Source organism: Bufo gargarizans, chromosome 4, assembly GCF_014858855.1.
Source record: "Bufo gargarizans isolate SCDJY-AF-19 chromosome 4, ASM1485885v1, whole genome shotgun sequence".
In the NCBI taxonomy this organism is placed as follows: Eukaryota; Metazoa; Chordata; class Amphibia; order Anura; family Bufonidae; genus Bufo; species Bufo gargarizans.
This window is the reverse complement of record NC_058083.1, coordinates 58,261,342-58,333,430: the sequence shown is the minus strand read 5'-3', so window position 1 is coordinate 58,333,430 and position 72,089 is coordinate 58,261,342. Positions and strand designations below refer to the sequence as shown.

General features: G+C 47.2%; 2 protein-coding genes across 2 annotated transcripts; one reads left to right on the top strand and one right to left on the bottom strand.

The window, feature by feature from the left end:
• Window positions 1–28,376: 28,376 nt before the first annotated feature.
• On the top strand, window positions 28,377–53,696 carry LOC122936194. The gene is made up of 2 exons (XM_044292282.1): window positions 28,377–28,408; window positions 51,330–53,696. Exon 2 carries the CDS (start codon window positions 51,743–51,745, stop codon window positions 53,546–53,548), a length of 1,806 nt encoding a protein of 601 aa, XP_044148217.1. The 5' UTR covers window positions 28,377–28,408; window positions 51,330–51,742; the 3' UTR covers window positions 53,549–53,696.
• Window positions 44,998–47,136, bottom strand: LOC122935197 (general transcription factor II-I repeat domain-containing protein 2-like). The gene is given in 3 exon segments (XM_044290960.1): window positions 44,998–45,413; window positions 45,416–46,543; window positions 46,546–47,136. Coding segments are annotated over 3 exon segments (1,773 nt in total). The 5' UTR covers window positions 46,775–47,136.
• Window positions 53,697–72,089: the final 18,393 nt, after the last annotated feature.

Here is a 72,089-nt window from a genome sequence, read left to right as displayed (position 1 = left end):
AGCCCAGAACTGTACACAGTACTCCATGTGTGGTCTGACTAGTGATTTGTAAAGTGGTAGGACTATGTTCTCATCACAGGCATCTATGCCCCTTTTGATGCAACCCATTATCCTATTGGCCTTGGCAGCAGCTGCCTGACACTGGTTTTTGCAGCTTAGTTTGCTGTTTATTAAAATTCCTAGATCCTTTTCCATGTCAGTGTTACAGAGTGTTTTACCATTTAGTATGTACGGGTGACTTGCATTATTCCTTCCCATGTGCATAACCTTACATTTGTCAGTGTTAAACCTCATCTGCCACTTATCTGCCCAAGCCGCCAATCTATCCAGATCGCTCTGTAGTAGTATACTGTCCTCTTCAGTGTTAATTACTTTACACAGTTTAGTGTCATCTGCGAAAATTGATTCTTTACTATGCAAGCCTTCTACAAGATCATTAATAAATATATTGAAGAGAATAGGGCCCAATACTGACCCCTGAGGTACTCCGCTAGTGACAGTGACCCAATCTGAGTATGTACCGTTAATAACCACCCTCTGGTTTCTATCATTGAGCCAGTTACTTACCCACATACAGACGTTTTCTCCCAGTCCGAGCATTCTCATTTTATATACTAACCTTTTATGTGGTGCAGTGTCAAATGCTTTGGAGAAGTCCAGATACATGACATCCATTGATTCGCCGCTGTCAAGTCTAGAACTTACCTCCTCATAGAAACTGATTAAATTTGTTTGACATGACCGATCCCTCACGAAGCCATGCTGATATGGCGTTATTTGCTTATTTCCGTTGAGATGCTCTAAGATAGCATCTCTCAGAAAACCTTCAAACAGTTTACCCACAACAGATGTTACACTTACCGGCCTGTAGTTTCCAGACTCTGTTTTTGGACCCTTTTTGAATATTGGCACCATATTTGCTATGCGCCAATCCTGTGGGACATTCCCTGTCAGTATAGAGTCCGCAAATATCAGAAATAAGGGTCTGGCTATGACATTACTTAATTCCCTTAGGATATGGGGGTGTATGTCATCCGGTCCTGGCAATTTGTCTATTTTATTCCCTTTCGTCCTAACCAGCAGCACAAGTGGGGTATTTGCCCCTGTGAAGCTGGTCAGGACAGGCGGAATTTTTAATGAACCAAAAATTTCTGCCTAAGTATCCTAAATAATTAATTAAGCCCCTACCCCATATATCCCGGCCCCTAACTGCACGGGGTTGCTTTTTTATTGTCCTGTGGACTCCAGGACAGGCTAGACTCCTTACTGGAGTCTCTCATTGTTGCTTGTAGCGTTATAATATGATTATATTATAATGTTTTAATTCTGCCTTCTTTTTTCCTAGGTATCCTGAGTGTGTCCTGCCCTCTCCTGCCTCGGTGGGAGCGTGCCTCCGGTGGATTACTTCGGGGCCCATCTACGATTCCAGTCACATCGCATGCCTCTTACCTCGCTGTGGCGCATAAGCAGTCGCTTCCGCGCTCCTCCAGCTTCTCGCGAGAACCGGAAGTGCGTCATTGACGTCACTTCCGGTCCCCGGCTCCGTCCTCCAGCGCTGTGTTCAGCGCTTCCTCTGTTAAAAGTCTTCTTAGGTCCATGCCCTCAGATGGGCTGGGGTACCCAACTGGGGGATATAGAAGTTATATTATTTTTATTATAATTGTGATTTTAACTTTGGAGATCCACCCCCAGGGTGGGGGAGTGACTATAAGCTCCTCCTCCTTGCACTATTTAAGGCACCTGTGTGAGGCAGGTCAGTGTTGCTCTCAGTTTTCTGAGCTCAACTGACTTCTGCTGTTTGGCTACTCCTGCGCTCAGGAAGTTCCTTGAAGTCACCTTGCTTTCTTTCTAAGATGGCATCGCCACCTCATGGTAAGGTACTGCTCTCTTTTTTTGTACCATTTTGGGTCCAAATGCTTATCCTGTTGTCTGTTTCTTAGGCAAATCCACTCAGAAGCAGAAACATCTCGCCTGCTCCAGCTGCAGCACCCCATTGCCGGATTCGTACGAATTCCACCGATGCCCAGGCTGCCGACCCAGACCAACGGACCCAGAACCAGCGGTGGTGGAGATGTTTTCATGGATGAAGCAGTTCATGGATACGTCCATTGCCGACATTAAGGGATCAGTCTCTAACAAGAGGCCCAGACAGGCTTCTCCTGGTCCTGTACCCATGTCTGAAGACGTCATCTCCATTGAGGATAATTCTTCCTCTGAGGAAGAGAGTTCGGCCTTCCTCTTTCCGGCCAAAAAAAACTCAAAGACTGTTACGCTCCATCAGGTCGAGGGACCATGATGTTGAGCAAGGGGAAGCTCCACAGTCCACCTCTAGGGGGCCAAGGGCCTTTAAAGTGGACGAGTCTTTAAATAAATTAATGGCAACCGGGTGGAAACACCCGGAGAAGGGTCCAGTATTAACAAAGAGATTTAAACTAATGTTCCCTCTACAGGATGCGGATTCCTTAGTTTGGGTTCCACCTCCAAAAGGTGGATATGGCCATATCAAAGCTCTCCAAAAGAACTCTAGTCCCCTCAGACGACGGCACCAACCTGAAGGACCCCCTAGACAGATGAGCAGAAGCAACTACTCGGCTGCCTCCGCCTCTACCTCGGTTGCTATAGCGTGCTCTGAAGTATCAGAGTTTATCCGTGCGCGCACTCTCAGAATCCAATCGGACTTGGATTCTGGGGTTGCCCGGGACGACATCCTGGACCAATTTAAGACTCTCTTACTGGGGATTGATTTCTTATCAGATTCCTCCCAACAACAATTAAAATTAGCGACCAAATCTATGGCTCTTTTTTCAGCCAGCAGGCGCCCACTCTGGTTAAAACCATGGGCGGCGGACAACACGTCCAAGTTTAACCTTTGCTCCCTTCCCTATGAACCGGGTAGATTGTTCGGTTCTGAATTAGATTCTCTCATGGAGAACTTAGCGGACAAGAAAGGTAAATCCCTCCCCCAGCATTCCTTTCGGGGTCGAGGAAGAGGTAGGGGAGGAGGAAGATTTCAGGGGGGAGATAGAACCCAGAGGTGTTCTGAAGGTAGTAAGAGAGGTAGGGGTCGCGGTCGTGGAAACCGCAGGGCTGATCTATGACTCTCTACAGCCCGTCAATTCCCCTTCCCCACCCCCCGGTGTTCCAGAGGAAGGACCAGTTTTCAGTCCCCCAGTCGGTGGACGTTTGAGTTTATTCAAAAGACCAGACCCTTGGGTGCTACAAGTAATAGCATCAGGGTACAAAATAGATTTAATTTCCCTTCCTCGGGACAAGTTCGTCCTAACAAGGACTTTAGCACCCGACAAACAATTAATCCTGGAAGACTCGGTTCTCCAGTATATACAGAAAGGAGCATTAGAGGAGGTTCATTCCCCCATCTTTCTGGTACCAAAACCATCAGGAGACTGGCGGATGATCATCGATTTACGTTACTTAAATCGTTTCATCAGGAAGAAGCGTTTCCGGATGGAAACCATTCGCTCTGTATTAAACATCCTGAACCCAGGAGATATGATGGTAACTATAGACCTGAAGGATGCTTACCTTCATGTTCCCATCTGCCCAGCACACAGGAAATATCTCAGAGTTGCTGTGGCCTTGCAAGGGGTAGTGAAGCACTACCAGTTTGCTGTATTGCCCTTCGGCATATCCTCAGCTCGCACACCTTCACAAAGGTAGTGGCTCCTGTGGTTGCCCATTTAAGACTTCTTGGACTAGAGGTCGTACCGTACTTGGACGATTGGCTTTTAAAAGCCGCAAACGCAGACGTCCTGCAGAGTCAGCTTCAACAAGCTCTCCAGATTCTCCAGGGTTTGGGTTGGTTGATAAATTGGGACAAGTCGCACTTAGTCCCGTCAACCACGAGAATGTTCTTGGGGTTTGTGATCGATTCACAACTGATGACCCTGTACCTGTCCCCACAGAGGAGGGACAGAGTAATAAAAGCCGCACAGTCTCTTATACCGCCCGGACGAGTCTCCATAAGGGTTCTTATGAGGATGTTAGGCCACATGTCAGCATCTGCAGAGGCAGTTCCTTGGGCCTTATGGCACTTACGCCCTCTTCAGGAGGAGGTCTTAGCAGCTTGGAGTCGCAAGCCCAAAGACCTAGACAGAATGCACTCCCTGTCGGTAGAAGTCCGTTTGTCGCTCAAGTGGTGGAAGAACCTAAAAGATGGGAGGTCTCTGGTTCAACCTCGTTGGATCACGTTGACCACGGACGCTTCACTGCTGGGCTGGGGGGCCCATCTGGAGGACAACCCAGTACGAGGTACTTGGAATTCCCAAGAGAAAATCCTCTCATCCAACTGGAGAGAGCTGAGAGCGGTCAAACTAGCCCTCCTTCATTTTGCTCCTCTCATCCGCTGCTCCTCTCATCCGCAGTCAGGCGGTGAGAGTCCGGACAGACAACACAACTGTGGTCGCTTACCTGAACAGACAGGGAGGGACGAAATCCCAAACCCTCCTGAGGGAGGTGGATTCTATTCTCTCTTGGGCAGAGATCAACCTATCCCACCTAATGGCAGTCCATATCAAAGGGGATCTCAATGTGGTGGCAGATGGCCTGAGTCGGGGCCTACCGGTTCCAGGGGAATGGTCCCTGAACAAGAGTATCTTCTCCATGATTGTCCAGCGGTGGGGCACCCCAGAAATCGACCTGATGGCTACCCGATTGAACGCCAAGGTGAGCAAGTTCTGTTCCCTTTACAGGGAGGACAACCCGGTAGCGATAGACGCTCTGTCCATAACTTGGAGGTTCAGGCTGGCATATATCTTCCCTCCAATTTCCATGATACCGAGGGTATTGATGAAGATCAAGCAAGACCAGACCTCGGTGATTGCCATCATGCCATTCTGTCCGAAGAGGTCTTGGTTCACCCAGCTCATGCAGATGAGTCAGGGCAATTATTGGAGACTTCCCCTAATACAGGACCTTGTGTATCAGGACACAGGTCCCTGTCTAGATCTGAGGAGGCTCAATCTGACAGCCTGGAGATTGACAGGTCCCTTCTAGAAGCTAGAGGGTTATCTGTGGAGGTCCTGAGAACAATTTCTCACTCCAGAGCGGAATCTACAAGCAAAAAGTATTCTAGAATCTACAGAATATTCCTACAATGGTGTAATGGCAGAGAGGTAGTTGCCTCAGACCCTCCTCTCTCCGCTATTTTACAATTCCTCCAGGATGGTCTAGACAAGGGTCTAAGCCCATCTACACTCAGAGCTCACGTCTCTGCCTTATCGGCATGCCTTAGCAGACCGATTTCTCAGGACCACCTAATCAAGAGGTTCCTGAAGGGAGCCGAGAGGCTTAAACCCAGAATCCTGAGACCAATCCCACAGTGGTTCTAAAAGGGTTATGTGTTCCCCCTTTTGAGCCTTTGAATGAGGTAGACTTGAGGTTCTTATCTCTAAAGATCACCTTCTTACTGGCTATCACATCAGCTAAGAGAGTTGGGGAACTTCAGGCTCTGGGGGCTTCCGAGCCCTATTTAAAATTCCTTCAGGACAAGGTCCTGTTAAGGTTTTTGCCAACCTTTTTGCCAAAGGTCCCTACTTTTTCCAATATCAATCAGACGATATGTCTGCCCACTTTTTTACCGGATGCGTCTTCTCCCGAGGAAGAAAGGCTCCGTACATTGGACATCTCAAGAGGTCTTAGGGTGTATTTGGACAGAACAAGCGATTTTAGAAGATCGGAAAACCTCCTTCTGACCTATTCAGGGAAGAACAGGGGTCTGAAGGCCTCCAAACCCACTCTGAGCAGGTGGATTAAAGAAGCAATCCGTCTGGCTTTTCTGTCCCAAGACTTGACGCCTCCTTCCTTTGTCTCCGCCCATTCTACCAGGGCTGTATCCACCTCTTATGCTGAAAAGAAACTGATCCCCTTAGATCAGATTTGTGCAGCCGCTTCTTGGAGTTCTCTGAACACCTTCATCTCACATTATCGTCTAGAGTCTAGACGAGCGGAGGGAATGGCCTTTGGACAATCCGTTTTAAGTGCCGCCCTCTCCTAAGAGGGGAGTAGGGAGCCCTCCCAATTTGGGTGAGGTTTCTTGCTACTTCCCCACTTGTGCTGCTGGTTAGGACGAAAGGGAAGCGTCAATTTTGACGTAAATTTTTTTCCCTTAGTCCTAACAGCAGCACACAAATTTCCCTCCCCTTGTGTGATTTATTGTCATTTACTTGTTATAAAGCAACCCCGTCCAGTTAGGGGCCGGGTTATATGGGGTAGGGGCTTAATTAATTAATTAGGATACTTAGGCAGAAATTTTTGGTTCATTCAAATTCCGCCTGTCCTGACCAGCTTCACAGGGGCAAATACCCCACTTGTGCTGCTGTTAGGACTAAGGGAAAACAAATTTACGTCAAAATTGACACATCTTTTTAAGTCGCTGTTGTACTTCTTCCTGGGTCAGACAGGACACTTTTAATGGGGAATTTATTTTTGCATTCTGCATGTCATCTGACAATTTATTTTCCTCAGTGAATACATTGGAGAACAAAATATTTAACAGCTTTGCTTTCTCCTCGTCGCTCTCTGCGACTTCCCCCTCATTGCTCTTTAAAGGGCCGACAAATACAATTCCAAAGACAGATTTAAGCTGTGCGGCCGGTCTGTCTTCTCCTTTAAAGTTAGTATGGGCTATAATCCTGAGGCAAGAGGCTGGTAAACAGGCCCCTCCAAAACCCAGTGGCGAGGTTGGTTTTGCCACATTCAGATTTATACTTTTTAGCATTTATATAATTGAAGAACATTTTAGGGTTAGTTTTACTCTCTTTGGCAATTAATCTCTCGGTCTCTAGTTTGGCCGCTTTTATTAGTTTTTTACATGTTCTATTTTTTTCCTTATAGTTTTTCAGTGCTTCCGTGCTACCTTCCTGTTTTAGCGTTTTATACGCTTTCTTTTTGTCATTTATTGCTTTCTTTACAGTTCTGTTTATCCACATTGGTTTCTTTTTGTTCCTTAACCTTTTATTCCCATACGGTATGTACCTCTCACAATGAGATTTTAGGATGTTTTTAAAGATATCCCATTTTGTGGCTGTATTTTTATTTGTGAGGACTTTATCCCATTTAGTTAGGCCTATGGCCTCTCTTAGTTGGCTAAATTTAGCTTTTTTGAAGTTTGGTATTTTTGTTCCTCCCTGTAGAAACGCTCTTTTGAATGATAATTGGAAGGTTATTACTTTATGGTCACTATTTCCCAGGTGTCCCCCAACCTGCACATCTGTTGTTCTGTCAGGTCTATGTCACTACCAGAGCTTTGAGACGTTCTCACAGCTCTGTTTCTCCACCCCTGTGATGATGTCACTACTAGAGCTTGGAGGAGTTCCCTCTGCCCTGTTTCTCCGCCCCTGTGATGAGGTCTTTACTTTCTGTTTCCTTCCTCCCAGCTGTCCCTCCTGTGTTTGATTTCGCTGCCTTTAAATCACCCCTCCTCCTTTGTAGAGGTGCGGATTATACTTTTCATTTGAGCTGTATCTCTCGCTTGAGTACCTGTGTGATATCTTTTCACTGGATCTGTGTTCTGCTGAAGCAAGTACTTCGGATATTGTCTGCTGACTTTGGATCTGTTTTCACTGCAGCTGCTGCTCCTTCAGTTAAGTGTTCAGACATTGTGTGTTTCTGTTTCTTTGCTGACTGGATCCGAGGCGACCCCGGTTCCGTCCATATACTGAGCAGGGCACCGGTGGCCGTGCCCCTTCCACTATTGTAGGGGTTTCAGTGGTCATTAGCCTTAGGTACGCGGGCATGTCTCGATCCACCATCCGGATCCAGACATGTGCTTAGCAGCTTAGGGAGAGCTTTTAGGGTCTGACAGGGGTCACCCTTTATCCTCCCTAGTTTGGGTCCGGTCTATTGCTATTCACTGTGTAGGCTCTTGTTGCTCACTTACAGCCGTGACATTATAATGCACCAAACCGTCCTTTTTTTACATGGATCCGCTTTCTGACCTGGTTGACCGCATGCAGGGTCTTTCTTTGGAGGTAGCGGATCTCCGTCAATCTATGACTCAGCTTCAAGCATTGGGCTCTGCTCCGGCCCATGGAGTCTGTTGCGAGCCAAAGGTCTCACTTCTGGAGACGTTCTCCGGGGGCAGTGAGAATTTTGTTCGTTTCAGAGAGGCATGCAAACTCCATTTTTGCTTGTGTCCCCATTCCTCTGGTAATGAGGAACAGAGGGTGAGGATTGTCATCTCCCTGCTCAGGGGTAATGCTCAGACTTAGGCTTTTTCGTTGCCATCAGGGGATCCCTCCGTTCGATCCGTGGAAAGATTTTTTGTGGCCCTGGGGCAGATATATGATGACCCGGATCGTGTTGCTCTGGCCGAATCTAACTTACGTTTTTTATGCCAGAACAAACTGTCTGCGGAGCTTTATTGTTCTGAATTTCGGAGATGGGCAGCTGATTCAGGTTGGAATGATGCTGCACTCCGGAGTCAGTTCTCTCATGGTCTCTTAGAGAGATTGAAAGATGCGTTTGCTTTCCATGAGAGACCAACGTCCTTAGAGTCTGCCATGTCATTGGCCGTACGCCTTGACAGGCGTCTAAGAGAAAGAAACAAGACCTCTCTGTCCAGCCATTGTCAGTCTGGGGGCAGTGGTGCAGACTCATTTAGTGTGCAGTGGCCTCATCCTCTCTCGGTTCCCTCTGTGGTGGAGCCCATGCAGCTAGGTCGACTTGCCCCTGATAAAAGAGGATTTAGTCCTCAAAGAATGGTGTGTTTTTGTTGTGGGGGCATAGGTCATTTGGAAAATGTTTGTCCCTCTAGGAAATTCTTGAACTGTACTAAGAGTTATAATAAGAGAAAAACCTAAAAAGGTAACCTAAAGAGGTAAATCATCAAACTCTGCTTCATCTGCTACTTTGGGCAAAGTTGATGTAGGAATTGATGCTTTTCCTCTGACCTGCAGTTCCCGCTTTCTCCTTTCTGCCAGGGTAGCGCTAGGGAGCAAAGTAATTTCATGTGAAATTTTTGTCGATAGTGGAGCGGCCGTCAATCTTATTGATACTCAATTTGTAGCCTTGCATGGTTTTCAGGTTTGCACATTAGAAAAGGATATACCTGTTTTTGCTATTGACTCTGCTCCACTCTCACAGAGATCCCTGAAGGGCATTGTTCACAATATCCGGCTAGCTGTAGGTGACACTCATGTGGAGGATATATCTTGTTTTGTCCTTAACGGATTGCCTTCTCCTCTAGTTTTGGGGTTACCCTGGCTCACTAGACATAACCCCACTATTGATTGGCAAGGAAGGCAAATAATTGAGTGGAGTGAGTGTTGTAGAGAGAATTGTCTCACAGCGATTTTTGCAGAGGTGTCTACTAAAACGGTGCCATCATTTCTCTCTGATTTCTCGGACGTGTTTTCCGAGAGCGGTGTTCAGGAGCTACCTCCTCACCGGGAGTTTGACTGTCCCATTAACCTCATTCCCGGCGCCAAGCTGCCAAAAGCACGCCTCTACAATCTCTCACAACCGGAAAGAATCGCAATGCAAACTTATATCTCTGAGAGTCTCAATAAGGGGCATATTCGTCCCTCAAAATCACCTGTCGCCGCTGTTTTTTTTTTTTTTGTTAAAAAAAAAGATGGCTCTCTGAGACCTTGCCTAGATTTTAGGGAGCTGAACCGTATCACGATTCGCGATCCCTATCCCCTTCCTCTGATCCCGGACCTCTTCAACCAAATTGTTGGGGCCAAGGTTTTTTCCAAATTGGATTTGAGAGGCGCGTACAACCTGGTCAGGGTCAGAGAGGGGGGATGAATGGAAAACGGCCTTTAATACCCCTAACGGGCATTTTGAGAATCTCGTTATGCCTTTCGGCCTGATGCTCCGGCCGTCTTTCAGCATTTTGTTAACAGTATTTTCTACCATTTGATGGGGAAATTTGTATTGGTGTATCTTGATGATATTTTGATTTTTTCCCCTGATGTTCAGACCCATCTGGATCATCTTTTTCAGGTTCTGCGGATTCTGCGGGAGAATAAATTGTACGCCAAGCTGGAGAAATGTGTTTTTATGGTATCGGAGATTCAATTTCTGGGTTTTCTCCTCTCTGCTTCTGGTTTTCGCATGGATCCGGAGAAGGTCCGTGCTGTGCTGGAGTGGGAGCTTCCTGAGAATCAGAAGGCATTGATGCGCTTTCTGGGTTTTGCGAACTATTACAGAAAGTTCATTTTGAATTATTCCTCTGTTGTCAAACCCCTTACTGACATGACAAAAAAGGGGGCGGATTTTTCCTCTTGGTCGGAGGAGGCGCTTGCAGCTTTTTCTAAGATTAAAGAAAGTTTTGCGTCTGCTCCCGTCCAGGCCCGTCGCTAACAGACAGGCAAAACAAGCAATTGCTTGGGGCCCCGAGCTGGCCCGGGGCCCCAAGCAGAGCCGGTGCTTGTTTTGCTTCCTTTAAGGCTGCAGCCTCCTGAGCGCTCTATAGAGAGCCTCAGTAGGGTTGCCACCCGTCCGGGATTAACCCGGACAGTCTGGGTTTGTAATCCTGTGCGGCACAGCGATCTCTTACTCTAGTCTCCTGACTTCTGTAGCAGGCAGCCAATGAGCAGCAGTGCTGGTGGTGACGTCTAATCCTGCTGCCAGCCCTGCGGTCCGGCACACAGCAGCCTGAAGACTCCTCCTCCCAGCCTGCTCCTGATCAGAGGAGCCGACATTGCAGTAAGAACTGCTGGTCACTGCCCCCCTTCCCCATGGCTAGCTGGTGCCCTGTTAACCCTTACCCTCTTATTTACACAGCTGCTGGTGTGTAAACAGCCAGAGCTGGAGTAAATGATGCAGCTATGTAGTCTGGACCGAGGTCGGAGGGGGAGGGTTGTCAGGAGAGGCAGTGTTACTTACTAGCTGTTAGGACTGCCCTTCCAGGAATCCTGCATAAAAGTGAGTGCATATGTGATCTGTAGTATGTGCCTGTATGTAATAACATGTGTGATGTGTACCATGTGCCTGTATGTAATAACATGTGATGTGTACCATGTGCCTGTATGTAATAACATGTGATGTGTACCATGTGCCTGTATGTAATAACCTGTTTAACTTTGATGTGTACTATGTGCCTGTATGTAATAACGTGTGATGTGTACTATGTGTCTGCATGTAATAACATGTGTGATGTGGACTATGTGCCTGGATGTAATAACATGTGTGATGTGTACTATGTGCCAATGCCTGTATGTAATAACATGTGTGATGTGTACCATGTGCCTGTATGTAATAACATGTGTGATGTGTACCATGTGCCTGTATGTAATAACATGTTTGATGTGTACTATGTGTCTGCATGTAATAACATGTGTGATGTGCAGTATGCGCATGTGAGGCTACTTTCACACTAGCGTTCGATCAGATCTGTTCTGAACGGATCCGATCATAATAATGCAGACGGAGGCTCCGTTCAGAACGGATCCGTCTGCATTATATTGGCAAAAAAAAGCTAAGTGTGAAATTAGCCTGAGCGGATCCGTCCAGACTTTTACATTGAAAGTCAATGGGGGACGGATCCGCTTGAAGATTGAGCCATATTGTGGCATCTTCAAACGGATCCGTCCCCATTGACTTACATTGTAAGTCTGGACGGATCCGCACGCCTCCGCACGGCCAGGCGGACACCCGAACGCTGCAAGCAGCGTTCAAGTGTCCGCCTGCTGAGCGGAGCGGAGGCTGAACGCCGCCAGACTGATGCAGTCTGAGCGGATCCGCATCCATTCAGACTGCATCAGGGCTGGACGGAAGCGTTCGGGTCCGCTCGTGAGCCCCTTCAAACAGAGCTCACGAGCGGACAGCCGAACGCTAGTGTGAAACTAGCCTAAGTATTTTCTTTTTTTTTAATTCCTGGAGAATCCCTATTAAACACCATGGCAGGATGAATAGTTTTATTTTAGTTGCAGCCTATGGGGAGTATCCCCAACATCTGGTAACTTGTAGGCCATAGTGATGTCCAGTACAGCCTGGACCCGGATTCTGTGCTGAGCATCTGAAGAATTGCACACCATGGATGTTCCTGGTATCCTTATACTGAGAGTTTTTTCTATCCTCCACCTAGTAAGATTGTTACCATCTTCCAGTTTATTAAATGTCTGTTATGCCATAATAGAGCTTGCCCGGCTCACTTCAGCCTTGGAGGCCTGCTCTTGGAAGATAGCGACTTCAGAAATCTCCAGCAGCAGGTTCTCAGATCCTGTGAGGCAGTGAGGGGCACCTATCTGGGCATAACTACTGTGAGGGGCACATATCTGGGCATAACTACTGTGAGGGGCACATATCTGGGCATAACTACTGTGAGGGGCACATATCTGGGCATAACTACTGTGAGAGGGCACATATCTGGGCATAACTACTGTGAGAGGGCACATATCTGGGCATAACTACTGTGAGGGGAATATATTTGGGCATAACTACTTTGAGGGGGCACATATCTGGGCATAACTACTGTGAGAGGGCACATATCTGGGCATAACTACTGTGAGGGGAATATATTTGGGCATAACTACTTTGAGGGGGCACATATCTGGGCATAACTACTTTGAGGGGGCACATATCTGGGCATAACTACAGCAAGGGGGCACATATCTGGGCATAACTACAGTGAGGGGGCACATATCTGGATATAACTACTGTTCAGGGGCACATATCTGGCTATAACTACTGTGAGAAGACACATATCTGGGCATAACTACTGCGAGGAGACACATATTTGGCATAACTACTGTGCGGGGGCACATATCTGGCATAACTACAGTGAGGGGGCACATATCTGGGCATAACTACTGTGAGGCAGCACATATCTGGGCATAACTACAGCGAGGGGGCACATATCTGGGTATAACTACAGCGAGGAGGCACATATCTGGGCATAACTACAGCGACAGTTATGCGCATAACTACAACTACAGGGGCACAAAAGTAGGCATAACTACTGTGACAGAAACAAAGGTGGGCATAACTGCTGTGAGGGGCTACAAGGAGGACATAACTATTTTGAAGGGATCACAAGGTGGGCATTGTCCTAGGGAAAATGTCCTAGATTACCCTGCTATACATTGGCATGGCTCAGTCTTACAGGCCAGCACAGCGCCCCCTGCTGGCGATTTCACAGGGGCAGTCACCATCCCTTCCTTATGTGATTATTATTTTTTTCTCTATCACCACAGGGACCTTGTTCTGGATCCAGCGGACATCACGCCGACGCCAGCAACACCCTGAATAAGGTAGGACCAGATTTTATTAGGTCTGGGTGAGTGTAGCCATGCATTGGGCTTAGGGCTCTTTAACATGAGTGGATCCTGTGCAGGTAATCCGCTGTGTGAAAGAGACAGCAGAAAACGCAGCAGTAACATGACTGTTAATGCTTCGTGCCTCTCTGTTATCTTTTTACTACAAAATCACTGTGGCAACTTTATCTCACTGTGATTTTGTATTGGATTGTATGATACAGTGGTGTTTTTTGCAAATGTTCATTTGTTGAAAATGTTCAAATTTCATGCACATTAAATGCAACAGCAGTATTTGCACTGTAAACCTCCTTTTTTATTTATATAAAGCGTGGGTGAACTTAAACTGTATGGCTATACTGTTGTTCCTGTAGGCTTTGCGTGCGTAAGGTGGGGAGGGGGGGGGGCCTCCATGTCTATTTTGCTTGGGGCCCCCAAATTCCTTCAAACGGCCCTGCTCCCGTCTTGGTGCATCCCGATGTTTCCTTACCTTTCATCGTTGAGGTGGATGCTTCCGAGGTGGGTGTGGGTGCAGTTTTGTCCCAGGGCCCTTCTCCTGCCAAGTGGCGACCCTGTGCCTTTTTCTCTAAAAAACTCTCCCCGGCAGAGAGAAACTATGATGTGGGAGATAGGGAGTTGTTGGCCATTAAGTTGGCTTTCGAGGAATGGCGCCATTGGTTGGAGGGAGCCAGGCACCCTATCACCGTTTTTACCGACCATAAGAATCTGGCGTACTTGGAGTCGGCCAGGCGTATGAATCCGAGACAGGCCAGATGGTCTCTGTTCTTCTCCAGATTCAATTTTGTCTTTACATTCCGCCCTGGGAAAAAAAAATTTGAAGGCTGATGCTCTCTCTCGCTGTTTTCCGGGAGGAGAAAACTTCGAGGACCCGGGTCCCATTTTGGCGGAGGGGGTGGTTGTTTCTGCTCTGTATTCTGATTTGGAGGCCGAGGTCCAGGCTGCCCAGACTGAGGTACCTGCCCGTTGTCCTCCTGGGAAGTTGTTTGTGCCTCCTGAGTTACGTCACAAACTCTTCAAGGAGCATCATGATACTGTTCTTGCTGGTCACCCCGGGAGTAGAGCCATGGTAGATCTCATTGCTCGGAGATTTTGGTGGCCGGCTCTTCGTAAGTCGGTGGAGGGTTTTGTGGCTGCTTGTGAGACGTGCGCTCGCGCTAAGGTCCCTCGTTCACGGCCTTCAGGTCCCCCTCTCCCGTTACCCATACCTTCCCGTCCTTGGACACACCTCTCCATGGACTTTATCACGGATCTTCCTCGTTCCTCAGGGAAGTCGGTGATCCTGGTGGTGGTGGACCGTTTTAGCAAGATGGCTCATTTCGTACCCTTCCCTGGTTTACCCAGTGCTAAAACGTTGGCAAAAGCGTTTGTCGACCATATTGTTAAATTGCATGGCATTCCCTTGGATATTGTTTCCGATAGAGGCACGCAGTTTGTGTCCAGATTCTGGAAGGCTTTCTGTTCTCGCCTGGGGGTTCGGCTGTCCTTCTCTTCTGCTTTTCACCCGCAGTCGAATGGTCAGACTGAACGCGTCAACCAGAATCTGGAGACATACAGTACAGACCAAAAGTTTGGACACACCTTCTCATTCAAAGAGTTTTCTTTATTTTCATGACTATGAAAATAGTAGATTCACACTGAAGGCATCAAAACTATGAATTAACACATGTGGAATTATATACATAACAAAAAAGTGTGAAACAACTGAAAATATGTCATATTCTATGTTCTTCAAAGTAGCCACCTTTTGCTTTGATTACTGCTTTGCACACTCTTGGCATTCTCTTGATGAGCTTCAAGAGGTAGTCACCAGAAATGGTTTTCACTTCACAGGTGTGCCCTGTCAGGTTTAATAAGTGGGATTTCTTGCCTTATAAATGGGGTTGGGACCATCAGTTGCGTTGTGGAGAAGTCAGGTGGATACACAGCTGATAGTCCTACTGAATAGACTGTTAGAATTTATATTATGGCAAGAAAAAAGCAGCTAAGTAAAGAAAAACGAGTGGCCATCATTACTTTAAGAAATGAAGGTCAGTCAGTCCGAAAAATTGGGAAAACTTTGAAAGTGTCCCCAAGTGCAGTCACAAAAACCATCAAGCGCTACAAAGAAACTGACTCACATGCGGACCGCCCCAGTAAAGGAAGACCAAGAGTCACCTCTGCTGCGGAGGATAAGTTCATCCGATTCACCAGCCTCAGAAATCGCAGGTTAACAGCAGCTCAGATTAGAGACCAGGTCAATGCCACCCAGAGTTCTAGCAGCAGACACATCTCTAGAACAACTGTTAGGAGGAGACTGTGTGAATCAGGCCTTCATGGTAGAATATCTGCTAGGAAACCACTGCTAAGGACAGGCAACAAGCAGAAGAGGGTAGGTTTGTTCAGGAGCAGCAGCACAGACGGCTTGTAAAGAGCCAGAATGGTGAACACGCAGCAGCTGGGCAGGGGATCGCAGATCCAACGCGGTCCAAGGGCATGTAGAAAAAATGGAGGGCCACAGCAGCGTCTCACCAATAATCTTCTTTATTTAGAATCACACCTCACAGCAAGGCATAAAAAATCTTTGCGGCAACGTTTCGGCTAGAGTTAGCCTTTGTCAAGCATGTTAACAATTAAAATCACAGCCTATAAATAGCGCATGATAAGACCGCCCACACCGCTGAGCAACCAATGGAGATTAGTATATGTATAACGCACCTGTATGATGAATCCATGAGTGCTGACATAATGAGATAGATCGGCCAGCTGCAACAAATGGCAAACGTACCTGTGTGGGGCCATCATGCACAGACTTCCTCCGTCCGTCCAGCGTCCCATAATCGGCAATGCGCATGTCCGCATACGTCATCGCATACGTCACCACAAGGCGACATGCGCATGACGTGCCCAACTGAATCCCGATGCATAGTCCGCGCCGGACTGCTTGCGTCATCAGGCGGCGGCCGGCAGATGTCACAAGGCCACTCCCACCTGGCGCTCCAGGCTGACGTGTGCATGAGGATTCAATGGAGTTACCAATAGAGGGCGCTCGCACTACTATCAAACTTAAACAGTGTGCAGAGCGCTTACTGATTAGAGCCATAATTAGGTGTTATAGGCGCATTGCACAAATTATTAGCGCAAGGAAAGACCAAGGGAACTGTGAAAAGATATGAGCGCCACACAGGTACAGGTGCAGCAGGCATAGTAAAAAATCATTGTGTGTTAACAACAGATAACACTCTCATTAGGCTCAAATTCTCATTGATAAATCATACACCATATCAAAATATTTGGACAGAAAACCCCAATATTCATCGTAGTGCTATAAAGCGGTGTGAATAAGGCATATAATTTAAAAACATAGCAAAATACTATAACAGAGGAGAAATATATGAAAACAGTCACATTGAGAATTTGATTAAATCCAGATTTAGCTGATACCAGCCACATTAAACTCTAGATTTAAACCAAATGGCTGTAAAGATTTCAATGTGTAGATCCATTTGAGCTCCTTCTTCCTTAGTATTGCGTCCTTGTCTCCCCCTCTCCGTAACGGACCCACGCTGTCAATGACTCTAAAGCGAAGTTGGTTAACAGAATGCCCCGCCTCCACGAAATGTTTCGCAACGGGCTTATCCATGTTCATCTTGCGTATGGTACTCTTATGTTTGTTAATACGTTCTCTGACTTCCATGGTGGTCTCTCCCACATAAATAAGGCTGCAAGGACATTGGATGGCATAGATCACATCCCGTGACCTGCAGGTGTAATAGCCGTTGATTTTGTATTTTTTCCCACTATAAGGGTGGGAGAAATGATCACCTTTGAGAACGTTACCACAATTACAACAAGATAAACATGGATAAGTCCCGTTTTTGCGCGGTGCAAGTAGTTTTTGTGTCAATGACTGGCCGCCTATATCGGATTTGACCAGTCTATCACGGAGGCTAGGGTTCCGCCTGTACGCCATCATCGGTGGGGACTTGAATTCTTCTATGTCTGGCAAACCCCTTTGGAGTATATGCCATTCCTTTCTAAGGATATGGGCGATGTCGCCACTGTCCCGACCGAAGATGGACACAAACGGAACCCTAGCCTCAGAGCTCGCTTTTGTTGATTTCCGTAGTGCAGTACATCTGTCAACCAATCTCACCCTCTGTTTAGTTCTAACAAGTAGGGGTTTCGGGTAACCTCGTTCCAAGAAACGTGTGCACATAGTGTCAATCCTCTGTGCACATATTTCTTCGTCGGAGACTATTCTCTTTACCCTTAAGAGCTGAATCCATGGAAGGGAGTCAAGCATTCTATGTGGGTGATAGCTATCATGCATGAGTAAAGTGTTGCGGTCAGTGGGCTTCCGATAGAGGTCCGTAGCCAAAAGACCCTCCATCACATAGACACGCACATCAAGAAACTGCAACTCACTGGAAGAAACAGTAACAGTGAATTGCAGACCCGGGACACCCACATTCAAATGCAGATGAAACGCTTCAAGTTCATCCATGGTGCCTGTCCAGATCATAAAGATGTCGTCGATGTAGCGCCACCAACATAGGACTCTCCCAGAGAAAGGGGAGTGATACACGAGTCTGTCCTCCACCTCAGCCATAAAGATGTTAGCGTAGGTGGGGGCCATGTTAGATCCCATGGCCACACCCCGCTGCTGCTGATAGAAAGTGTCCCCGAAGAGGAAGTAACTCCTCTTCAGGACCACCTCCAAGAGGCGGAGGACAAATCGGCACACCCCCGGGGAGAGCCCCATGTCGGCCAGGGCCACATCGACGACACCCAGCCCATATGTATGGTCAATCGATGTGTACAAAGATACTACATCGAAACTAACCAACAGAAATTGGGCGGGCAGTTGCAAATCCTGTAATTTAGATAGGAAATGCCCAGTATCCTTGATATAGGATGGGGCGGAGGTCGCCCGGACCTGCAATAACTTGTCCAGAAAGACAGACAATGGATTGAAGACCGAGCCCCTACCAGAGACAATCGGTCGACCCGGTGGATCAATCAATCTCTTGTGGATCTTGGGGAGTATGTATAACATCGGGGTGATAGGGTGGGGCACCATGAGGTATTGGTACAAACCATCATCTATAATTGAACTTTGTAGTGCCTCCTCCAATATCACCCCGATGTCACGCATGATATCCCATTTGGGATCCCCGGGTAGTTGTTTATATACCTCAAGATCACACAATTGTCTGTCTATCTCGCCAACGTACATCGCAGTGTCCATAACGACCACCGCCCCACCCTTATCAGCAGGCTTGATGGTAATGTGGGTATCATGTTCCAATGCCATGATAGCCTGTCGTTCCGACATCGAGAGGTTATTCCTACCACCGCTAGTGGGATTCAAAGATTCGATCTGCTTGTGCACTATGTGAATATAAGATTCAACCACGTGGTTGGTATGGGGTGGTGAAAAGACACTAGGTTTCTTGAGTTGTAATTCTTTACATGCAAGTAACGCCGTATTGTTATTGCTAATCACAGGTATTTTATTACCATCAACATTCTTGGATGCAAAAAAACACTTTAAACGTAAGTTTCTAAAGAAACGTTGTAAATCCAACTCTAAAGAAAACCAGTCTCTATCAACAGTAGGAGAAAAGCTTAGTCCACGACTCAATACCTGTGTCTGTACAGGGGTGAGTGTAACTGAAGAGATATTAATGACCAGTTGTGTTATCTCCGTGGATTGCGTCTGGTTGATCTCACAGACATCACTTGATTCGGAGGTGGTTTCCCTTTTACGTGACCGATGGTGTTTTCTTCCACCCCGGCGACATCCCCGTCGCCTAGTTGACCTAAAAAAGGGGCTGACGTGGAGGGTTCATCCGTGGAATCGGAGACGGTGGAGAAACCAAAATGGTTATGATCAAACCTTTTATTGCGCCTCCTCCTAGGTTTCCCTTGTGGCTGTTGATTACGCCAGTTATACACTTTTCCGGACTGGTAATCTTCCAGATCTCGGTGCCACTTTTCTCTTTTAACACGTTCGGTCTCACTTCTGTGGCGTAGAGCTTGCTGTGCAATTTTATCAGTGTGTACCGTATATTTATCCACACTGATCAAGGCCTGGATTTGCGCATTAAGCTCGGCGATCATTCCCTTAATTTTCTCCACCTCCTTACACAAAAAGTCAATATTAAGCAGAATCAGTTCAAAGGAGTATTTATTACTCACCGCCTCGAATTTCATGCAGAAATTTGTATCATTAGGAAAGAGGTTGGGTCGTAAATGAGACCGCAGGCCCCTCGGGATACGGCGGTTCCTGTAATACTCTCTCAGAGTGCTCAGATGTAACTCCATCGTGGTCAGTCTTTTTGACTCCTGTTCGCAATGGTGAGACGCTGCTGTGGCCCTCCATTTTTTCTACATGCCCTTGGACCGCGTTGGATCTGCGATCCCCTGCCCAGCTGCTGCGTGTTCACCATTCTGGCTCTTTACAAGCCGTCTGTGCTGCTGCTCCTGAACAAACCTATCCTCTTCATAACCTGATCCGGGGAGCGTGCACCGGGGGAGTATTCCTGCCTGCTTACACTTCTATGTGAACATGGATGTACCCCCAGGCCCTGGTAAGATCATTGACACACCAAACACCATGGCATATATGTATACAGATGAAGAAATATTGAAATGAATTGGATCTGAATCCAGTGATGTCTCCTTCCTAAGCACTCCTTCCATTGATCTGCTAAAACGCAAATGCGAACAGGAGTCAAAAAGACTGACCACGATGGAGTTACATCTGAGCACTCTGAGAGAGTATTACAGGAACCGCCGTATCCCGAGGGGCCTGCGGTCTCATTTACGACCCAACCTCTTTCCTAATGATACAGATTTCTGCATGAAATTCGAGGCGGTGAGTAATAAATACTCCTTTGAACTGATTCTGCTTAATATTGACTTTTTGTGTAAGGAGGTGGAGAAAATTAAGGGAATGATCGCCGAGCTTAATGCGCAAATCCAGGCCTTGATCAGTGTGGATGAATATACGGTACACACTGATAAAATTGCACAGCAAGCTCTACGCCACAGAAGTGAGACCGAACGTGTTAAAAGAGAAAAGTGGCACCGAGATCTGGAAGATTACCAGTCCGGAAAAGTGTATAACTGGCGTAATCAACAGCCACAAGGGAAACCTAGGAGGAGGCGCAATAAAAGGTTTGATCATAACCATTTTGGTTTCTCCACCGTCTCCGATTCCACGGATGAACCCTCCACGTCAGCCCCTTTTTTAGGTCAACTAGGCGACGGGGATGTCGCCGGGGTGGAAGAAAACACCATCGGTCATGTAAAAGGGAAACCACCTCCGAATCAAGTGATGTCTGTGAGATCAACCAGACGCAATCCACGGAGATAACACAACTGGTCATTAATATCTCTTCAGTTACACTCACCCCTGTACAGACACAGGTATTGAGTCGTGGACTAAGCTTTTTCTCCTACTGTTGATAGAGACTGGTTTTCTTTAGAGTTGGATTTACAACGTTTCTTTAGAAACTTACGTTTAAAGTGTTTTTTTACATCCAAGAATGTTGATGGTAATAAAATACCTGTGATTAGCAATAACAATACGGCGTTACTTGCATGTAAAGAATTACAACTCAAGAAACCTAGTGTCTTTTCACCACCCCATACCAACCACGTGGTTGAATCTTATATTCACATAGTGCACAAGCAGATCGAATCTTTGAATCCCACTAGCGGTGGTAGGAATAACCTCTCGATGTCGGAACGACAGGCTATCATGGCATTGGAACGTGATACCCACATTACCATCAAGCCTGCTGATAAGGGTGGGGCGGTGGTCGTTATGGACACTGCGATGTACGTTGGCGAGATAGACAGACAATTGTGTGATCTTGAGGTATATAAACAACTACCCGGGGATCCCAAATGGGATATCATGCGTGACATCGGGGTGATATTGGAGGAGGCACTACAAAGTTCAATTATAGATGATGGTTTGTACCAATACCTCATGGTGCCCCACCCTATCACCCCGATGTTATACATACTCCCCAAGATCCACAAGAGATTGATTGATCCACCGGGTCGACCGATTGTTCTCTGGTAGGGGCTCGGTCTTCAATCCATTGTCTGTCTTTCTGGACAAGTTATTGCAGGTCCGGGCGACCTCCGCCCCATCCTATATCAAGGATACTGGGCATTTCCTATCTAAATTACAGGATTTGCAACTGCCCGCCCATTTCTGTTGGTCAGTTTCGATGTAGTATCTCTGTACACATCGATTGACCATACATATGGGCTGGGTGTCGTCGATGTGGCCCTGGCCGACATGGGGCTCTCCCCGGGGGTGTGCCGATTTGTCCTCCGCCTCTTGGAGGTGGTCCTGAAGAGGAGTTACTTCCTCTTCGGGGACACTTTCTATCAGCAGCAGCGGGGTGTGGCCATGGGGTCTAACATGGCCCCCACCTACGCTAACATCTTTATGGCTGAGGTGGAGGACAGACTCGTGTATCACTCCCCTTTCTCTGGGAGAGTCCTATGTTGGTGGCGCTACATCGACGACATCTTTATGATCTGGACAGGCACCATGGATGAACTTGAAGCGTTTCATCTGCATTTGAATGCGGGTGTCCCGGGTCTGCAATTCACTGTTACTGTTTCTTCCAGTGAGTTGCAGTTTCTTGATGTGCGTGTCTATGTGATGGAGGGTCTTTTGGCTACGGACCTCTATCGGAAGCCCACTGACCGCAACACTTTACTCATGCATGATAGCTATCACCCACATAGAATGCTTGACTCCCTTCCATGGAGTCAGCTCTTAAGGGTAAAGAGAATAGTCTCCGACGAAGAAATATGTGCACAGAGGATTGACACTATGTGCACACGTTTCTTGGAACGAGGTTACCCGAAACCCCTACTTGTTAGAACTAAACAGAGGGTGAGATTGGTTGACAGATGTACTGCACTACGGAAATCAACAAAAGCGAACTCTGAGGCTAGGGTTCCGTTTGTGTCCATCTTCGGTCGGGACAGTGGCGACATCGCCCATATCCTTAGAAAGGAATGGCATATACTCCAAAGGGGTTTGCCAGACATAGAAGAATTCAAGTCCCAACCGATGATGGCGTACAGGCGGAACCCTAGCCTCCGTGATAGACTGGTCAAATCCGATATAGGCGGCCAGTCATTGACACAAAAACTACTTGCACCGCGCAAAAACGGGACTTATCTATGTTTATCTTGTTGTAATTGTGGTAACGTTCTCAAAGGTGATCATTTCTCCCACCCTTATAGTGGGAAAAAATACAAAATCAACGGCTATTACACCTGCAGGTCACGGGATGTGATCTATGCCATCCAATGTCCTTGCAGCCTTATTTATGTGGGAGAGACCACCATGGAAGTTAGGGAACGTATTAACAAGCATAAGAGTACCATACGCAAGATGAACATGGATAAGCCCGTTGCGAAACATTTCGTGGAGGCGGGGCATTCTGTTAACCAACTTCGCTTTAGAGTCATTGACAGTGTGGGCCCGTTACGGAGAGGGGGAGACAAGGACGCAATACTAAGGAAGAAGGAGCTCAAATGGATCTACACATTGAAATCTTTACAGCCATTTGGTTTAAATCTAGAGTTTAATGTGGCTGGCATCAGCTAATTCTGGATTTAATCAAATTCTCAATGTGACTGTTTTCATATATTTCTCCTCTGTTATAGTATTTTGCTATGTTTTTAAATTATATGCCTTATTCACACCGCTTTATAGCACTACGATGAATATTGGGGTTTTCTGTCCAAATATTTTGATATGGTGTATGATTTATCAATGAGAATTTGAGCCTAATGAGAGTGTTATCTGTTGTTAACACACAATGATTTTTTACTATGCCTGCTGCACCTGTACCTGTGTGGCGCTCATATCTTTTCACAGTTCCCTTGGTCTTTCCTTGCGCTATAATTTGTGCAATGCGCCTATAACACCTAATTATGGCTCTAATCAGTAAGCGCTCTGCACACTGTTTAAGTTTGATAGTAGTGCGAGCGCCCTCTATTGGTAACTCCATTGAATCCTCATGCACACGTCAGCCTGGAGCGCCAGGTGGGAGTGGCCTTGTGACATCTGCCGGCCGCCGCCTGATGACGCAAGCAGTCCGGCGCGGACTATGCATCGGGATTCAGTTGGGCACGTCATGCGCATGTCGCCTTGTGGTGACGTAAGCGATGACGTATGCGGACATGCGCATTGCCGATATGGGACGCTGGACGGACGGAGGAAGTCTGTGCATGATGGCCCCACACAGGTACGTTTGCCATTTGTTGCAGCTGGCCGATCTATCTCATTATGTCAGCACTCATGGATTCATCATACAGGTGCGTTATACATATACTAATCTCCATTGGTTGCTCAGCGGTGTGGGCGGTCTTATCATGCGCTATTTATAGGCTGTGATTTTAATTGTTAACATGCTTGACAAAGGCTAACTCTAGCCGAAACGTTGCCGCAAAGATTTTTTATGCCTTGCTGTGAGGTGTGATTCTAAATAAAGAAGATTATTGGTGAGACGCTGCTGTGGCCCTCCATTTTTTCTACAGGCAACAAGCAGAAGAGACTTGTTTGGGCTAAAGAACACAAGGAATGGACATTAGACCAGTGGAAATCTGTGCTTTGGTCCGATGAGTCCAAACTTGAGATCTTTGGTTCCAACCACCGTGTCTTTGTGCGACGCAGAAAAGGTAAACGGAGGGACTCTACATGCCTGGTTCCCACCGTGAAGCATGGAGGAGGAGGTGTGATGGTGTGGGGGTGCTTTGCTGGTGACACTGTTGGGGATTTATTCAAAATTGAAGGCATACTAAACCAGCATGGCTACCACAGCATCTTGCAGCGGCATGCTATTCCATCCGGTTTGCGTTTAGTTGGACCATAATTTATTTTTCAACAGGACAATGACCCCAAACACACCTCCAGGCTGTGTAAGGGCTATTTGACCATGAAGGAGAGTGATGGGGTGCTGCGCCAGATGACCTGGCCTCCACAGTCACCGGACCTGAACCCAATCGAGATGGTTTGGGGTGAGCTGGACCGCAGAGTGAAGGCAAAAGGGCCAACAAGTGCTAAGCATCTCTGGGAACTCCTTCAAGACTGTTGGAAGACCATTTCAGGTGACTACCTCTTGAAGCTCATCAAGAGAATGCCAAGAGTGTGCAAAGCAGTAATCAAAGCAAAAGGTGGCTACTGTGAAGAACCTAGAATATGACATATTTTCAGTTGTTTCACACTTTTTTGTTATGTATATAATTCCACATGTGTTAATTCATAGTTTTGATGCCTTCAGTGTGAATTTACAATTTTCATAGTCATGAAAATAAAGAAAACTCTTTGAATGAGAAGAAGGTGTGTCCAAACTTTTGGTCTGTACTGTATTTGCGTTGTTTTGTGGCAGAGAACCAGGAGGATTGGTGTTCTTTTCTCCCTCTTGCCGAGTTTGCTCTGAACAACCGTCGTCAGGAATCTTCTGATAAGTCACCATTCTTTGGTGCATATGGGTTCCATCCGCAGTTTGGGACATTCTCGGGAGGGGCTCCCTCTGGTTTGCCTGAGGAGGAGAGATTTTCCTCGTCTTTGTCTACCATTTGGCAAAAGATTCAGAGTAATCTTAGAAAGATGAGTGAGAGATATAAGCGTGTGGCTGATAGGAGACGTGTGCCTGGTCCGGACCTGAATGTGGGTGATCTGGTGTGGTTGTCTACAAGAAATATTAAACTGAAGGTTCCCTCCTGGAAATTGGGTCCCAAGTTTATTGGGCCTTATAAAATCTTGTCAGTCGTCAATCCTGTCGCCTTCCATCTTGATCTTCCTCGGGTTTGGAAGATACATAATGTATTTCACAGGGCTCTTTTAAAACCATATGTCCAGCCCACGGTACCCTCCTCTTTGCCTCCTCCTCCGATTTTGGTTGATGGCAATCTGGAGTTTGAGGTTTCCAGAATTGTGGACTCTCGCATTGTCCGCGGTTCTCTTCAGTACCTCGTTCATTGGAAGGGTTATGGTCCTGAGGAGAGGATGTGGGTTCCGGTGTCGGACATTAAAGCCACTCGCCTCATCAGGGTATTTATTTTTTGGTGTGATGAAGGAGGTCCCATATACTATTTCTGATTGGGGGCATGCCCTATATACACGGGTGAGGTACGTACATTTTGTAGACGTCTTCAGGACCTGCCTGGTCTCCCTTCTCAATAGTTGGTAAGTACATATGACCAAAAGCTCAAACAAGGAGGTTCTGCAGCAGGAACAATGGGGGGCACTGGACCAGTCTAGTGTTTGGTTCGGTAGAAAACGCAGGGGTCCGAGTGGTACAGCCGGGATAAATATGGAACCTCCAACATGCAAAAAATACAGACTTCTATAACCAGGTTATACAAAATACAGTCTGCAGGGTGCAGTTAGCACATTGTCCAGGAGATGGCGTCAGATGACACCATGCGTTGGTTTTGTGGCAGTACGGTGAATGCTGTGGTTTTGCCGTTTTCAGCCACTGACCTCAGCGAGGAAATCCGCAAAAAAAACAACAACAAACCAATCCACAAATATACAACAGAACGTGCTAGATTATTACTGTAATCTAATACAAAATCCCCCTGATTCCCGCAGGGGCAGGTTCCTCATCCATGGACTGAACCCCATAATAAAACATCAGAGACCGGGTGCGGGTAAGAAAAGGCCGAAGCTGCATTTATAAAGTTAATATCCAAAAATAACATCTTTACCTTTGTTACAAAGAGAGAAAAGTGCATAAAGTGCAAATATACAACGTGACAACCTGTGCCTGACAGATAGAGGGCGCCCTCACACCCCAGCAACGGGCCGGGGGCAGGGGCTCAGGATTTACCGGTCAAATTTTCTTTCCGTAATTTTTTTTTTCCTTCTTGTTTTTTTGCAGTTTCTTAAAAAATTTAAAAAAAAATATTTCATTAAAACAAAGACGACAAAGAGAAACCGATTTGCCGGCTCGAGCGGGAGAGTCAATCCACCCAAAACCTCAGCTCCATCCTGACGCTTCTCCTGTAGGCCGTCTGTAGCGCTCATTATATTATAGAGTCTATTATCAAAAAATCATCCGACCGTTCTGTGTATGCAGCTCCTGTGCAGAGATTGTTCTAAAAGCACATTTCATAATGAGGTATAAATAGGTAAAAGCAGCTTTATATAGAATACGTTCTACACGAGGCATCTCTCCCAAGTCTCTGATCCCTCCAAAGTGCAGTCACAGCGGGTCCTGAGGATGTGGCGGCTCCTGGAGAGATGGAGAAATGGACAGAATTAGATGAGATAGTCTGCAGCCCGAGCCCAAGGTCAGATCCCAATCATGGCAGGTGGACTGCGGACATTACATTATTACAGTATACAGCTATACACATAGATGGCAGCACATCACCTGGAGGACTGCGGACATTATGGAGGATGGTGGAGATGCAGATACATTATTACAGTATACAGCTATACACAGAGATGGCAGTACATCCCCTGGAGGACTGCGGACATTACATTATTACAGTATACAGCTATACACATAGATGGCAGTACATCCCCTGGAGGACTGCGGACATTACATTATTACAGTATACACATAGATGGCAGTACATCACCTGGAGGACTGCGGACAGTACATTATTACAGTATACAGCTATACACATAGATGGCAGTACATCACCTGGAGGACTGCGGACATTATGGAGGATGGCGGAGATGCAGATACATTATTACAGTATACAGCTATACACATAGATGGCAGTACATCACCTGGAGGACTGCGGACATTACATTATTACAGTATACAGCTATACACAGAGATGGCAGTACATCACCTGGAGGACTGCGGACATTACATTATTACAGTATACAGCTATACACAGAGATGGCAGCACATCCCCTGGAGGACTGCGGACATTATGGAGGATGGCGGAGATGCAGATACATTATTACTGTATACAGCTATACACAGATGGCAGTACAACACCTGGAGGACTGCGGACATTATGGAGGATGGCGGAGATGCAGATACATTATTACAGTATACAGCTATACACAGAGATGGCAGTACATCACCTGGAGGACTGCGGACATTATGGAGGATGGCGGAGATACAGATACATTATTACAGTATACAGCTATACACAGATGGCAGTACATCCCCTGGAGGACTGCGGACATTATGGAGGATGGCGGAGATACAGATACATTATTACAGTATACAGCTATACACAGAGATGGCAGCACATCCCCTGGAGGACTGCGGACATTATGGAGGATGGCGGAGATACAGATACATTATTACAGTATACAGCTATACACATAGATGGCAGTACATCCCCTGGAGGACTGCGGACATTATGGAGGATGGCGGAGATACAGATACATTATTACAGTATACAGCTATACACAGAGATGGCAGCACATCCCCTGGAGGACTGCGGACATTATGGAGGATGGCGGAGATACAGATACATTATTACAGTATACAGCTATACACATAGATGGCAGTACATCCCCTGGAGGACTGCGGACATTATGGAGGATGGCGGAGATACAGATACATTATTACAGTATACAGCTATACACAGAGATGGCAGCACATCCCCTGGAGGACTGCGGACATTATGGAGGATGGCGGAGATACAGATACATTATTACAGTATACAGCTATACACATAGATGGGAGCACATCACCTGGAGGACTGCGGACATTATGGAGGATGGCGGAAATACAGATACATTATTACAGTATACAGCTATACACATAGATGGGAGCAGGGTCGGACTGGCTCACCGGGAAGCCGGTGAAATGCCCGGTGGGCCCCTTGCCCGTCTGCTTATACTACAGCCAGAGCCACTAGCAGGGCAGTTACTATACTTGCAGGACTGCAGCACTGGCACATATATCATTTTACTTTGGAGAAAGGAACTAGCGCTGCAAGGTACTGTGCTGTCCCTTTCACCAAAGTAAACTTCACAGACCTGACATGAGCGGACAGCCCCCCCTCCTCTCTGCAGTGTGAGATTCCTTCATGTGTGAGGAGGGGGCGGAGCCAGAGGAGCCGAGGCAATGGAGACGCTGCTCTCTGACCTCCTGTGTTACTGTGCCTCCAGTGTAAAGTTCAGTTCTCTTCCTACTACTCCACACAGCAGTAATGGGGTAAGTTACTGTGGGAGGGAATTGGGAAGTTAGGATAGTCCTGAAGCTGCTGCCCCTGCACATCTTGTGTCCCACTGTTGTTCCAGCCCCTCACAGACCTTTGCCCACCAGCTATCTCACCTATACTTTATACAGAGCAAGAAGTTATGTCTCCCAGTGTCCCCCTCTTCCCTCTCATCAGTGGCATTTCACACTTTCCCAGCTCCTCACCCCCACATAATATGTAATGTCTCTGGAGGTTATATCAGTACTGGAGCATTATATGAGGAGCGGCTGATATCAGTCACATGTGATGCAATGTCTCTGGAGGTTATATCAGCACTGGAGCATTATATGAGGAGCGGCTGATATCGGTCACATGTGATGTAATGTCTCTGGAGGTTATATCAGCACTGGAGCATTATATGAGGAGCGGCTGATATCGGTCACATGTGATATAATGTCTCTGGAGGTTATATCAGCGCTGGAGCGTTATATGAGGAGCGGCTGATATCGGTCACATGTGATATAATGTCTCTGGAGGTTATATCAGCGCTGGAGCATTATATGAGGAGCGGCTGATATCGGTCACATGTGATGTAATGTCTCTGGCGGTTATATCAGCGCTGGAGCGTTATTTGAGGAGCGGCCGATATCAGTCACATATGAAATACATGTCTCTGAAGGTTGTATCAGCACTGGAGCATTATAAGAGGAGTGGCCGATATCAGTCACATGTGATGCAATGTCTCTGGAGGTTATATCAGCACTGGAGCATTATATGAGGAGCGGCTGATATCAGTCACATGTGATGCAATGTCTCTGGAGGTTATATCAGCACTGGAGCATTATATGAGGAGCGGCTGATATCAGTCACATGTGATGTAATGTCTCTGGAGGTTATATCAGCACTGGAGCATTATAAGAGGAGCGGCTGATATCAGTCACATGTGATGTAATGTCTCTGGAGGTTATATCAGTGCTGGAGCATTATAAGAGGAGTGGCCGATATCAGTCACATGTGATGCAATGTCTCTGGAGGTTATATCAGTGCTGGAGCGTTATAAGAGGAGCGGCTGATATCAGTCACATATGACTGTGGATAGGTCATCAGTATCTGATTGGTTGGGGTCTGACACCCGGGCCGGGACTAGGGATCGACCGATATTGATTTTTTTAGAGCCAATATTGGTTTGAAAGTTCACAGGTTAATTTATACCAATATTCTGTGCTTTTTCATTTAAAAAAAAAAATAAAATTCCTACACAAATCTGTTGTTAAATGAAGAGATGCCATTATATATCTAAGATTAAATATTCATACTTAATATTTTGGTGTTTTTTTAAATTTAATAACTATTTCCCCCCTTAGGGGCTAGAACCTGGATCCCTTGTCCTATTCACCCTGATAGAGCTCTATTAGGGTGAATAGGACCTCACACTCTCCCTGCTGCTCTCTGCATAGTACACACAGCAGCAGGGAGGTTACCATGGCAGCCAGGGCTTCAGTAGCGTCCTGGCCGCCATGGTAACCGATCAGAGTCCCAGGATTACACTGCTGGGGCTCCGATCAGAAGCTGCCACTGCCACCAATGAAGATAACTTGCCCATTAATTGAAATATAGCGACACCTGACCTCTGTGAGAGGTAGCTGCGATCCGCAGCAGTTAACCCCTCAGGTGCAGCTATATGATTCACCCTCCTCATATATTTGAATTAATAACCGAGTTAACATCATTGGTGGCGCAATGGCCACAGCCCCTCCCCTCCTCCTGTCCCCTGTCCTCCCATTGGTGGCAGCAGCAGCACAGGGGGAGGGAGACACGGCTTCCTTCTCCCCTGTGCAGCTGAGGGAACATTGATCGCGTTGATAGCAGCGCGATCCATCGGCAAGGTTAGATGCTGATACCGATAGCTTTGAAAATCCTGAATATCGGCCGATAATATCAGTAAATCCGATTCTCGGTCGATCCCTACCTGGGACCACTGCCGATCAGCTGTTTGAGAAGGCACCGGGGCTCCTGTGAGCGCTGTGCCCTTCTCTGTGATTTTTCTGGGCCATGTGATGTCACGTTCATTGATCAAGTGGCCTAGGAGCAGCTCAGCCCCATAGAGGTGAAAGGGGCTGAGCGTGATACCAAGCACACCGCTATACAATGTACGGCGCTGAGCTTGGTGAGCTGTGAGGAGCCAGGGCACTACTGCCAGCACTTCAATAGACTTATCCTTTTGAATATGCAGGAAACATTTCCTTCACTTTGGATATTGTTTAGGCTTGGGGACTGGGTGATTCATCTAGCACATGGAATGTCCACGTGCGACTGCTGTCTAAACTACTGACTGTAAATAACAGACACAGTTATCAACTAACTTTAACCCTTCCCATAGCTTTCTAGCAGCCTTACAGTTGATAAAAACATTACCTTTAGAAGCAATCGTGGACTTATAAAACTGGCAAAAATCATCTTGGTAGGATATGCAAATGAGGGCTCACAAGTGCCCAGGGGCGGCGTCAACCTCGTAGGTGCCCAGGCAGCTCTGCCTTACCGTCGCTTTCCCCCGCCCAGTCTTTCCTTCTGCCCACCCATCCTTTCCCTCTGCCCGCTCATCTTCTTACTTCTTCTTTCGGCGAGTTAGCCGGCGCATGCGCATTAATTACTGTGATGCCGTACCAGGAATGGACATCGCAGTGCGCATGCGCCGGCTGACGGACTCAGCGCGCAGGATCTTGGCGAAAGAAGAAGTAAGAAGATGGGCGGGCAGGGGGGAAGCGACGGTAAGGCAGAGCTGCCTTTAAAGAGAAACAATTTGATATAGTGCAGTGCACAATACTGTTCTGTACACTCTATACTGTTACTGTATTGAGTGCGAGACTGAAAAATGAACAAGTAATATCTCCAGCTCTAGGGTGGACCCCCAAAATCAATTCCACTGGTGGGCCCTGGGTGCCCCAGTCCGACACTGGATGGGAGTACATCACCTGGGGGACTGCGGACATGCAGATACATTATTACAGTATACAGCTATACACATAGATGGCAGTACATCCCCTGGAGGACTGCGGACATTATGGAGGATGGCGGAGATACAGATACATTATTACAGTATACAGCTATACACATAGATGGCAGTACATCACCTGGAGGACTGCGGACATTATGGAGGATGGCGGAGGTGCAGATACATTATTACAGTATACAGCTATACACATAGATGGCAGTACATCACCTGGAGGACTGCGGACACAAATTAGTGCACAACTTGGGGAATGCCCCCATGAGCAGTACCAGAGGAGCAAGAAAATTCCTCTTCTATGATTTTAGTAGGATTCTATGGAGCATTACAGAGTAATAAATAAGATAATAGAGAGAACACGTACTGAAGGAGCGCCAACATCAGCAGAAATCTAGGTTTCCAAACATATGAACCAGCGACGAGTGAGACAATGCATCCGGACAAATCCATGGTCCGTGTTATAGATGAAACAATCACTAGTGTTCCTAGAAGACAATAGAAACTGATTTTATATAGAAGTCATAAATGAGGAGCAGGACTGTACCACTGTACAGGGAGGTGGGGTGATGAGGAGCGGGCCTCTACCACTGTACAAGGAGGTGGGGGGGATGAGGAGCAGGACTGTACTACTGTACAAGAAGGTGGGGTGAGGAGGAGCAGGACTGTACCACTGTACAAGGAGGTGGGGGGGATGAGGAGCGGGCCTCTACCACTGTACGTGGGGGGGGTGATGAGGAGCGGGCCTCTACCACTGTACAAGGAGGTGGGGGGATGAGGAGCGGGCCTCTACCACTGTACAAGGAGGTGGGGGGATGAGGAGCGGGCCTCTACCACTGTACAAGGAGGTGGGGGGGATGAGGAGCGGGCCTCTACCACTGTACAAGGAGGTGGGGGGGATGAGGAGCGGGCCTCTACCACTGTACAAGGAGGTGGGGGGGATGAGGAGCGGGCCTCTACCACTGTACAAGGAGGTGGGGGGATGAGGAGCGGGCCTCTACCACTGTACAAGGAGGTGGGGGGATGAGGAGCGGGCCTCTACCACTGTACAAGGAGGTGGGGGGATGAGGAGCGGGCCTCTACCACTGTACAAGGAGGTGGGGGGATGAGGAGCGGGCCTCTACCACTGTACAAGGAGGTGGGGGGATGAGGAGCGGGCCTCTACCACTGTACAAGGAGGTGGGGGGATAAGGAGCGGGCCTCTACCACTGTACAAGGAGGTGGGGGGAATGAGGAGCAGGACTGTACCACTGTACAAGAAGGTGGGGTGATGAGGAGCAGGCCTCTACCACTGTACAAGGAGGTGGGGGGGGATGAGGAGCGGGCCTCTACCACTGTACAAGGAGATGGGGTGATGAGGAGCAGGCCTCTACCACTGTACAAGGAGGTGGGGTGATGAGGAGCAGGCCTCTACCACTGTACAAGGAGGTGGGGTGATGAGGAGCAGGCCTCTACCACTGTACAAGGAGGTGGGGTGATGAGGAGCGGGCCTCTACCACTGTACAAGGAGGTGGGGTGATGAGGAGCGGGCCTCTACCACTGTACAAGGAGGTGGGGGGGATGAGGAGCGGGCCTCTACCACTGTACAAGGAGGTGGGGTGATGAGGAGCAGGACTGTACCACTGTACAAGGAGGTGGGGTGATGAGGAGCAGGACTGTACCACTGTACAAGGACAGGGGGACATTACCTCCTCACAGGAGCCGCCCAGAAGTCTTCACCTTTTACTATACAATCAGCCGCTGTCTGTAAACACAGGACACCGCTATGAATTGCCAGGAAGATATGTAATGTCGGATAATATGATGCCCCCTACTGCTTCATCTCTGCTATAGGCCTCAAGCACACGGCCGTTGTTTTTGGTCCACATCAGAGCCGCAGACCCATTCACTTCAATGGGGCTGTAAAAGATGCGGACAGCACTTCGTGCGCTGTTCGCATCCGTTGCTCCGTTCCGTGGCCCCGCAAAAAAATACAACATGTCCTATTCTTGTCAGCGCTTTGCAGACAAGAATAGGCAGTTATATTAAAGGCTGTCTGTGCCGTTCCACAAATTGCAGAACGCACATGGACGCCATCAGTGTTTTGTAGATTCGCGATTTGCAGACTGCAAAACACACAACGGTCATGTGCATGAGGCCATACACTGGATGATGAGAGTAATCATCGCTGCCACCTGTCACTGCGCTGTGTACAGCCGACCGCGCACCATCACAGCGACTGCGCTGTATACAGCCGACCGCGCACCAGGACAGCGACTGCGCTGTGTACAGCCGACCGTGCAGCAGGACAGCGACGGCCCCCTCACATTACAGGAGGTCAGACTGATCACCTTCGTGTCCTGCTCAGTAAGGAGTCTGGAGTTGCGGCTCCTGCAGTATTCCTCGCTGCCAGAGAACGTCGCCATCTTCTCGTGTACGACACATCTACCTGCAATACAGACGTAGGAGGCGATTATACTGTCCAGGGGGTCGTCTGACAGGTGGGGGTCTGTGGTCGTCTGACAGGTGGGGGTCTGTGGTCGTCTGACAGCAGCCTACAAAGTGGTCAGTTGCCAGTTAGCCGTTCTCTGCCCACCCCAGTCCTCTGCGGTCTCTGTAGTCTCGTCCGCTGTGGAGGGTGACACATCACAATCACACACTAATGTCAGCTACAGTCTAAAGCTGCTCACACACCTTCCATACCGGCCCAGAGCTGTCCCTCTCCACCAGGGGTGCACCGAGCCCTTCTGCTTCCTGAGGCTTAAACTGAAATCCCCCCCCCCCCCCATTATGAAAGCACTCCTCTCTCAAGCCGTCGTCATACTCCGCTGGCAGCAGCTCCCAAGGCCTCTCACCCAGTTAAACCAGTACTCTCTACTCTGCACTGATGAGGGGAAATCACCTCGAAACAGTTGTCTGCAGATGAGATGCTGGCTTAGTTTTTATCCAAGTCATGTCTCAAGGCCTGTTTAAAAGGTTGGACATTGACTTGTAGGATAGCTGCCTTACATCTGATGGCATCAGAGGAGGAGCTTGTTAAAAGCCTATTTACATCCCTTTTTCCCAGAATTCCAGAGGAGCATTTATGGCCTATAAGACTTCACGCCACTTAAGGCGCTCTCCATAAGGAGCTAGGGAGGCTGTCCCCGCCACGGCCTGCTATTGGCTGCTCCCCCCGTTGCCGGATGTTTGGATCTACACGACGGGGAGATGCAGCAGCAGCCATGCAGAGGGACGCGGGTAAGTATGCTCTAGAGGAGGGCCCGGGCATTCTGGGGGTCATTATAGGGATTGGATAGCCCCTTTAAGTTGCACTGTATGCTTTATAATGCACTATAGACTGTAAATAACGTCTGACTGCATAAAATACACTTAAAAATCACAGCAAAAATAACCTCTACAAAACCAATGTGTGAAGTCAGTCTTAAAGGGATAGGGATCGGGGCCATATACAGGTCCTTCTCAAAAAAATAGCATATTGTGATAAAGTTCATTATTTTCTGTAATGTACTGATAAACATTAGACTTTCATATATTTTAGATTCATTACACACCAACTGAAGTAGTTCAAGCCTTTTATTGTTTTAATATTGATGATTTTGGCCACAGCTCATGAAAACCCAAATTCCTATCTAAAAAAATTAGCATATTTCATCCGACCAATAAAAGAAAACCTTCAAATAATTATGTTCAGTTCTGCACTCAATACTTGGTCGGGAATCCTTTTGCAGAAATGACTGCTTCAATGCGGCGTGGCATGGAGGCAATCAGCCTGTGGCACTGCTGAGGTGTTATGGAGGCCCAGGAGGCTTCAATGCGGCGTGGAGGCAATCAGCCTGTGGCACTGCTGAGGTGTTATGGAGGCCCAGGAGGCTTCAATGCGGCGTGGCATGGAGGCAATCAGCCTGTGGCACTGCTGAGGTGTTATGGAGGCCCAGGATGCTTCACTGCGGCGTGGCATGGAGGCAATCAGCCTGTGGCACTGCTGAGGTGTTATGGAGGCCCAGGAGGCTTCAATGCGGCGTGGCATGGAGGCAATCAGCCTGTGGCACTGCTGAGGTGTTATGGAGGCCCAGGATGCTTCAGTGCGGCGTGGCATGGAGGCAATCAGCCTGTGGCACTGCTGAGGTGTTATGGGGGCCCAGGATGCTTCGATAGCGGCGTGGCATGGAGGCAATCAGCCTGTGGCACTGCTGAGGTGTTATGGAGGCCCAGGATGCTTCGATAGCGGCCTTAAGCTCATCCAGAGTGTTGGGTTTTGCGTCTCTCAACTTTCTCTTCCCAATATCCCACAGATTCTCTATGGGGTTCAGGTCAGGAGAGTTGGCAGGCCAATTGAGCACAGTAATACCATGGTCAGTAAACCATTTACCAGTGGTGTTGGCACTGTGAGCAGGTGCCAGGTCGTGCTGAAAAATGACATCTTCATCTCCATAAAGCTTTTCAGCAGATGGAAGCATGAAGTGCTCCAAAATCTCCTGATAGCGGCTGCATTGACCCTGCCCTTGATAAAACACAGTGGACCAACACCAGCAGCTGACATGGCCCCCCAGACCATCACTGACTGTGGGTACTTGACACTGGACTTCAGGCATTTCCCTCTCCCCAGTCTTCCTCCAGACTCTGGCACCTTGATTTCCGAATGACATGCAACAGTCCAGTGCTGCTTCTCTGTAGCCCAGGTCAGGCGCTTCTGCCGCTGTTTCTGGGGAATGCGGCACCTGTAGCCCATTTCCTGCACACGCCTGTACACGGGGGCTCTGGATGTTTCTACTCCAGACTCAGTCCACTGCTTCCGCAGGTCCCCCAAGGTCTGGAATCGGTCCTTCTCCACAATCTTCCTCAGGGTCCGGTCACCTCTTCTCGTTGTGCAGCGTTTTCGGCCACACTTTTTCCTTCCCACAGACTTCCCACTGAGGGGCCTTGATACAGCACTCTGGGAACAGCCTATTCCTTCAGAAATTTCTTTCTGTGTCTTACCCTCTTGCTTGAGGGTGTCAATGATGGCCTTCTGGACAGCAGTCAGGTCGGCAGTCTTACCCATGATTGCGGTTTTGAGTAATGAACCAGGCTGGGAGTTTTTAAAAGCCTCAGGAATCTTTTGCAGGTGTTTAGAGTTAATTAGTTGATTCAGATGATTAGGTTAATAGCTCGTTTAGAGAACCTTTTCATGATATGCTAATTTTTTTAGATAGGAATTTTGGGCTTTCATGAGCTGTATGCCAAAATCATCACTATTAAAACAATAAAAGGCTTGAACTACTTCAGTTGTGTGTAATGAATCTAAAATATATGAAAGTCTAATGTTTATCAGTACATTACAGAAAATAATGAACTTTATCACAATATGCTAATTTTTTTAGAAGGACCTGTACAGCAGTCAGAAAGACATGACGTACAATGGCCGACCTAGGAAACTGGTGTCCAGAGGGGCCGTTCTCTGCCCAGTTCCATGAAGTGCGCCATTCATAGCAAACCAGTTTATCGCATTATAGAAACTGGACGAAACTAATAAGTAAAGTTGAACTTACTGGTCTGACTGGTGGTGGATGACTGGTCGTTCCAGGAGGCCGTGGATGGTTGAACCTATACAGGAGAGAGGTCAGTGTGGGTGCGGAGGAACATAGGACACCCCCGCACCCTATGACCATATTTTTCGCCCCATAAGATGCACTCCCCCCCCCCCCCCAAAAAAAAAAGTGGGGGGGGGGAAATGCCTTTGCGTCTTATGGGGCGAATGCTGCCATTTTACATCACAGTTTGCGATGTATCAGCTGGACGGGGGGAGGGAGGAGGGGCCGGTGTCATGCAAATCCGGCGGGCCGGTGCGGTCACTGTACTCCGGCCCACCGCTCACTCACTTCCTTATTGCCTAAACCTTTTATAATAATGGCTTTCATTGAAGTTCCGATCCCCAGCCCCATCTGTACTACTTACTAAATGTCCTGTAGCAGGCAGAGCAGGGCAGGCAGCCGGCCGGAACTCACTGGCGTCACTCACTGACGTCACGTGCCTGCGCCGCCTACTTTATGAATGAAGTAGGCGGCGCAGGCACATGACGTCAGTGAGTTACGGCCGCCCGCCCCGCTCTGCGTCTTATGGGCCGGTGCATCTTATACGGTACATTCTGAACACAATAGGGGAGATTTACAGACATCCCAACCTGCAAAAACTCATTTCAGGGAGGTTTTCTTTTTTTTTTTTTTCACGAACTTTTTATTACATTTTCCAAACATATGAAGTATCTGCACACTTTGCTCTATGGTGTGGAGGACTGGGCTCATTACCCTGCCCCAAATTATCATATTTATATATATGATTAAAGCATCCAGGGGGTGTGAATTTAACACTGGGGTAAATAATATAATTAAAATGGAGGGTTAGGCTACTTTCACACTTGCGTTAGGTGCGGATCCGTCTGGTATCTGCACAGACGGATCCGCACCTATAATGCAAACGCTTAGATCCGTTCAGAACGGATCCGTTTGCATTACCATGAACAAAAAAAACATTTACAGTCAATGGGGGACGGATCCGTTTGAAAATTGAGCCATACTGTGTCAACTTCAAACGGATCCGTCCCCATTGACTTACATTGTAAGTCAGCGTTCGGGTGTCCGCCTGCTGAGCGGAGGCCAAACGCTGCCAGACTGATGCATTCTGAGCAGATCCGCATCCACTCAGAATGCATTAGGGCTGGACGGATCCGTTCGGGGCCGCTTGTGAGAGCCTTCAAACGGAACTCGCAAGCGGAGCCCCGAACACAAGTGTGAAAGTAGCCTTAGATGTGTAAATGTATTAAAAAAAAATATGCATCTCTCTCAATAGTTATATAGCTACTGAATGAGACAGAAGGGAACCCTAACATATATATCTCCTTGAGAAGCCAATTTGACCCTAAAGGGTTAATTCAACCTGTAATCTAAACTCTGTCCTGTCACTTCTCTTATCTCTCTGCTCTGCTATCTGACTGAGATAAACCTTTCCGGGAGATATTGTTTCACATGCGGGTGTCAGGGAGCCGCTATCTAATAGTGGGAGACTCCCTGAACCTCCGGGAGAGTTGAGATCCCTGGATTTATCAAACTGGTGTAAAGTAGAACTGGCCCATAGCAACCAATCAGATTCCACCTTTCATTATCCAAAGGAGGTCTGAAAAATGAAAGGTGGAATCTGATTGGTTGCTAGGGGCAACTAAACCAGACTTCCTTTACACCAGTTTCGATAAATCTCCCCCACCGTGTCTGGCCACTGGGGGCGCTGTTCATGTAATTAACCCTCATTGTACCCCAGACTTTACTCAGGACACACTCACCTGGTTGAGTCCATTCCTGGTACCTGATGAAGAAACAGACACAGGAGCGGTTATTACCTCTGACCTCCATCACTACGACCGGAGCCGCTCGCTTTCCTTTACATAACATCTATGGCGGTATTTTGACGTGTATTGTATACAGACAGCAGGTGCGGCCATATTGAATACAGTAATGGTGGGCGGGGCCTTCTACCAGGACCGGCACTGGTGGATAAACTCTCATTCAGGGTTAATAGCCACTAGAAGCTGCACCGATCTGGCGGTATAACCTCCGTCCCGTACTGACCCCATAAGATGCCCCCGACATAACATGGAACGTATATATTACCTGGATTATGGAGCATCAATGTACAAACAAGGACCAGGAAGGGAATTCCAGCAACAACCAGTAAGAGAATTCCAGCAACAACTACTCCCATTGGGATGCGTTTTCTTTGGTAAATCTGAAAGACAAGCGTAGACTGGTGATGTCACCAGTTTAGGGGTGTGACCAAGGTACAGCTTTGAATCCACCGATGGCAGCACTCAGCAGTGCCAACACCACCCTTATCAACCCCAAATTTGAAGACGCCCCTGTGCCCACCTAATGTGCCCCCTGCTGTGTGGAGGGCGATGCCCCCGACACTTCTTGGATGCAGTGATGCCTCCGGATCTGCAGGTTCACACTTTACCGATGTGAGGGGCGGTATTTTGTACCCCACTGGACGGGTCATTTTATGGACACCATCATTTGTGTGGAAAAGTGTGGGTCAGACATGATGGGTCTGGGCTGGGAGATATCAGTGGCCAGACGTGGGACAGTTGATGTCCCATCCTGGAGTCCAAGCTAGTCTGGAACTGGCCTTCTGGCCCTTTAAAGGTTTAAAGGTAACCTGTCACCGGGATTTTATGTATAGAGCTGAGGACATGGGTTGCTAGATGGCCGCTAGCACATCCGCAATATCCATTCCCCATAGCTCTGTGTGCTTTTATTGTGGAAAAAAACTATTTGATACATATGCAAATTAACCTGAGATGAGTCCTGTCCCTGACTCATCTCACATACAGGACTCATCTCAGGTTAATTTGCATATGTATCAAATCGGTTTTTTAAAGCAATAAAAGCACACAGAGCTATGGGGACTGGGTATTGCGGATGTGCTAGTGGCCATCTAGCAACCCATGTCCTCAGCTCTATACACAAAATCCCGGTGACAGATTCCCTTTAACTGCTTTGTCCAGCCCCCATGATTTACACTGCAGCTGTGTTGGTCAGGTAGGTCGCTGTTGGAGTAAGTCAGTGCATGGAGACAGTAAAATACAGCTCAGATATTCCCTCCCCAGGAGGAGTCCTCTGTGTCCCTGTATACTGTACACCTTTACCAGGACTGGAGAGAGGTTTTCCAGGGAAGGAGATTCAGCCTGGACCGGACGCGCAGAGCGGAGTTGTCGGCGCAGTGTAGCAGTGCATGTGTCAGAGGAATGCAGGTGAAGGCGTCAGCAGAGGGGATTCACTGGAGAAGCCAGAGAGCAGGACCACTGCTGAGACGTCCTGGTGGTCACAGAGCTACTGCCACAACCATCCAGACCCAGAGAGACCCCCCGACTGAAGAGCTCCCGGAGTACACCGACACTGAGCACGAGGGGAGGGAGAGAGACCAAAATCCTAAACGCATTGTGCTGGACGGCAGAAGAGACTGCTATGAGTCTTCTAGCGGCTGTGAGCAAGTGTGCGAGTTATAGTAAAAACCTTCAGCAAAGAAAGAGTTAATCGCACAGAGCGTCCGTTGGTTCCCCGTCCACCTTACCGGCTGATGACCCCCGGCTCCAGATTTCCTCACCTCTTTCCCAGACTGCCTGGTGGCCTCCATAGGAAGGAAGACGTGTTCTGGTCGGGTCTCAGCGCGTTCTGTCATCTGGAAGGAAACAGAGAAAACCAATGGCTGCCTGTACAACCCTGACCGCGTACAGAGCACCGCCAGCTCCAGGAGCGGTCACCTCTGGGCTGCACGGCAGTGGCGGACCAGACTGCAGAGGGTCCCTGTGCCCCCTGTACCCATCCTACTAGAGCAGGAGATGCTGAGCCCACTGCTCCGGGAGAACAGAGGACCGCCAGCTCCAGGAGGGTCCCTGTGCCCGCTCCGTACCCCGGTGTCTCTGGCAGCACTCACCGGCTCCGGTAGGTGACAGCTCGGGCAGTGGATTGAGGAGCAGAGAGCGGGAGGCCTGTGTTCTGCTGAATGAATGACTGTGGACCTTGTGTATATATATAGGGAGGTGCATTTTACAGCTGAGCGGTGACATCAATGTCAAGTCCTCGCAAACTAAATCCAAAAGGGGTGGCCGCGGTCGCTATGGATACCTGCCAGTCCCCTGCAGATGGTTCCGCCCCTGTATGAATTCGATTCCAGCATTTGTCACAAGAGACCTAGCGCCTGTGCTAGGATTTTTGCCACCTTAGGCAAATGCAAATTTTGCCGCCCCATTGACTCCGCCCATTGACCACACCCTTTTACCCGCCCCTTTTCCAGCCACCTATTGCATGCCACATTTAAAGCGAACCTTTCACCTGCATTTCACTTGATAAACTATCAAAAGTACCTTATAGAAGATCATCCTCATTGTGTAATCATACAGTCTTTTCCCGCTTTTCTGCCATGTATCTGCATGAAAATATTCCTTATAAAGTACTCTTCTCCAGAGGTCACGCTAGCAGTCAAGGGGGTAGCCCTTCCCTCACTCCGAGCTGTACCTCCCCTGCCCTAACCCCACCTCTAAGTAGTGTAACTGACACCCGGCTCAGTCGCCGGGACTGCGCTTGTACAGGCGGCGCATGCGCCGTTGGCCTCAGTAGCAGCACGATCCTGTCACTGAATTACAGGATCGCGCTTGAGTCCGCGCGATAGACGGGATCGCGCTGCTACTGAGGCCGACGGCGCATGCGCCGCCTGTGCAAGCGCGGTCCCGGCGACTGAGCCGGGTGTCAGTTACACTACTTATAGGCGGGGTTAGGGCAGGGGAGTTACAGCTCGGAGTGAGGGAAGGGCTACCCCCTTGACTGCTAGTGTGACTTGAGGAGCTGGAGAAGAGTACTTTATAAGGCGATTTTTTTCATGCAGATACATGGCAGAAAAGCGGGACAAGACTGTATGATAACACACTGAGGATGATCTATAAGGTACTTTTGATAGTTTATCAAGTGAAATGCAGGTGAAAGGTTCGCTTTAAATGGTCGCGTACCCTGTGCCAGTCTATGGTCGCGTACCCTGTGCCAGTCTATGGTCATGTACCCTGTCCAGTCTGACTATAGTCACGTACCCTGTGCCAGTCTATGGTCGCGTACCCTATGCCAGTCTATGGTCATGTACCCTGTCCAGTCTGACTATAGTCGCGTACCCTGTGCCAGTCTGACTATGGTCATTTATATATAATATCCAGCCATTGTCTGCCACCTAGTACCATCCCAGTGATGCCAATCACTCTGCACTGTTCAGCAGGTTGGCACACTATACATGAGCAGTGCCACCTATTCACTGCCAGGCGCCATTCAGCCACTGTCTGAAATCCTGTGCCACCAGGGCAACATAAAACAGTATGCTGCCTTGTGCCCTCTGCCAGTCTGGCACCGTCCTGCAACCTGTACCATTCATAGCCCATTAGGCTCCATGTGCCACTGCTGGGCACCCTATGCCAGTCAGAATCTATGGCCCCTAGTCAAGCAGCAGGTGTGCCCTGACCCCTGTACACAAGTGTGTGCCACCCTGCTGCCAGTCACTGTCCTGCAGCCTCTGACACCCTAGTGCAGGTTGTCAGAGTGCAGTTGCCAGGGGTGCTCACCAGGTTCTGCTCCTCGCTGTGCTCCAGGTCCACATTGCCTTGGCTCTTGCCAAGATCATGTGTTTCACATTGCCAAGACCTCTGGAGGTCACTGGTCTCACGGGATTGTGCGCCCGAAGTCAGGGCCGGTGCAAGGATTTTTGTCAACACAAGCGAATCTACATTTTTCCTCTCCCCCTGCCCCCTAATGTGCCAGTATCAAGTGCCTCTCTCCTCCCCCCTCAATGTGCCAGTATCATGGCGCCAATAGCCCCCCCTCCCCCGTGGCAGTAAAGTAACAGTCTGGTATTTAACCCCCTCAGCTCCCCTAGCTTAAACCCCCTTCATGACCAGACCACTTTTTACAATTCTGTACTACACAATTTTCACCGTTTATCGCTCGGTCATACAACTTACCACCCAAATGAATTTTACCTCCTTTTCTTCTCACTAATAGAGCTTTCATTTGGTGGTATTTCATTGCTGCTGACATTTTAATTTTTTTTTGTTATTAATCGAAATTGACAGAAATTTTTGCAAAGAAAATGACATTTTTCACTTTCAGTTGTAATTTTTTTTAAATAAAACTACATTTCTATATATGCAACACGCCAGACCTGCAGGGTATAGCGAAGTGAGGTCACGGTTATGGGCAATCGAGGGTTGCTCACTGTATTGGAGAACCCTGGGCAGGCATGTGGCAGTGAAGGAGAGGTAGACACGGTTCCTCTGGGGCACACTCTGGATGTAGGGACCAGGCCTGATGGTGGATGAGGTGCCCTGGATGTTACTGGTATTTTGAGTGCCTGGGGCAAGGTCCCTTTGGGATTCGTGACGCCAGTGCCTGTAACGGTGGCACACCGGTGTATAGTTGGAATAAGTGAGGTACACAGGTGGTATAGTGAACCAAACGTTGCTTTACTTAGCAGTCCAACTTTGTACATACAGATGGTAACACAGTCTCTTAGTTCACAGGTTTACAAGCAGGCTTATTCCACAAGATGTCAGGTATTTGTTATGCAAGATACTCAGAGGGTAAACAATAAATACCAGGATAGTCCATAATAGAACAGTAGAAGAAATGTGAAACAATTAAAAGTTCTTGGAGGCTCAAAGAACAAACATGAGTCCGTACCCAGGTTTCTTTCTTATCCGCAGCACATATTTCACCTCAAGCAGTGACAAAGGTACAAGATCACAGAGGCTCGCATACAGTGGAGTCCATCTCTGGGCACATTTCTTTAAAGTAGTAACCAAAATCTCAGAGGCTCTGGTGCATTAGAGTCTATCCCTGGGCGCATTCTTTTCAATTCGAGTTGCATAATAAAAGTGACAGCACATAAAATAGTCCACATTATTTAAATGGAATACATATAAAACAAGTGCTGCAATACCCTTAATCAACCTGAAAAGGGGGTGAAAGGGTTAAAGGTGCAACTTGTTAATAGGCACAACTAGGTTCAAATATTGCAGAAGCAGGCAGGAGGTCCTGTAAACAAGATGGCCTTGCTGCACGTGGTATTTCAGTGGTTTGCCGCCTCCACTGAGCCGTGGGTAACTGGCAGCAGCAACAGAGGGCCAAAACAACGAAGGACTCCTGTCCTGAAAGGGTTAAATCCTCTTTGATAGGGTCCCTTAGCAAAAAGAGACCAAACAAGAGCCTAGCAGGCCAATTCACAGGGGCAAGTCATATCCACCAGGCATCTCAGTGGTGCTCCTTGGCTCCATTTGTAGACTGGGCCTGTACTGAGGATCAACAGGCGGATGTGCCCACAACACAGTATTGGGGGGCAAATGCAGCATGAATGGACCCCTAATAGGTATTGGCCCCATAGGCCTAGGGGTAATCAGGGTTGCTGACCGCACCGGTGCAGGCATGACAATAGTGGGCTGCTGCACTGGCCTGGGTACCGCTGCTGCAAACGGTCCGGTGGGTTCCTGGACGACTGGTTCTGTGCGCCGGTGCACAGCGTAGGAAGACCTCACCGCAGGTGCCGATACTAAAGAGGGCCGGCTGGAAGGGACAGGTACTCTCACCTCAGACCCGGAGACGTCCGAGTCCTTAAGTCCACTTTCTTTTAGGTCCCTGGTTCTCGGTGGCGGGCAAGCGGGCCTCTCCGGTCCCGGAGAGTAGGCCGGTGGAGCGTCCTCTTGCTCTACACCAGGGGTGTCAAACTCAAATTCATCGGGGGCCGCATCAGCAGTTTGGTCACCCTCAAAGGGCCGGTTGTATCTGTAGGACTATGTGTCCACTCTTTATTATCATAAATTATTGTCACTGCATTCAATTATTACAGTTTTTTGTAATAATGTAAGTAATAACTAGCTCTGAAAGCAGAAACATAGTCAGAATAATGGCAAGTAGATATTCAAATGTACAATTATTGTACAATTTATTGAAAAATTATTTTTGGTAACAGACAGTATATATTTTTTTTTTTTTAAACATACAAATATTGCCGAACACTGTTTATTACACATATGGCAAACACAAGGCATTAACTTTTTTTTTAACTTTTCTGACTAGATGGCTGACATCGTTTTCCTGAGGTCAGTCCATCGATGTCTGGCGTTAGGTCTTGTGCTGTAGCAATCCGCAAAACAGCATGGAGGTTATCATCAGTGATGCGTGATCTGAGCTTGGTCTTGTTCAGATTCATGACTGAAAACATCTGTTCACATAGATAGGTGCTCCCAAACATGGACAGAACACGTGCAGCTTGAAGTCGGAGCTGTGGCATCAAAGCAGGGGGGAGGAGACGGTAAAAGTCGTCGACTGTCGCATCCTGGAACTTCGCTTTCAGGCTGCTGTTGCACTGAAGTTCTATTAATTCCATTTGAAGGTGATGTGGTGCACTGTCAACATCGATGTTGAAGGGATTGGCAAAGCTGGTAAAGGTTAAGTTTTGTTCTTTAAAGTCACTTTGGTACCCAATTGAGCACATGAAAAAGTACCTGGGAATGAGGTTGAGATGCTCTGGCAGATAGGAAAGTGGGCAAGACTGTCTTTTTCAAGCTGTGACTTCCATAGGCGCAGTTTCTCCTGGAAAGCTGTTACTGCCTCATACATTGAGGTTATGACTTGTTTGCGGCCCTGCAGCCTCAGATTCAGTTGGGCGAGATGCTCTGTTATGTCACACAACATGGCAAAATCGCACAGCCAGTTTGGATCTGACAGTTCTGACAAGGGCTTCCCTTTACTTTGCATAAAAAGAGTAATTTCTTCCAAAAGCTCAAAAAATCTCTTGAGAACGGTGCTCCTACTCAGCCACCTTACTTCTGTATGGTATGGCACATCTGTATGTTCCATGCCCACCTCCTTCAAAAATTGTTGGAACTGACGATGATTCAGACCCCGTGCACGCAGAAAATTCACTGTTTTCGTGACTGTGGACATTATGTTATCCAGTGGCAGAACCTTGCCACACAGAGCTTCTTGGTGGATCATGCAGTGATAAGTTATCAGCGGCGTGTGGCAATTACTTTTTTTCATTTTCTCTTTTAACAGTCCAACCAAGCCATTTCTCTCTCCACACATTGCTGGAGCGCCATCAGTAGTAAGTCCCACCAACTTTTCCCAAGGTAATTTCATTTTATTTACGGATTCCTCCACTGCATTGAAGATGTCCCTTCCAGTTGTTGTCCCATACATGGCGACCACATCCAAGAGCTCCTCACTGACAGACAAGTCTTCCTTCACACCTCTTACAAAAATAGCTAGATGAGCTGTATCAGTATTGTCAGTGCTTTCATCAACAGCTAATGAAAATGCCAGATACCTGCATGTCTCTTCAGCCAACTTTGTTTTAAGATTACAGGCTAGGTCCCTGACTCGGTCTGTGATGGTGTTTCTTAACAAGCTGACATTGTTAAAAGCCTGTCTCTGCTCAGGGCACACCTGTTCACATACCTTCAGCATACACTGCTTTACAAATGCACCTTCTGAAAAGCACTTTGAAGGTCGTGCAATTTCTTCAGCCACAAGATAGCTGGCTTTCACTGCTGCATCATTTTTTGCTGTCATTTTTGCAAAAATATTCCGTTGAGAATGCAGCTACCTTTTAATTCTTGGACCTTTTGTTGCTTTTCCTGGTGGCTAAGGTTAGCAAATTTGGCTCCATGTTTGGTCTGAAAGTGCCGGCGTAAATTGTATTCCTTCATCACTGCCACTGCCTCATAGCAAATAAGACATACCGGCTTGTCTCCATTAATCACAAACATGTATTCACTTTCCCATCTCTCCTGAAATTGCCTTCCCTCTGCATCAACTTTTCTTTTCTTGGACATTTTTGGGTTGGGTGGTCCCTATACCACTGTAAAGTAACATGGAAGTGGTCAGTATATCCAAAGTTTACCGCTCCACCTGCCATGGTATGTAACCATTGCAGTGCTGTGAAGGGCAGGTGCAGACCAGCGCACAGCCCACTCACATTTCAGTAGCAGATGATGCAAGTCAGAAAAGGAGGGTCACACATCGCTGATATTGTCCACAAGACACTTTATTGGAGACTGCTCAGACCAAATACCATGTTCTTCCGTCTGAGCAGTCTCCGATAAAGTTTTCTTGCGGATGATACCAGCAGTGTGCAACCTTCCTACTGGAATTATATTCTCAAATTAATTATAATCAGACTTTTAAGCAGAATAATAAGCAGACCCCCCCCCCCCCCACATACATCATATGTACTTACAGTACAGGTGAGAAGGGTTCAGGCAGCCGTTGGATCTGTCACATCACAGGATGGCATACGCTCAATATAAAAACAGGAGGCAGGCCGGGAGGACAGGCGCTGGCAGCGTGAGTCATAGGTCATGCTGTTGTGCTTTTTCATAAGTTTAAACAGTTATACTTACTTATTTTAGTTATAATGGGTATTCATTGCCTTTAAGAGCAATGTTGATTTATATTCACTGTTTTGTATGAAGTTTTATGTAGGCCAAAGTAAGTCCATGAGAAGATTACTGTGCCGTTCAAAAGCTACTGTTATTGTAACAATATATTATACATTTAGAAAGTTAGAAGATACACTGCACCTGCAGATTCTGAGGCTTTATTGTTTTTCTTATCTGAACATGAATTCCACAGTGTGAGAATGGTCTAGATGTTCCTCAAAGTATATATTCATGTATCAAAGTTTGTCCCTCATCCCTGAGACAAGGCCTCTAGATGTCAGAGGTGTGAAGTAGTGAAAATATTAGGCATGTATGAGTTAACCCTTAATGGTATGATGCTTATTGCTTATACAACAGTGCCACCTAGATATAAGCGGTTACTACTACATCAGTAGCAAAAGTGCATTCTGGGTAGTATTATGACGCCATGCTCCTTATCCATGCACACACCCCTCCAACAATGATTGGAAAGTTCCAAACTTGGAGGGCGTGTTCATCTGATAAGTTTTGGGTTAAGAAACCAGTTACCAGAAAGAAGAAAAGAAAAAAAAAGAGGAGAAAAAGAAAGATAGAGAAAACAAACATTTGGATTATAGATCTCTGGGGAATCATTTGGATTATCGGGAAAAACTCTTGAGAGCTGGCTGCCCCAAGACTCTGCACATCACTTGACCCTTGGGTAATGTATATTTTGTTTTATGTAGTATTGATCTAAATTAATTGGCTTGATACTTAGCCAGATACCCGCTCATTTGTGGACGTGTAACGTTAGTTGTTACATCAGTATTTTCTCTGATTTCAGTTGCGATGCATATAACTGAAACAAGGGGATAATATTGGAGAAACTCTTTGTTGGGAATCTTTGTATTCCATAGTTTGATATCAAGCCAATAATTTATACGTTTTGTTGCAATACTACCATTATCTGAAAGATTGGTCATCATTTTTGGGCGGAGCAAGGGCTCGTATCTGTCATCTTCTTGATTGAGTTTTCCGCATAATCCATTGATTGTATATCTCTCACAGATTTAAAGCTGTATTGCATAATATTCTTGTGTTGGTTGAGTAGTGTCTTGTTGGTATCATATAGTGGTGAATTCTGGGTACTGCATATCATTGTATATTATTGAAATTTATGTTGATTCATTTTCGTTTGTATTTCTAACCTATTGTATAATAAACCATTTATATTTTTGCATAGACGCTTGTACCCTGTTTTACTGATTGCACAAAATAATCAGGTTCTCGATTTGAACTCTTTGAGATGTTTATGTCCATCTAACGAGTCAATATAGTTTGAATAATTTTTCTTTTGACCCAATAATTTTTTTTTTTATATTTATATAAAGCATTTGCTTTATATACCCGACATAAAATGGAGGCCCCGGTAGCGAGATCGAGTTAATTCTTTGATTATTTGTGCAAATAGTAAACCGTTCCATACGTTTCTTGGCTACCCAGATTATTCATAGATCTGTGTATAACTTTATTGTAAGAAAATGAGTGCAGCCGGTAGTGAAGCCGGTTGTGATGTTGCAACAGGAGATTGTCCATCTAGCCCGGAGCAGTTAATCCATAACGTTGTTGAATATGTAAATTCACATTTAGATTTGGATCATGATGTGGCTGCATGGATAAGTGAGTTGCAGGCAGAAGCCAAGAGAGAATGTGTGGATGTGTGGACGCCACTTGGCACAGTCAGGAGACAACTAACTTATCTTGATGTGCTTAAAAATACCGCAGGTAAAAACCGACACCTCTTAAAGATGTTGCCATCAATTTTATATGCATTATTAGAGGTCAGCATTTTCTCAGAGAGTAGACATATGCATATAACGAAAATGAAAGCATATATATCCCATATGGAAGAAAGATTAGAATCTGCAAAGGCATCGATCGAGGACTTAAAATGTGAGCTCGATCACAGCCATGCTGCTTATCACAAATTAAAAAGTGAGGCAGAGGAGCTGCACATCCGTTATAGCAGTCTGCAGCAAACAAATGAACTAAGCCAAACTGTAGCTGATGTTCAAGGTGATCTGTCCGATCATGAGGGATATCCAGACCCTCCAATTCTCACACCCCAAAATGTAGATATGTTATCATCACATGCTCTTAAAGCGCAATCCATCCGAGACCTTAAGCCCCCTGAGGGTGATGGCATGATTACACAGGAGGTCTTAACCCATTTCAGTCAGGCGTGTCAAGCTGTAACCACCTTACTAGGCGCTAGCGACGCAAAAGGCCGCAGAAGTGCCCCTCCACGTCCTCTTCTAGAGAGGAATGTTAGGGTTAAGTCACCTGTGCCAAGTGGGTCTGATGGAAGTGAGCGGAGCGTGAGTGATTGTGACAGTGATGTGGGAAAGCGTGTGATCCATTCCCTACCACGCAGGCATAAGATTGCCCATCAGGGGGATGAGAGTTTCAGACGACCAACATATGCTGAGGTGGTCTCTAGAAAGAAAAATACTCAGTGTTCAGAAAAGGATCAGAACTCCTCGAGTATTATTAAGTTTTTAAATGTCACTGTGCCCAAATTCTCTAAAAAGGGTTCTCCTGAAATTGCCAATCACTTAGAACTGTACCAGTCCACCATGGATTCTTTAAAATTGTATTCTGATGCGGACAGGATCAGATTCCTACCATGGGCATTTGATGGTAAATATCGCCACTACTTTATTTCATTTAGGGAGAGGGGAATTCAGGATTGGCAGGATGTTTTGCATGAGGTCAAATTAGAATTTGGACCTTACCGTACTGTGACTGCTGCAAAACGTGATATCTATAAACTCACATGTAGACCCAATCAGAGTCCCCGGGAATTCCTCCCCATCCTTAAAAATGCCTATGGGTTGGCGTATAGATCCCCAAACTGGGAGTCTGAGGAGTTCAAACAGCTGTTTTATGATGCAATGCCCATGCAAATTAAACTTAGCTTGGCCAGAGATCTTGATCTCAAAGCTCCCTTGGACAGGTTGGTGATGGCTGCCACCTCACTGTATAACATCAGTGAATGCCATGCTACAGGTGAGAGAAGATATAAAAAGTCCCCAGAACAAAGCATAGCAGAAGCTAAGGTAAACCCTAGCTTCAAATTTGAAACGCAGCCACGTAAGTACCCTCAGTCTACAGGACCTGTCCAACAAACCCAGCGACAACAGTTAGGACCCAAGCAAACAAGACCTCAGAGCCCCAATGGGCCAGAGGGGGATAACTCCAGTGCTGGGAGGTTTAACTACCGTCCCCAATATTACAATAGGGGTCCCCAGGGGGGATACAGGCGCTGGAACAACAGGCCCAGACAACAGAAGGAAAATAGGCCTGAATCCCCTACTTCACCTAGAAGTTGGTCACCCACTTCTAATAAGGGCGCACCAGAGGTCCAAACTGTGCGCAAACCAAACAATCGTTTGGATCAGTTGGCAGATCAAGTGGCCAAATTACAGGAGATCGTTAGTAAAATGTCCCAGGTGTCAACTGGAAAACAGCCTGAGTCTTTTTTAGGGGCAACTGCAGGACCCAGCTCAGCCCCATAATGCAGGCAGGGCAGGGTCAGAGCCCAGGCGGGTGCAAGGCTACTGAGATAGTTGTAAAAGAATCTAATGTGATTTCTAATCCTACTTTGCCTTGCAGCGTTCTTGACCCTAAAATTGAGGCCAAGGAGGAGATGTCTAACATGTTATCTATATTACAGTCTAATCATGATGATTCCTGCACTAATGTGTCTTCTCCAGTGAGTGATCCTATCACCTCAGTGTCGACCTGCGAGCTGCCGTCTGTAAGCTGTGATGTGATCCAGTGTTCTCCGAAGGTGGGGGTTTACGCTGCCGCCGCCGCGAGCAGCAAGAATTCCAAGAATTCATCAGAGGTCGCGACGCTGCAGAAAGGTCAAATCCTTAACAAATGTCAAATAAGTGATCACCCTAATTTTTTATGTGATTTGTTTCAGATAGAAGGCCGATATTTTCTTGATTCCTATCTCCAAGATGAACTTATTGGACCAATTAGGGGTTTACTTGACACAGGATCACAAGCCACTATATTGTCATATAGTTATTTCCAACAAGAATCTGGAGAAAGCAGCAGTAAGCGCCAAAACCTACTATGATCTGAAGACTACTCAAAAGGAGTACCGAATTTCCGATCAGGTTTATCTCTATAACTTCGCCCGGGATCAGGTAAAGGAAAGGAAGTTCCTGCCTTCCTGGAAGGGACCCTATGTCGTCACTGACAAATTGTCACCTGTGGTCTACAAGATCAAAATTCCTAAGGGGGATGAATTTATAGAGAAATGGGTGCACATTAATCAATTACGTGTTTGTCATCCTAGGTCACAACTTCGCCAAATGGAAGGATTGCCGGATGATGAAGAGTAAAGAGATAACAAGGTTCCAGCTAAAGACAGAAACCCAGGATTGGTGCAAAATGGCACAGAGGGTTGTTGCCGTTATCTACATCGTCCTGATCTTGGGGAAGGAGTTCCAGGCCGAGCCGATTGCTGTACCAGGCCCTTCATCTGGGATCATGCTACAGGATACCACGGGATTCATCTTGACGAATAAGAGGATTCTATCCCAAAAGATCTACGTCAGTTTGGACCCACGTGTCTTCGTCGAGAGACAGTTCAACATTTCTGAGATTTCGTCTCCGGAGATAAAGATTTGGTATCAAATGCACATCGGCTATTCCCAAGAAAGAGTTACACAGATCCTGGAACAGACAAGGAAAACCATGACCAGAGAACAGTTTTCAACAAGTCGACGACCAAAGCGGTTCATTTCTGCAATTACAGCCGCCATAATCTTTGCCGTAGTGGGCACTGTCATTGCCACCGGTGTATCGGCTGTTAATTCCATCTCCGTTAAGACATTGGAACTTGAGATCGGTTCACTGAAAAGGAACCTAATGAGTATTCATGCAGAGATGGAGAATCAGAAGAAACATTTATCGGACTTATATTCCGTTGTAGAGGATACTGTCGTTACTACCAACTTACACTCAAAATTATTGACTCATTCAATAAATCTTCAGAAAAGTAATGAACAGTTTAAACAAGAACTTATTTCCCTAAAAGAACGCATTGACTTCCATACTCAAGTCTATCATGATGAAGTACAAAGTGGGATGCAGGACTTAAGGGAAGGACGCATTCCCCTGTATTTTGTTTCTTATGATATCATTCGTAAAATGCTACAACAGGTCAGTGAAGAGAAAGTAGAGGACTTTCAACTGAACTTAGCGTTCAACATGGGGATTGCCATACCATTGTATATGGATCCTATAAAGATGGAAATCTGTTTTCTTCTGTCAATTCCCGTTGTTTCTACAAATAATGTGTTCCAAATGAAAAGAGTTCATAATGTGGGCACTTGGAAAGACAATATCCACGTTAGAATTCAAACTCCTGACATTGTAGCCTATCAGCCCTGGAAACCGGACTGGCTTTCTGTCCCGATTCTGGACAATTGCGTAACATTCCGGGACAACAATTTCCAGTGCGAAGGCGATCCTTTCAATTATGACGCAACTAACACGTTGTGTGGTCTTGAATATGAGACACATGGATCAGAAAAGTGCCAGGTGACCCTGTCTAAAATCGAGGAGGATAAGGTAGTGAACGCTGTTTTGATACAAGACAAGTGGCTTGTTAGTACCCGTTTACCAGATATGACTGTTTTTTCAAATGATCATGTGATGGTGAAAGTCATTGCCCTACCTTCTCGCGTCTCCATTGTAAAAGTGCCCCGTAATTCCAGGATTATGATTGGAAACCGTACTCTATATCCGGTCGACATAGGGGACGTTGAGGGGGAAGTGGAGAGTATTGATGCCTTCCAAAACCAAGAGATTACCATAAATCCAGATTTAAAATTTCTGCTAGACAACAAGCCTAGCCACACAGTCCGCATGGTAATCAGGAAGGATAACGTCACCATGGACACGTTACAGTATTCTGTGTCGGACACTGATATGTTACATCCTTCTGTGTGGTCATGGGGGGCGGATTATGTATGGGGTGTGCTGATTGTCATCATTCTGGGATGGTTAAGTTTCCTGACCATCCAAGTGGTGCGTTGGTTAAGATTCTTCAGAAAAACTTTAGCAAAGCTTTGGTTAGAACATTACAAACCGAATCTGCGCACCCGGGTTCTTGAAGAACCCGAATGAAAAGCCCTTTGTGACATTCCAATGTAATCCAACTTCTCTATTGGATTACATTGTGATGAAGGGGGATTTTGTTGTGCTTTTTCATAAGTTTAAACAGTTATACTTACTTATTTTAGTTATAATGGGTATTCATTGCCTTTAAGAGCAATGTTGATTTATATTCACTGTTTTGTATGAAGTTTTATGTAGGCCAAAGTAAGTCCATGAGAAGATTACTGTGCCGTTCAAAAGCTACTGTTATTGTAACAATATATTATACATTTAGAAAGTTAGAAGATACGCCGCACCTGCAGATTCTGAGGCTTTATTGTTTTTCTTATCTGAACATGAATTCCACAGTGTGAGAATGGTCTAGATGTTCCTCAAAGTATATATTCATGTATCAAAGTTTGTCCCTCATCCCTGAGACAAGGCCTCTAGATGTCAGAGGTGTGAAGTAGTGAAAATATTAGGCATGTATGAGTTAACCCTTAATGGTATGATGCATATTGCTTATACAACAATGCCATCTAGATATAAGCGGTTAATACTACATCAGTAGCAAAATTGCATTCTGGGTAGTATTATGACGCCATGCTCCTTATCCATGCACACACCCCTCCAACAATGATTGGAAAGTTCCAAACTTGGAGGGCGTGTTCATCTGATAAGTTTTGGGTTAAGAAACCAGTTACCAGAAAGAAGAAAAGAAAAAAAAAGAGGAGAAAAAGAAAGATAGAGAAAACAAACATTTGGATTATAGATCTCTGGGGAATCATTTGGATTATCGGGAAAAACTCTTGAGAGCTGGCTGCCCCAAGACTCTGCACATCACTTGACCCTTGGGTAATGTATATTTTGTTTTATGTAGTATTGATCTAAATTAATTGGCTTGATACTTAGCCAGATACCCGCTCATTTGCGGACGTGTAACGTTAGTTGTTACATCAGTATTTTCTCTGATTTCAGTTGCGATGCATATAACTGAAACAAGGGGATAATATTGGAGAAACTCTTTGTTGGGAATCTTTGTATTCCATAGTTTGATATCAAGCCAATAATTTATACGTTTTGTTGCAATACTACCATTATCTGAAAGATTGGTCATCATTTTTGGGCGGAGCAAGGGCTCGTATCTGTCATCTTCTTGATTGAGTTTTCCGCATAATCCATTGATTGTATATCTCTCACAGATTTAAAGCTGTATTGCATAATATTCTTGTGTTGGTTGAGTAGTGTTTTGGTGGTATCATATAGTGGTGAATTCTGGGTACTGCATATCATTGTATATTATTGAAATTTATGTTGATTCATTTTCGTTTGTATTTCTAACCTATTGTATAATAAACCATTTATATTTTTGCATAGACGCTTGTACCCTGTTTTACTGATTGCACAAAATAATCAGGTTCTTGATTGAACTCTTTGAGATGTTTATGTCCATCTAACGAGTCAATATAGTTTGAATAATTTTTCTTTTGACCCAATAATTATTTTTTTTATATTTATATAAAGCATTTGCTTTATATACCCGACAATGCGCCCACGCCGCCTGCTTCATTCATAAAGTGGGCGGCGCAGGCACGTGACGTATGACTCACACTGCCAGCGCCCATCCTCCCAGCCTGCCTCCTCCCTCCTCTCGGCGAGCGCTTGTAGTTGTAAGTACCGGTAATACACAGCGCTCCTTATGCGATTTATTATCACTTCCTGCAGGGGCCGCCTGCAGGAAGTGATAATAAAAGGTGAAGGCTGGCGGTTAATTTGCATATTATAAGTCTTTATTTTAAGAGAACGGCGGCAGCAGCAGGCAGGGAGTTATAAAACACAGTGTTATGTACTGCTGACATTGGCCCATCGCTATATCAGTCAGCTACATAACATAACGTTTTTTCTGATTATTGACAGATTCAGAAACCTGTTTTTTGGTTACTTATAATGCAAAAAATTTACTTTTATCATATGCAAATTACCTGTCTACCAGCGAGTAGGATGGTTACTTGCTGGTAGCAGCCGCATCCTCCTGTCATATAGACGCCCCCTCCTCATGTTGATTGACAGGGCAGCGAACGCGCTTGTTCTCTGGCTCGCCCTGTCTGCATTGAAAATCTGGCGCCTGCGCCGTACCTGTCTTCAGTCGGCGCAGGCACACTGAGAGGAGGACGCTCGCTCGGCCGCTCCATCTCAATGCGCCTGCGCCGATGACGTCACATCTACACCCGGCGCCTGCGCCAACTGAATACAGGTACGGCGCAGGCGCCAGATTTTCAATGCAGACAGGGCGAGCCAGAGAACAAGCGCGCTCGCTGCCCTGTCAATCAACATGAGGAGGGGGCGTCTATATGACAGGAGGATGCGGCTGCTACCAGCAAGTAACCGCCCTGCTCGCTGGTAGACAGGTAATTTACATATGATAAAAGTATGTTTTTAGGAGAATCTACTGAACCAAAATGATATATAACATTATGTATTGATAAATCGCAGTTAAGGATTATAAGTAGCCCAAAAAAATTATAAAAGACTTTAGTGGGGTGACACTGTTACATTACTCTTCAAATGTTTTATATTTATACCTTTTTAGAAAAAACACTGCTGCACTGTCTGCAGGCAGGGCACAGTGGGCACTGGGCTGGGCACTACTTGGGCGCTGGAGCTGGACTGGAGAGGAGAAGAATGATTTCAATTCTCCCTCCCTGCCTCTCTCTCTGATGTCACTTCCTGTATGGACCTGACTTCCTTATCAGAGAGGAGGAGGGAGGGACTAGTCTGGGAGGAGCGAGGAGGAGCAAAGACTGGAGACCGGAGACTGAACACAGTGAGTGAGCAGCTGCGCTGCCTGGAATCATTCACTGTGTAGTGACTGTGTAGACTAGAGGAGGGAGGGAGGGAGGGGAGGGACTCGGGGAGGCTTGGGAGGAGCGCTGGCTGCGCTCAGCTGATCACCCGGCCCGGCTGCCGCAGTGAGTGACAGCAGCTAAGCTTAGGTCGGACAAACACTGTCTGCTACGCGGGCCGCATGACGAGGTCTGGCGGGCCGGATTCGGCCCGCGGGCCTTGTGTTTGACACCCGTGCTCTACACCAACATTGTTCATTGTTAACAGATCAGGCGCAGACATCTCAGCAGAGCAGTCCTCACTCCTCAACATGCTCAATCCTTCTCTGGAGAGCGACAGGATGGCGCCAACAATTGCAGACAGATCCTCCCATTGCACTGGGAGGCCGCCCCCCAGGCACTCCAGTATGGGGGAGGCGGAGTCCATTTCAGCAGACATGCAGATGTCCAGACAGGGCGGTGGCGCCGACATATAGCCTTCCCGCACTTTTCAGCAGAAGGCGCCAATTTTTACCGCCAATTTAGTATGAAGATGACGCAGCAAACAATTCCAATCAAGCTAAGCGGCCATCTTTGTGCAAAATAGCTGTCTATTCACTGACAGCAAGCGGTGGCTTGAATAAGCAGAAAATTGTCCATACAATGCAATCTTCACACCGCAATTATCACAGTTCACTTTGGCCCAGCAATTTTCAATAAAGCAATTAGGGCTTGTCACTTTAAGGCAATAAACAGCACATAGTTTTTGTATCCGCAATGGCGCAGGAATGTTCGTATCCTGTTCGTGACGCCAATTTATGCAACACGCCAGACCTGCAGGGTATAGCGAAGTGAGGTCACGGTTATGGGCAATCGAGGGTTGCTCACTGTATTGGAGAACCCTGGGCAGGCGCGTGGCAGTGAAGGAGAGGTAGACACGGTTCCTCTGGGGCACACTCTGTATGTAGGGACCAGGCCTGATGGTGGATGAGGTGCCCTGGATGTTGCAGGTATTTTGAGTGCCTGGGGCAAGGTCCCTTTAAGGATCGTGATGCCAGTGCCTGTAACGGTGGCACACCGCTGTATAGTTGGAATAAGTGAGGTACACAGGTGGTATAGTGAACCAAACGTTGCTTTACTTAACAGTCCAACTTTGTACATACAGATGGTAACACAGTCTCTTAGATCACAGCTTTACAAGCAGGCTTATTTCACAAGATGGCAGGTATTGGTTATGTAACGGTCAGCAGAGGAAGAGACCGTAGAGCAGGACTCAAGTACAGTGCAGCAGACAAGGAGGCTGAAGTAGAAACCGGCTTTATTAAAAGAGAACTCTAACTGCCGGAGAAGCAGATTTACAATATGAACAGCTTGAGAATTTACAATAAAGATAATGGAAATTTGCATAAAGAACACAAATGAATCACAAACACAAGTACAGACAATAGCAGGCTACTCTCTTCTAGGTAGTCCTATCTGTCCCCGCTACCCGGGGTGCACCTCTACGGTGCACTAAACTAAATCCTATTCCACTATGTCCTAGCTCAGGTTAGCATCAGTGCACTCACAGTTCGGTGTCCGGCACATGCAGGCAGATACAGTCTGGGTCCCGATCTGGTTGCTTGCTTGCTTGCTTGCTTCAGCGTGGCTCAGCTCTGGCCTCTCTTTGTAGTCTCTGTAACTCTGGTTAGAGATAATCAGCAGCTCTGGACGTGTAATCAGGCAGGGCCTGGAATTCACTCACAGTTCCTCTGGTAAGTGCCTCACACTACAGCAGACTCTCTTCTACACCAGGACACATCAGCTCAGTCAGAGAGCAAACACACTCTAATTTCCCAGATACTGTGTCACAGCAGGTTGGCAGGGAGGAATCACTCTAATCTTCCCTGTGGATCTCCCTCTCAGTGCACAGCGTCCTTCTTCCTGTGTACTCAGACACCTTCAGCCCCGGCTCTCTGCTCTGCCCGGGAAAAACACTTAACTCCTTGTCCTCTGGAAACAACTCCTCTCACTGTCCTACTCAGCCACAGTGGCCTCTGGTGGCTGGAGGGAAACATGACAGTCTGCTATAGATATATATGTGTTGGAAATGTTGCTGGATGATCAGGGCTGCCTCTTACATGCCTCCCCACTTAAAGGTGGCCGTCCTCGGCCTTGCTATATAGTCCATAGAAATAATGGTTAATGTAACTTTTTATACAGCAGTACAACATTGTCCACAGTACATACAGGTGGACCAAATGAACTCATCAGCAGCGTACCTGTTTGGTGGAACCCCTGCAGTAAGCCTACTGGATCTCCGGAGGTCCTGGCTATCTGTTACGATCTGACTCTCTCCACTAGGAACTGCCAGTCTGGATTCATCCACCACAATAGGAGGTTCGGGTGTGTCCGAGGGCCCCTCTCCATTACGGGCTGGCAATGGTTCTGTGACAGTGCCTTCATCACCTGTAACCTGGGAGGCTTCTTCAGTGTTGGGAGCAGTCCACCAGTCTTCACCATAATCTCCATCAGAGATAACAAGTTCTGAGTATGGGGCAGGAGGAGGTGTCCTCTGAACAGGTGCGGGATCTTTGGACCGGCATGGCCGTAACATATTCCTATGTAGAGTCCGTGAAGCAAATTCCTCATTCTCAACCTGCACTTCGTAGACCGAACCATTAGGGTACACTCTCTTGATCACTTTATACGGCTTTACTTCCCAACGCTCACTCAACTTGCCTCTGGTACGTTTCTCTCGTACCAGTACCCGATCCCCAGGCTGCAATGGAACCTCCTGAACTGGAGGACGGTCTGTATGAGCTCTCTCCTGTAACCGCTGACCTGCCAACCGGCGAATGGTCTGGAGACGCCGACGGTGTTCTTTCACCCATGAGGTGGTTGATCGCTCTATTAGGTCTTCTGGCTGTTCTAGGTTTAATTCCACGATCTCTCGACCAGCCCTACCGAACAGTAACATGTATAGGGTGTAACCGGTGGTGGTGTGGACACGATTATTGTAAGCCCAGACTAATTCTGGCAGGTAGTCAGGCCAGTGTGCCCTCTTGTCTTCCTCTAGCGTCCTCAGCATTTGCAGCAATGTGCGGTTAAAGCGCTCACAGGCTCCGTTTCCTTGGGGATGATAAGGAGTTGTCCTGGATTTTTCAATGCCGTACAGTCGATGTAGCTCTTCCATCACTTTTCCTTGAAAGCACGCCCCTTGATCTGAATGGATCCGCTTTGGACACCCATAGACCCGAATGAAGTCTTGACAAATGGCTCGTGCGGCGGACTCGGCCGTCTGGTCCCGAGTTGGGGTGACTACTGCAAACTTGGAGAAGTGGTCGATCATGACCAGGCAATACTGTGGACCTCTTGACGATTGTCCCACAAGAAGATAGTCTATCATCAACACTTCCAGCGGTTCTGTGGTCTGGATGGACTGTAGGGGTGCTCTCTGTTCTGTACTCTTCGTGAGTTCACACACTCGACACTGTCGGCAAACTTCTTCAACTGTGGCCTCCAGTCGCGGACAATACACATAACGCTGCAACCACTGGTATGTCTTGACTGGCCCGAAGTGAGCTCCAAACTCATGAGCCTCTTTGGCTATCTCCCGTGCCATTCTTCTGGGTATCACTACCTGCCACCTCGCCTCTAGGTCGGCAGGCTGTTGCCACTTGCGGAACAAAACAGCTCCATGCACTTCCAGTCTGTCCCATTGATGTAGAACGGACTTCATCTCGGCATCCAGATCAGTCCTTTCTTCTTTGTTGGGTTTCCTGCACTGGGTTACCCAGCTTTTCATTTGCTGCAGTCCAATGTCTTCATCTTGCAATCTGCCCCATTCTTCATTAGTTCTCCCCAATGCTTTGGGTAGCTTACGGGCCTCCCCACTTGTCTGGGCCGCGACTGTTGGGGGAGCGAACTTGCGGAAGTCAGGAGTTTCATCTTCTTCCTTTTGTTCATCCATATCCCCTACTGGAGTTTCAAAAGTAACCCTCGAGAGACCATCAGCATTAGTGTTCTCTGTAGCGGAGCGGTAGCGAATTGAGAAGTCATACTTTGCGAGGCGAGCCGCCCAGCGTTGCTCCAGGGCTCCCAACTTGGCAGTACCCAGATGGGCCAGGGGATTGTTATCCGTCTGTACGAAGATCTTAGCTCCTGTCAGATATCCTGCAAATTTCTCCGTCATAGCCCACACCAGGGCAAGGAGTTCCAGCCAGAATGAACTGTAGTTATGGGGGTTTCGCTCCGTATCTCGCAAGGATCTACTGGCATAAGCGATCACCCTCTCATGTCCATCTTGTACCTGCGACAGGACTGCCCCAAGTCCGTAGAGGCTGCCATCAGTAGCTAAGATGAATGGTTTATCAAAATCGGCATAAGCCAAGATGGGGGCCGATGTCAGGGCTTCTTTCAGGGCCTGGAAGGCCTCTTCCTGCTTCTGTCCCCAGGGGATACTTTGGCCCTTGGGTTGCCCAGCCGTTCCTCTCAACAACTCATTCAGAGGGCCCGCTATTTTTGCGTAGTCTTTGATGAACCGCCGGTAGTACCCAGTCAGTCCCAGGAAGGCCTTCAACTCACGCAGTGTTCTCGGCACTAGCCATTGTCGTATTGCAGCCACTTTGCCCAGGTACTCGATCTCCCTCTTGAAGAGATGACACTTCTTTGGCTTTACCTTCAGGCCATGGGATCGCAGTCGCTCGAGTACCTGCCCTAGCCGATTCAAGTGTTCTTGAAAAGTAGCAGAGTATACGATGATATCGTCTAGGTATATCAGAGTGGCTTCAAAATTCAGGTCTCCCAGGCATCTCTCCATCAGCCGCTGGAAGGTTCCAGGGGCATTAGTCAGTCCGAATGGCATCCTGTTGAATTCAAATAACCCCATGGGGAGTATGAATGCTGTCTTTGCCTTGTCCTGCTCAGCCACTGGTACTTGCCAGTACCCACTTGCTAGATCCAGGGTGGAGAAGTATTTGGCTCGTCCTAGAGCCGTCAGAGACTCCTCGATGCGTGGCAGAGGATATGAGTCTCGCGCAGTGCAAGCATTCAACCGCCGGTAATCCACACAAAATCGAATAGTGCCGTCCTTCTTCTTGACAAGCACCACTGGGGCTGCCCAAGGGCTCTGGCTTCCCCGCACCACTCCGGAATCTATCATCTGTTTCAATAGCGTCTTCACTTCCTGGTACAACTTGGGCGGAATCTGTCGATATCTCTCCCGAATTGGTGGAGTGTCCCCCGTCGGTATATCATGTGTGATAGCATTCGTGCAGCCAAAGTCATCGGCGTGGCGTGCAAACGCAGCCTGATTCTCCCACAGCATGGTTTCAACTGCTCGCTGTTGGTCTAAACTGAGAGCCTTAACATCTATCTCCATTTGATCCAAGATGGTTCCCCCATTCCATTCTGGGGTCGGCGCCTCTTCTGCACTGGCAGTAACTGCCAGGGTCCAACCAGCATCCCCTACCGGAGCTAGAGTCACTTCTCTCTGACTCAGGATTTCTCCCTGATGTAGGTACACACGAGCCAGTTCCACCCCTGGCGTCAAGGGAACTTCTAGATATCCCACATTCACAGCTCTTATGGGTACTCGTCCATTCTGGACCACTCCCAGTGTCCGGGCCACCAGAACGTCCTGACCCAGCTCTCCTAGGCCTGTTGGTTCAACGAACACCTCCATGCCTTCAAGATTACGGAAAGTTCCCACGGGTAACGTCAGCACGGTCTCCCGACCAGGGGGAAGGGTGAAGGTAGCCTTTCCTGGCGCTCGGATCGTTCCCACCGCCTGGTGTGCTGGTACACTTTTCTGTGTTCCACAAAAACGGATTAGCCGTTGAAATGCTTTCTGGGTAGGTTTGTGCGGGGTGGCTTGTTTCCAGTAACCCGGCCCCCGTTTGGTGAACATGATCTGATCCAATTCTCGCAGGATATTCATGCCCATTATCACCGGCACATCTTCCTTGAACGTTTCGGGGACCAACAAGATACCTTTCCGCCCCACTTCCTGTCCACATAGCCGTACATTCATCCACACGACCCCTGTGACAGGAATCTGTTGTTGGTTAGCCGCTGTAACCCGGACCAGTGTCTCTCGTTCTGGCTTGGCCAGCGCTTGAAAGTAACGGTAGAAGAATGACTCGGGCATAGTTGTCACCTGAGACCCAGTATCCACTAAGCAGTCGACAGGAACACCTTCGAACTCAGCTCGTATAGTGGGGCACCCTGCGACCAGGTGTTCGGAGCTTTGCTGGGTAACTTGGCTCTCCACCTCCCCTGCAGTACGCCCCACTACTGCAGGGGTCGGTAGTTTAACGGCGGCTCTTGGCGTCCAGCTGGATTATTCCGACACTCTCTGGCGAAATGTCCTAGATCTCCACACCGCCAACACTGTGCCCCTTGACGGCCCACTTTTTGCCTGCGAGTGGGAGGTGCCCTCAGAGCTTGGCTGGATGGCCCCACTGAAGGGTAATGAGGGGCTTGATGGTATGGTAAACTAGCATAAGGGCATTCGGGTGTAGGAACCCACGGAGTCGCCTGATAGGTTTGTTGTCGGGCTGGATAGGCAGCCTCAGTAGTATGGCGCGACTCTATCCGTTTCTCCAGGTGTGTCAACTTTTCGTGCATGGCACTCAGGGAGCTCTGCAAGTCTTGTACCACTCTGACCAGGGCTTCCTCATTTCTTGTAACCCCGGGGGGTGTAACGGTCTGGGTCCGTATTACTCCAGAAGCATAGCCGTCTTCTTTGTTTCGCGTCACGGCCTCTGCCAAAATTTGTCGAAAGGTTAGGGTAGGGTCTACTCTGACTCGTTCCCGCAGAGCCTGTTTCATGGGATTGCTGTAGAGCCCCAGAATAAATTGTTCCCGCAGTATCCGGTCTATGGGTCCCATGCCAGTAACCCCATCTGCCTCTTTTTTTTGTACCTCGGCCAACACTTCCTGTAGGGCTGTAGCGTACTGAGAGACACCTTCGTCTTCCCGTTGAATCCGGTAAAAAAACTTCGCCCGGAGGTGCCCTGCACTGGCTGTTTCCCCATATATTTCTTCCAGGAATCTCACCATCTCTTGCAATGTATTGCGCGTGGCTTCTGGTTGTAGGAGAACATTTCTTCGGGCCTCACCCTCGAGAGCGGCCAAAGCAATTTCTACTTGTAGTTCTGGGCTGACATTGTAAATCCTAACAGCACTCTGTAACCTTGTCACCCAGTCTGACAGTGTCATGTTCTGGCCATCAAATTTGGGTAGCAAGTTGAACAACGTGCCAATAGGAAGGGCCCTTGCAAGGGTTCCACCATTGCCTGAGGTACTCACATTAACATCATGCACATTGCCTTCAGCCGCCTCCATCTCTGAGACTGTACCCTGCTCGCAGCGCCACTTGTAACGGTCAGCAGAGGAAGAGACCGTAGAGCAGGACTCAAGTACAGTGCAGCAGACATGGAGGCTGAAGTAGAAACCGGCTTTATTAAAAGAGAACTCTAACTGCCGGAGAAGCAGATTTACAATATGAACAGCTTGAGAATTTACAATAAAGATAATGGAAATTTGCATAAAGAACACAAATGAATCACAAACACAAGTACAGACAATAGCAGGCTACTCTCTTCTAGGTAGTCCTATCTGTCCCCGCTACCCGGGGTGCACCTCTACGGTGCACTAAACTAAATCCTATTCCACTATGTCCTAGCTCAGGTTAGCATCAGTGCACTCACAGTTCGGTGTCCGGCACATGCAGGCAGATACAGTCTGGGTCCCGATCTGGTTGCTTGCTTGCTTGCTTGCTTCAGCGTGGCTCAGCTCTGGCCTCTCTTTGTAGTCTCTGTAACTCTGGTTAGAGATAATCAGCAGCTCTGGACGTGTAATCAGGCAGGGCCTGGAATTCACTCACAGTTCCTCTGGTAAGTGCCTCACACTACAGCAGTCTCTCTTCTACACCAGGACACATCAGCTCAGTCAGAGAGCAAACACACTCTAATGTCCCAGATACCATGTCACAGCAGGTTGGCAGGGAGAAATCACTCTAATCTTCCCTGTGGATCTCCCTCTCAGTGCACAGCGTCCTTCTTCCTGTGTACTCAGACACCTGCACCCCAGGCTCTCTGCTCAGCCCGGGAAAAACACTTAACTCCTTGTCCTCTGGAAACAACTCCTCACACTGTCCTACTCAGCCACAGTGGCCTCTGGTGGCTGGAGGGGAACATGACAGTCTGCTATATATATATGTGTTGGAAATGTTGCTGGATGATCAGGGCTGCCTCTTACAGTTATGCAAGATACTCAGAGGGTAAATCCACAATGCACTCAGAATCAGGTTGTACCTTTCCTCAGAAATAGCGTACACTGTTCTTTTAGAACTCCTGTCTGGCTTTCTATCCCAAGGCCCGGATGCCTAAGTGCTGGCTTAAATCCTTGGTAAAAATATCTTCCTCTCGTATGGATTCTTGCTTTACTATCTTATAGTTCCTCTGCCCATTAGATTACTTATCTGTGTGGATGACACTGTCTCTGCTTGACTTGAGGGTAACTGCAGGTTTTCTCCCAGGAGGTGCTGTCCTACTACTGGGGTATCGCAACTGAGCTATCCTTAGCCTCAGGAGCTTCAGGCTGACGAGGTAACTCCTCTAGTCCCCTGGAATACACTCGGTCTCCAAGCAGGCTGTACTTCATCTAGCCTCTTGGTACAGCTAGGAACCAGGACTGTCCAGCTGCATGTCAGGAGGAGGCCCTCAGCATATCCTGGGCTGGTGCCTTCTCACTTCTGTCTCCACAGACTCCTGACTATGACCTAACCTCTCCCTGTCTGGGCCTGGACATTTATACTAGGGGCTCCCTATCTCCCTCTAGTGTCTGGGATGTCTAACTACACCCAACTAGGCCTGCTATTGCATCATACAGGGGAACATTGCATATAAAAACACATTAGAAAATACATTAAATGCATAATTAAATATAACATTCCTGTTCCTTGTGAGTAGGAGTAACGCGCACACCAATTGACCCTTGTGTAGTGCCCACCCCTACCTAGTGGGACACTACATATACATTTTTCTTAAAATTTATTGTTCTACATGTCTTTGATAAAAAAAAGCAATAAGTGTATATTTATTGGTTTGCGCAAAAGTTATAGCGTTTACAAACTATGGTACAAAAATGTGAATTTCCGCTTTTTGAAGCAGCGCTGACTTTCCGAGCACCTGTCATGTTTCCCGAGGTTCTACAATGCCCAGACAGTAGAAAAACCCCACAAATGACCCCATTTCGGAAAGTAGACACCCTAAGGTATTCACTGATGGGCATAGTGAGTTCATCGAACTTTTTATTTTTTGTCACAAGTTAGCGGAAATTTTTTTTTGTTGTTTTTGTTTTTTTTCTTACAAAGTCTCATATTCCACTAACTTGTGACAAAATTTTTTTTTTTACATGAACTCACCATACCCCTCACGGAATACCTTGGGGTGTCTTCTTTCCAAAATGGGGTCACTTGTGGGGTAGTTATACTGCCCTGGCATTTTAGGGGCCCTAATGTGTGGGAAGTAGTTTGGAATCCAAATGTGTAAAAAATGCCCTGTGAAATCCAAAAGGTGCTCTTTGGAATTTGGGCCCCTTTAGGAACCTAGGCTGCAAAAAAATGTCACAGCATGGGTATATGTAAAAAGACACCCCAAAACACATTGCCCTACTTCTCCGGAGTACGGCGATACCACATATGTGACACTTTTTTGCAGCCTAGATGCGCAAAGGGGCCCAAATTCCAATGAGTACCTTTTAGGAGGGCATTTTTAGACATTTGGATCCCAGACTTCTTCTCACGCTTTAGGGCCCCTAAAATGCCAGGGCAGTATAAATACCCCACATGTGACCCCATTTTGGAAAGAAGACACCCCAAGGTATTCAATGAGAGGCCTGGCGAGTTCCTAGAAGATTTTTTTTTTTTTGGCACAAGTTAGCGGAAATTGATTTTTTTTTTTATTATTATTTTTTTCTCACAAAGTCTCACTTTCCACTAACTTGGGACAAAAAGTTCAATCTTTCATGGACTCAATATGCCCCTCAGCGAATACCTTGGGGTGTCTTCTTTCCAAAATGGGGTCAGTTGTGGGGTGTTTGTACTGCCCTGGCATTTGAGGGTCTCCGCAATCATTACATGTATGGCCAGCATTAGGAGTTTCTGCTATTCTCCTTATATTGAGCATACAGGTAATGAGATTTATAGTTTCCGTTCAGCCTCTGGGCTGAAAGAAAAAATGAACGGCACAGATTTCTTCATTCGCATCGATCAATGTGGATGGAAAAATCTCTGCCAAAAAAAGAAAAAAAAGGAGGGGAAAGGCGTCTGCCAGGACATAGGAGCTCCGCCCAACATCCATACCCACTTAGCTCGTATGCCCTGGCAAACCAGATTTCTCCATTCACATCGATGTGGATGAATAAATCGTTGCCAGAATTTTTTTTATTTTTATTTTTTATATACAAAGTGTTTGCCAAAGCATATGAACACCGCCTCCTCCTCAGCTCATATGCCTCGGCAAACGTATCTTTTACTGCAGAGGAGAAATCTTGTCTTGCAGTGCCGCATACACCGACTTGCGTGTAATCTGACAGCAGCGCAATGCTTCTGTCAGAATGCACATCAGTGCTGCAGCTGGTTGGTCCACCTGGAAGGTAAAAAAAACAAAAAAAAAACAGGCCGCAACGCAATAAATTTATTAACATTAACTTTAAATAACATTTGAAACAGAACATTAACTTTTATGAACTTTTGGAACATTAACTTTTTTGCTTACCTGTGATTCATAGAAGTCATATTTTAGTGATCTGGATTAATTAATACTTAGCTTTTATTATAGCATTACAAAATAAATGAGATTTGTCCCTCAAATTGGAAAAGGTAGGTAATCAAGAATCGCTCACAGTGTCCCACACTCAGGCGGGGCGTTTACTGAAAGCAGTAGTAAAGTGTCCACAATGATGCAAATGATGTTAGACAAAAAGGTAACAGATGTACTTGTACACTAGTACCCTAAAGCCTGAAGGTGACTGACACAGTGTATATTAGTATCCAAGCCACAAGATAGTTGGGATGGTGGCATATAAATGCGCCAACATCTCATGCATCAATAGCGGACGTACGATACAACGACAGGTAATTCACAACACAAAAAATATGCACAGCGACAAACAAAACACAAAAATGACATGGGTGCAAAGAAATCCGTGTAACACGGTATACACAGATGCACCCACAGCATAAGGTGCACGGCGGCACTGCTTAAGAAAACCAGGTGTCCTACCGTACAGAATTTAGATACTCGGGACACCTCTTTGCTTCGGTCTTGCCAGGCAGGGTGGTCCGTTGCGGCAGTTGAAGGATACTGTAAAAGGGATCAAATGAAGATATTCCTTAATGTCCCTAATTGGCCCTCGCAGCCCTACAATAAACCTCAAGATCTAGCCACGGGGTGTCCCACCAGTTGGGCCCCCGTCCGGAACCTAACCCTGGAATTGTGGTCCCTATATGGCCCTAAAAGGATCCCTACATGCACGTTTCTGAGGTAGAGGAAAGAACCCCTCCTCTCATCGGGGGAATATAATTTCTATGGGCCAAAAGATATAGCTTATTTGCCAAAGATGATCAAGGGCAAATACAGAAAAAAAGAGGGAAAGAGAGAGCCACCAGGGATGATAGCTCTCAGATAGAGTGAAGCGCACAGGTAGGTGCACAACAAACAGCGGGAATATGGGAAAGGGGACAGATGAAAAAAGCCCCCTCCCTTTTTGCAATAGGGTGAAGCGCACAGGTAGGTGCACAACAAACAGCGGTAGAGATGGAAAGGAGGACAGATGAAAACGCCCCCTCTCTTCTTGTGGTGCACAGGTTGGTGCCGCAGGCATGAATGTTACCTGGTCTTGGTGCAAATGCGTCCTCTCTTTTGAAGCATCGCGCCGAGATGTCGGCACGTCGCGCGTCATGATGACGTCAGCCGTCGCCTGGTATGGCGGCTGCCAATGATGACGTTTGCCCTTACTTTGCGCGTCATACCCGCACGCCATGTAGACGCCGGGCATGCGCAATGGCACACGCGCATTACGCAATGTAATCCCATAGTATCATGGCATGAATGGATACATCCAGGCCACGCGTGCGCAAAATAGTTACCAGTGTGCAGCTTCTATGGGGCAGTATTCGTGTCTGTGCTATGTCAAGAAAACCATTGCACTGGCAACTTGCCTCCAATGATTACGCTACAACCTAGGAAGTGCTGTTATTTTACTATATATCATTGCTCAAATGCTGTCATAAACGACATACATGAAAAAAGATAGAATATACAGAGAGCGCCGGACAGAAATATGTATATTGTACAGGCGCACACTGTGAACCTACAGATACAAAAATACGGACAAAGCATAAATGTGCATTTCGTCCGTATATACAGGCTTATTGATATATGCGCCGTATAAGGGTGCATCTGTGGGCAACGGAACATATGTCCAACAGACGCACTCAAAAGACCCTGATATGGGTATATATCATAATTATTTTGTGGTATTTTTTGCGGTCTTGGTGCTCTCATTTTCCGCCAGTGGCCAACAAAAAATGACACGAGGCAGTTAGTAGGTACTACATAATATATAGCCCGTTCTGCCAGATTTAGACAGGCAGGGTGAGGTAGTATTAGGCATTTGTTTAATTAAATCTGTAATGAAAACAGAAATCCTGGAAATGAGGTATTCTAGAGGAAGCAGCCAAAGTGGAGAGATTCATTCAAGCCTTTGGGGGATACCGTATCCAGTTGGAAAGTCCAACGTGCTTCTTGTTGTAGTAGGAGACGGTCCCAATCACCACCACGTATTGGTGGTGGGATTTTGTCGATTCCTATGGCTCGAATGCAGTTTGAGTCTCCACCATGATGTTCATTAACATGTCGGGCCACTGGGGTGTCACGTTCATTCGCGATATCACCCAGATGTTCTCCCAGATGTCTACTCTACAGAGTTCGTCGACGTCGGCTTCCTATAAATCGTGGTACCGAGTTCATTGGAACCACCTCTGGATATCTTAATGTCCAAAAATGCCAGACTGTCAGGATTGGCCTCAAATGTGAAGCGTAGTCCTACAGTATTGGTATTGAGTCCAAGGACAATCCTGACAGTCTGGCATTTTTGGACATTAAGATATCCAGAGGTGGTTCCAATGAACTCGGTACCACGATTTATAGGAAGCCGACGTCGACGAACTCTGTACTGCACTGGGACAGTGGCCATCCCTTTTCCCAAAAAAGAGGGATTCCAAAAAGTCAATATTTGCGCCTCAGACGCAACTGTTCCAGTAAGTCAGAGTTCGTCGACCAAGCTAAGGCCCTACAAAACCAATTCCTGGACAGGGGATATCCCAATGAGGTTCTTAAACCAGCGTATCGAACCGCATTGACAGCAAGGCGGTCCGATCTCCTAGTACCTAAAATTAGGAAGGAGGAGACGGAGAAGAAGATCCGCCTCATCGCGACTTATGACGACGCGTCAGGACAGATCAGGGATGTCCTCCGCAAACACTGGCCCGTCCTACTGATGGACCCGGAGATCAATAAAGTTATTTTCAGCTATTCACAAATTACCTTCAGAGCAGCCTAAAGGACATGCTGGTGCACAGCCACTACACCCCGGCAACTCAAGCAGCGACGTGGTTGGATCGCAAGATCAACGGCTGCTACAGGTGTAGTGGCTGTGTAGCCTGCAGAATCTTACAAAGCAGTAAGACCTTCTATAGCTCGAATCTAGACAAGTCATTCACCATTAAGGATTTTATCAACTGCCGCACACGCGGTGTGATCTACAAGATCACATGCGTGTGCGGACTTGAATATATCGGAAAAACGAAGAGAGAGCTGCGTAGACGTCTGGGAGAACATCTGGGTGATATCGCGAATGAACGTGACACCCCAGTGGCCCGACATGTTAATGAACATCATGGTGGAGACTCAAACTGCATTCGAGCCATAGGAATCGACAAAATCCCACCACCAATACGTGGTGGTGATTGGGACCGTCTCCTACTACAACGAGAAGCACTTTGGACTTTCCAACTGGATACGGTATCCCCCAAAGGCTTGAATGAATCTCTCCACTTTGGCTGCTTCCTCTAGAATACCTCATTTCCAGGATTTCTGTTTTCATTACAGATTTAATTAAACAAATGCCTAATACTACCTCACCCTGCCTGTCTAAATCTGGCAGAACGGGCTATATATTATGTAGTACCTACTAACTGCCTTGTGTCATTTTTTGTTGGCCACTGGCGGAAAATGAGAGCACCAAGACCGCAAAAAATACCACTAAATAATTATGATATATACCCATATCAGGGTCTTTTGAGTGCGTCTGTTGGACATATGTTCCGTTGCCCACAGATGCACCCTTATACGGCGCATATATCAATAAGCCTGTATATACGGACGAAATGCACATTTATGCTTTGTCCGTATTTTTGTATCTGTAGGTTCACAGTGTGCGCCTGTACAATATACATATTTCTGTCCGGCGCTCTCTGTATATTCTATCTTTTTTCATGTATGTCGTTTATGACAGCATTTGAGCAATGATATATAGTAAAATAACAGCACTTCCTAGGTTGTAGCGTAATCATTGGAGGCAAGTTGCCAGTGCAATGGTCTTCTTGACATAGCACAGACACGAATACTGCCCCATAGAAGCTGCACACTGGACCCTGGTAACTATTTTGCGCACGCGTGGCCTGGATGTATCCATTCATGCCATGATACTATGGGATTACATTGCGTAATGCGCGTGTGCCATTGCGCATGCCCGGCGTCTACATGGCGTGCGGGTATGACGCGCAAAGTAAGGGCAAACGTCATCATTGGCAGCCGCCATACCAGGCGACGGCTGACGTCATCATGACGCGCGACGTGCCGACATCTCGGCGCGATGCTTCAAAAGAGAGGACGCATTTGCACCAAGACCAGGTAACATTCATGCCTGCGGCACCAACCTGTGCACCACAAGAAGAGAGGGGGCGTTTTCATCTGTCCTCCTTTCCATCTCTACCGCTGTTTGTTGTGCACCTACCTGTGCGCTTCACTCTATCTGAGAGCTATCATCCCTGGTGGCTCTCTCTTTCCCTCTTTTTTTCTGTATTTGCCCTTGATCATCTTTGGCAAATAAGCTATATCTTTTGGCCCATAGAAATTATATTCCCCGATGAGAGGAGGGGTTCTTTCCTCTACCTCAGAAACGTGCATGTAGGGATCCTTTTAGGGCCATATAGGGACCACAATTCCAGGGTTAGGTTCCGGACGGGGGCCCAACTGGTGGGACACCCCGTGGCTAGATCTTGAGGTTTATTGTAGGGCTGCGAGGGCCAATTAGGGACATTAAGGAATATCTTCATTTGATCCCTTTTACAGTATCCTTCAACTGCCGCAACGGACCACCCTGCCTGGCAAGACCGAAGCAAAGAGGTGTCCCGAGTATCTAAATTCTGTACAGTAGGACACCTGGTTTTCTTAAGCGGTGCCGCCGTGCACCTTATGCTGTGGGTGCATCTGTGTATACCGTGTTACACGGATTTCTTTGCACCCATGTCATTTTTGTGTTTTGTTTGTCGCTGTGCATATTTTTTGTGTTGTGAATTACCTGTCGTTGTATCGTACGTCCGCTATTGATGCATGAGATGTTGGCGCATTTATATGCCACCATCCCAACTATCTTGTGGCTTGGATACTAATATACACTGTGTCAGTCACCTT

Bases quoted from the DNA above. Each gene is read 5' to 3' on its own strand.
- LOC122936194 (XM_044292282.1), top strand. From the start codon at position 51,743: ATGATGAAGAGTAAAGAGATAACAAGGTTCCAGCTAAAGACAGAAACC.